This window comes from Stenella coeruleoalba (assembly GCF_951394435.1).
Source record: "Stenella coeruleoalba genome assembly, chromosome: 6".
Classification (NCBI taxonomy): Eukaryota; Metazoa; Chordata; class Mammalia; order Artiodactyla; family Delphinidae; genus Stenella; species Stenella coeruleoalba.
The window spans coordinates 81,323,775-81,395,863 of NC_137151.1; the positions used below are offsets into that span (position 1 = coordinate 81,323,775).

A 72,089-nucleotide genomic window follows, 5' to 3' on the forward strand; every position below is an offset into this window, starting at 1 on the left:
CAATTCATCCCACCACACCACCCCCCCGCTTTCCCCCCTTAGTGTCCATATGTTTGTTCTCTACATTTGTGTCTCTATTTCTGCCTTGCAAACCAGTTCATCTGTACCATTTTTCTAGATTCCACATATATGCATTAATATATGATATTCATTTTTCTCTTTCTGACTTACTTCACTCTGTATGACAGTCTCTAGGTCCATCCATGTCTCTACAAATGACCCAGTTTTGTTCCTTTTTATGGCTGAGTAATATTCCATTGTATATATGTTCCACATCTTCTTTATCCATTCCTCTGTCAATGGGCATTTAGATGGCTTCCATGACCTAGCTATTGTAAATAGTGCTGCAATGAATATTGGAGTGCACGTGTCTTTTTGAATTATGGTTTTCTCTGGATATATGCCCAGTAGTGGGGTTGCTGGATCATATGGTAATTCTATTTTTAGTTTTTTTAAGGAACCTCCATATTGTTCTCCATAGTGTCTGCATCAATTTACATTCAAGGAAACAGTAGTCTTAAATGACACATTAAACCAGTTGGACTTAAAGATATCTACATGACATCCCACGCCAAAACAACAGAATACACACTCTTTTCAAGTGCACATGGAACATTCTGCAGGACAGATCACATGCTAGGCCACAAAACAAGTCTCAATAAATTTAAGAGGATAGAAATTATATCAAGCGTTTTTTTTAACCCACAATGGTATGAAACTAGAAATCAATTACAAAAATAAGTGGGAAAAACACAAACATGTTGAGACTAAACAATATGCCACTAAAAAACTGATGGGTTAATAAAGAAATCAAAAAATAACTTGAGACAATGAAAATAAAAACACAACTTTCCAAAATCTATGGTATGTGAAAAAAATCAGTTCTAAGAGGGAAGTTTACAATGATACAGGCCTTTCTCAAGAAACAAGAAAAATGTCAAATAAACAACCTAACATATAATCTAAAGGAATTAGAAAAAGAATAAACAAAGCCCAAAGTCAGCAGAAGGAAGGAAATGATAAAGATTAAAGAGGAAATGAACAAAATAGGTACCCCCCCAAAAAAAACCAACAATAGAAAAGATCAATGAAACCAAGAGCTGACTTTTGAAAGGATAAACAAAACTGATAAGCCTTTAACCAGGATCATCAAGAAGAAAAGAGAGGCCCAAAATAAACAAAATAAGAAATGAAGGAGGAGAAATAACAACTTATATCACAGAGATACAAAAAATCATAAGAGAATAAAACAAACAGTTATATGCCAACAAACTGGACAGACTAGAAGACATGAACAAGTTTCTAGAATATACAACCTTTCAAGAATGAATCAGGAAGAAACAGATAATATGAACAGACCAATCACTAGTAGTGAAATTGAATTAGTAATAAAAAATTTCCCAGTAAACAAAAGGCCTGGACTGGATGGATTCACAGGTGAATTCTACAAAACATATAAAGAAGAGCTTATACTTACCCTTCTCATACTATTCTAAACAACTGAAGAGGAGGGAAGACTCCCAAATTCATTCTATGAGGCCACAATTACCCTGTTACCAAAACTAGACAAAGACACTACAAAAAATAATTATAGGCCAATATCTCTGATGAATTTAGATGCAAAAAATCCTCAACAAAATATTAGTAAGCCTAATTCAACAATATATAAAAAGGATCATACACTATATTCAAGCGGGATTTATCTCAGGGATGCAAGGATAGTTCAGTATACTTAAATCAATCAATGTGATACACTGCATTAACAAAAGGAATGATGAAGATCACATGATCCCCTCAATAGATGAAGAAAAAGCTTTTGACAAAATTCAACATCTATTCATGATAAAAACTCTCATCAAAGTGGGTATAGAGGGAACATATCTCAACATGATAAAGGCCATGTATGGCAAACTCACAGCTAACATCATACTCAATGGTAAAAAGCTGAAAGCTTTTCCTCTTAAATCAGGAAAAAGCAAGGATAACCACTCTCACCACTTCTATTTAACATAGTATCGGAAGTCCCAGTCACAGCAATCAGAAAAGAAAAAGAAATAAAAGGCATCTAAATTGGAAGGGAAGAAGTAAAATTGTCACTATTTGCCAATAACATGATACTATATATAGAAAACTCTAAAGTCTCCACCTCAAAACTATTAGAATTAATAAATGAACTCAGTAAAGTTTCAGGATACAAAATTAATATACAGAAATGTGTTGCTTTTCTATACACTAATAATGAAATATCAGAAAGAGAAAACAAGAAAACAATCCTGTTTAAAATTGCATCAAAAAGAATAAAATATCTGGTAATAAACTTAATCAAGGAGGTGAAGGGCTTATATTCTGAAAACTATAAAACACTGGTGAAGGAAATTGAAGATGATACAAAGAAATGAAAAGATATCCTGTGTTTATGGATTTGAAGAATTAATATTGCTAAAATGTCCATACTACCCAAAGCAATCTATAGATGTAATGCAATCAATCCCTATCAAAATACCCAAGACATTTTTAACAGAAATAGAACAAACAATTCTAAAATTTATATGAAACCACAAAATACCCCAAATTGCCAAAGCAATCTTGAGAAAAAAGAACAAAGCTGGAGGTATCATGCTTCCTGACTTCAGACTATACTACAAAGCTACAGTAACCAAATCAGCATGGTACTGGCACAAAAACAGACACATAGGTCAGTGGAACAGAAAAGACATCTCAGAAATAACCCCAGGTACTTATGGTGAATTAATCTATGAAAAAGGAGTCAAGAATATACAATGGAGCAAAGACAGTCTCTTCAACAAGTGGTGCTGGGAAAACTGGAAAGCTGCATGTAAAAGAATGAAGTTAGAATATTTGCTCAATCATATACAAAAATAAACTCAAAATGAATTAAAGGCCTAAACATAAGATCGGAAACCATAAAACTCCTAGAAGAAAACATAGGCAGAACACTCTTTGACATAAATTGCAGCAATTTTTTTTTTTGGACCTGTATCCTGAGGCAAAGGAAACAAAAGCAAAAATAAACAAATGGGATCTAATTAAACTTAAAAGCTTTTGCACAGTAAAGGGAACCATAAACAAAAAGACACCCTACAGAATGGGAGAAAATATTTGCAAACAATGCAACTAACAAGGGGTTGATCTCCAAAATATGCAAACAGCTCATACAGCTCAGTATAAAAAAGAAAAAACAACCCAGTCAAAAAATGGGGAGAAGATCTAAAAAGACATTTCTCCAAAGAAGACATACAGATGGCCAAAAGCACATGAAAATATGCTCATCATCATTAATTATTAGAGAAACGCAAATCAAAACTATAATGAGGGGCTTCCCTGGTGGCGCAGTGGATAGGAATCTGCCTGCCAAGGCAGGGAACATGGGTTTGATCCCTGGTCTGGGAAGATCCCACGTGTCGCAGAGCAACTAGGTCTGTGTGCCACAACTACTGAGCCTGAACTCTAGAGCCCATGAGCCACAACTACTGAAGCTTGCATGCCTAGAGCCCATGCTCTGCAACAAGAGAAGCCACTTCAATGAGAAGCCTGCACATGGCAATGAAGAGTAGCCCTTGCTCGCCGCAACTAGAGAAAGCCTGCGTGCAGCAATGAAGACCCAACACAGACAAAAATAAATAAAAATTAAAACAAAACAAAAAACTATAATGAGGTATCACCTTACACCAGACAGGATGGCCATCATCAAAAAGTCTACAAACAGTAGGTGCTGGAGAGGGTGCAGAGAAAAAGGAACCCCCCTACACTCTTGGTGGGAATGTACATTGGTGCAGCCACTATGGAGAACCATATGGATGTTCCTTAAAAAAGTCAAAATAGAGCTACCATATGATCTAGCAATCCCACTCCTGGGCATATATCAGGAGGAAACCATAATTTGAAAAGATACATGCACCCCAATGTTCATAGCAACACTATTTACAATAGGCAAGACACAGAAGCAACATAAGTGTTCATTGACAGATGAATGGATAAAGGAGATGTGGTATATATATACAGTGGAATATTACTCAGCCATAAAAAGGAATGAAATTATGCCATTTGCAGCAACACGGATGGACCTAGAGATTATCACACTAAGTGAAGTAAGCCAGACAGAGAAAAACAAATATCATATGATATCACTTATATGTGGAATCTAAAAAAAGGATACAAATGAACTTATTTACGAAACAGAAATAGACTCACAGACAGAAACAAACTGTGGTTACCAAAGGGGAGGTAGAAAGTGTTAAATTAGGAGTTTGGGATTAAAATATACACACAAAACAAAGGGGCAGTGAAAACCCTGGAGAGTAGCACATGCTAAAACATGAACAATGAATATTTGGAAATAATAAGATGTTAAACAGGAGTGGAATAAAGGCTGATTGAGAAAATGAGTGATGGGAATGTAGGCAGAACAAGTAGTTTAAGGTCAGATTATAAAATGATAGATTATAAATCATATAGTTGTGAAGAACTCACAGACATAGAAAACAAACTTATGGTTACAAAAATGGGGTGTTAAATTAGGAGTTTGGGATTAAAATATACACACTATCTATAAAATGGATAATCAACAAAGGACCTACTGTATAGCACAGGGAACTATATTCAATATCTTGTAACAAACTATAATGAAAGAGAATGTAAAAAAGTACATATTAATATATATTTGTATAACTGGATCACTTTACTGTACACTTGAAACTAATACAACATTGTAAATCAACTATATTTCAATAAAAATTTTGAAAAAAGCTTGCATGGCAAAGGGAACCCTCAACAAAATGAAAAGACAACCTACTGAATGGGAGAAAAGATTTGCAAATGATATAACTAATATAGTGTTAATATCCTTGATATATAAACAACTCACACAACTCAATATCAAATAAACAAACAATCAAAAAATGGGCAGAAGACCTGACTAGACATTTTTCCAAAGAAGACATACAGATGGCTAAAAGGCACATGAAAAATGCTCAACACTGCTAATCATCAGAGAAATTCAAATCAAACCACAATGAAATATCACTTCACACTTATCAGAATGGCTATCATCAAGAGGAACACAAATAATGAATGTTGGCAAGGATGTGGAGAAAAGGGAACCCTAGTACACTGTTGGTGGGAATATAAATTGGTACAGCCAGTGTAGAAAACATTACGGATATTCCTCAGAAACCTAAAAATAGGTTTGTTTTTGTTTCACTCCTGGATTTCACTCCTGGATATACACCTGAATAAAATGAAAACACTAATTTGAAAAGATACATACATCTCAATATTCGTAGCAGCATTATTTACAATAGCCAAGCTAAGATATGGAAACAACCTCAGTGTCCAACAGATAAATGGATAAAGATACACATACCACATGGCACATAACACATGTACACAACAGAATACAACTTAGCCATAAAAAAGAATGAAATTTTGCCATTTGCAACAATGTGGCCGTCCACATAATACCTGGAGGGTATTACACTTAGTGAAATATGTCAGACAGAGAAAGACAAAAAAAATACTGTATGTTATCACTTATATGTGGAATCTAAAAAACAAAACAAATGAATGAATATAACAAAACAGAAAAAAACTCACAGATATAGAGAATAAACTAGTAGTTACCAGTGGGGAGAGGAAAGCAGGGGACAGGCATGATAAGGGTAGAGGATTAAGAAGTACAAATTACTATGTATAAAATAAATAAGCTACAAGGATATATTGTATAGCACAGGGAACATAGCCAATATTTTATAATAACTTTAAAAGGTTTATAATCTATAAAAATATTGAATCACTTTGTTGTACATCTGAAACTAATATTGTAAATCAATCGACTATATTTCAAAAAAATAATACATTTTAAAACTCCCTATTGCCAAAATAATCAATGAAAGGTTAAAAATATTACATTTGAGAATTATGATATTATTTTTTTTGTTTTCTTTTTTACGCACGATCCCTTAGCAGTCTACAGTGTACAGTAAAATCAGGAACTGCGAGTTTTTAAATTACATTTTTTGAAAGTTTTCTTATAAACAAAAGTATACAAATTAGTGCTGTTTCCATATTTTATTTTCAAAATCTGTGTCGTATTTATAATGGTTTTATTATTTTATTTTAAAGTAATTATATAATTAGTACTACAAATTGAAATAATCAGCATCTAGTCATTTTAATAATCTTCTTTTGTTCAAAATAACTGATTTTTGAAATTTTGTGTTTGAAAACTTTGACTATTAGATTCTTATTCTATTTTTCTTCTGTAATGAACATTTAGAATTTTAGCATTTTAAAGTTATTAATTATTCATAATGAGAAAAAACTAATAAGTAAATTATTTCTGTTTTAATTAACCAGTGACAGGCATGTAAATTTTTGGAAAATTAACTCTTATAGTCTAGTGTTTTTATAAGGTGTAAAAGGAACATATGTTATTACTTCTAGCTTGAACATGTTTCTCCTAAATTTATAACTCATATAGTAGTACTTTTTTTGGAGAGAGGAATTTTTATTAGTATACTTTGATTGTTTTACTCAGATATTACTGAAATATCATTGAAACATACCTCTAGTCCATGGTTGACATTTTTCAAATAAAAGCAACTACTTTAAAAAATTTACATTTTCTTTCTTATCTTGCTCCTTTATACTATAAGAATAATATACTAGTACATAACTACTAAATTAAAGTTGTATCTGAAGCACAATTTCATCCTTAGTATTACATCTTCTAGTCCTTATTCTGAGGATTTTAATGTTTGAACAAGCATACATTTTGGAAATGTATTTTAATTATGAAGCAGATGGCCGCAAAACAGTATAATTTATTTAGAAACTGAAATCCAGCTTTTAAACACGAGAGCCTTTTCAGTGATTTAAACCTCTGTGGTAGGCCAAATTGTCTTTTAGATGAATCAGTGTTTTCTACTCAAATTTGAGAATGCTTCCTCTACTCCAGGGAGATCAGTCACTCACCAAATAATAATGACATTTTAACTTAAAAGAAATTGGTCATCTTCTTTAAAGAGCACATTAAAAGAACTTGTTTCACAGTACTCATCACTTAGAAAAAAGCATTTCCCTCAGTTTTGAATCCTCTAATTGCTTTTTTGAAATGTTCCTGCAATCATGTCACTGAATATTTCATTATAATGGCTTATTTGAATAAAATATTTATTACCATATGTACAAGCATATATATGTATACTAATCATGATAATGAAGGTATTTATTCACTATAAAACTGACTCTATAAAAGTTAACTACACACCACTGTTAAGAGCAAAATTTTGCCTTTACAAACTCCAGAAAACATTATCTAGCCATAATAAGAAAGATTAGTTTAAAATGGGATAATACAACACTCCCTCAATTTAAAGCTGAGAGAGATTGAAAGAGGGAGAAGGAAAAAGTTGAGAGAGAGAGAACGTCAAACTAGGAGCAAGGAAATGTGGATTTTTGGGGTATAGTTTTGGCTACTTGGGTAAAATATTAAAGCCCTTTAAACTTCATTTTCCTCATAAAGAAAACAGGATTTCCCAAAATTCTTTCAGCTCTTAAACTTTGTGACTCTGGCGAAAGGCTAAGGGAAATCAGGAGACCACAGAAAAGGGTTTGAGCCAGACGCTGGCCTCCAGTCTTCTTTCACCCAAGTCTCCTACTGTGATCCCCTCTTGGACCTTTTTACCGTTGCTCAGCTCTGCTGACCACCAGCCTCCTGTTCACTTAGGCTCCTGCTGTCTCTCTCTCTGTTTTTCTGCCGTAACACTTGGCAACACAATTGGGCCTCATATTTGCTGCCGACAGACTGAGGGTCAGGAGCATACAGTGCTAAAGCTCACACCCACCTGTGGATCTCTCCACCTAGCCACAACCCAGCAGGGGCTAAAACTCTTAATAATCATTGAAATGACCTGTTCTCTCTGCCTCAAATTCCCATTTCTCTGTCACTTCTCAAGTTAAGTCCCATCTTCTTTCCTCTTATTTCAGATCACAGCTCCAGACATTCTTATAAAAATGCCAGTTCTGGGCTTCCCTGGTGGCTCAGTGGTTGAGAGTCCGCCTGCCGATGCAGGGGACACGGGTTCGTGCCCCGGTCCGGGAAGATCCCACATGCCGCGGAGCGGCTGGGCCCGTGAGCCATGGCCGCTGAGCCTGCGCGTCCGGAGCCTGTGCTCCGCAACGGGAGGGGCCACAACAGTGAGAGCCCCGCGTACCGCAAAAAAAAAAAAAAAAAGAAAAAGAAAAGAAAAAAAGCCAGTTCCTTTGAGGGGTTTACCATTTTTTGCTCTCCCTTTATATCCCCTCATCTGTAGACATTATAGACATTCCATCACTGAGGATTTTTGGCAACTTGTTTACAAACTTTCTTTCCTCCCTAACTCCTGTTATCAAGAAGGATGTAATGTCCAAGAGGCTGACCCAGTTATCGCCATTGCTGCTCAGTTTCCTTTGTGTTTTCACCCCTGCAGCCCTCTCTCTGTTACCTCCCCCAACCCATGGCCACACCTGGGACCTCACTCAAACCTGCCCCACCTCTGAAACCTCTTCTTCAGGCATTACCTTCTCTGATCCAAACTTCCTATTTTTGCAGCTTGCCTGCCTAAGCACTCTTTTTTGACCAATCTTTGTCCTCTGATTCATTTGCTCATTTATTTTACCTATGGGTCAGTCTTCTTCTGGGTTCTCTTCTAATCCAGTTTAGATTTTGAGTCTCTCTCTTCAATCACTCCCTTGTTGAGGCCCCAAACTTTCTTGTCCATTTTCCTTTAATTCCAACTGCCTACCAAAACTGCAACTGTGAGTGACTCCAACTCTTCAACTTCTCTGTGCTTGCACAAAGATTGTTTCGGCAGCTAAAAGTCTTGCAAGGAAGTCGGATTGGTAACTATATAAATTCATAGCCAACAAACTTAAAAGGACTTTAAAATCGCGTGAATTTCTGTCATGGGTCAGTAGTCAGTTCACTTTCTATTTCTCTGAGGAAAGTAAAAGGTTCTTTAATCTTTTTCGATGACTGTGAACCTCTTCATTCTTTACTCACTCTCTGTTGACCTAGATTACAACTTTACCACCTCCTGCCAGCAAATATCCAAACCTGCCTACATCTGTAATACCCTCCCCCTGCCCCCCATCTTCCTTCTGTTATAGGGGATACGTTCCTGCATCCTACCATAGGCTACCCCAGCACCTGTGCTCTAGATCCTCATTAGTATCAATTATCACCAGCTGTATCTTCAGTGACTCAAACGTTTGAGTCTTAGTTTTAAAAAACCCCTGAAACAAACACCCTCTTCCAGTTACTTTTATCCCTTTATTCATAATGATAGTTATCTATACATCCTGTTCTGTGTCCACACCTGCCATTCTGTCTTCACCCCAACCCAGCCTGGACTTTGCTCCCACCACTCCACTAAAAGTCTCCTAGCCAGGATCAGAAATGCCCTCTTAATGGCTAAAGCAAAACTGCATCCCTCAGTGCTGTTCTTATTGACCAGTCCCTGCTAGCTGACTACACTTTCTTTCTTTGGTTTTCTAATACCATATATTTTTACTTTCCCCTCCACTTCTTATCTGGCCATTTTTCTTTATAATTCAATAGTTCAACAAATATTATAGAATATCCATGTATGTCAAGCATGTATGTTGAGCATGTTAACAGCGAAAACAACCAGGCCCTTGCCCCTAAGTACCTTATATTTTAAGGGAGGAGAGATTAAGTAATGTCATATAGCCTTCAAAAGTGTTATGAAAATAGTAGAATAGTTATATTAGATCCCAGATTAAAGTATTTCTCACTCTTTCTCAGCCTCCTTTGCTACAGTCTTCTCCTGAGTTTTTTTCTTTTTTTTTTTTTGTGGTACGCGGGCCTCTCACTGCTGTGGCCTCTCCCGTTGCGGAGCACAGGCTCCGGATGTGCAGGCTCAGCGGCCATGGCTCACGGGCCCAGCCGCTCCACGGCATGTGGGATCTTCCCAGACCGGGGCACGAACCCGCGTCCCCTGCATCGGGAGGTGGACTCTCAAACACTGCGCCACCAGGGAAGCCCTTCTCCTGAGTTTTAAATGTTGGAGCTCTCTAGAACTCTGTCCAATGCCCTCTGTTTACTCTGTATTCACTCCTTAGCTGATAGCTGATTCTGACACACTAGATGTCACACAATTTACAATTTTCGTCTACATGCCTATAACGCCTAAATTTAAAATCTCAACCCAGACCTCTTCTGAGCTCCAAACTTACATTTAAGTGCTTACCTCAAGGACGCAGGCTGCTGGAGGATCCACTCTTTCGTTGCTGTACCACATGGAATATGTGGCTTCCCAAATACCGTAGCTGGGGAAGAGAGACTGGATGGTGAGACTGTCTCTGGTTGGCAGTGATGTACTTCAGCTTTTCTCACATTTCATTCGTCCTGAGCTAGTCACAGAGCTCTACCTGACTACAATGGGGCTGGGGAGTGTGGTTTCCCAAAGGCCCAGAAAGGAACCAGATATTGATGAGCATGAGTAATATCTACCACAAAAAGAATTATTTTAGACTTCTTTTTCCTCCTTTCCCTTGCCAACAACCTCTAAATGTTTCTTTAATTCAGTAATTTCTCCATCTATACTTACAGTAAACAGGAGATGCACTGCCCACAAATCGGCCTTCCCGGAAGGACTTGTTGCCTGGGCTGCTGGGATTGCAGTTAGAAGACAGCCTGCAGCTGTCAGCATCTCCCGAATCTGCCTCAGCTGCAGAGTATTACCTAGGCCAAGATCACACCCTTCCTGCTATGGCAACATCCCATGATTGATTGTCGCAGGAGTATGACCAAGGCTTTACAGTTCTACTTCTTTCTCCAACAAATCTGGTTTTCTTTCCCCAGGGAAGGGACTAGGGTGAAGAAAGATCATGAACAAAACAACGTTTTAAATAAAAACAGAATCAGGCGCCTCCTTCCCACAGGTGTTAATGCTTAATAAATAGCTTGTACATCAAATTCTATTTAAGCATCTGTTTTTGGAAGAAATAACTTATGCCAGTTGGTAATGGGAGGTGTCTGAAAACAGATGATAAGATGAGGGTTGGGAGTAAGATCACTTTCAACCCAGCTGGGGATGAGGAACCTGTCATTGGTAAGGGGAACACAGACATATCCGGACATAAGGTGGATGTCCAGTTATTAAAACTCTCTCCATTGGTGAATTATGATGTATACCACTGGGGGAGGGGAGTATGCATTAGCTTGTGTAAAGTATCAGACCTCTGAGAAGAACTGGGAAACAAACTTTAAAAATAATGGGAATGAATGTCTATTGTTAAGCCCATTGATACCCTAGAAAAAGATCGTGGAAAGGTGTGGGCAATTGATCACCAAGTGTGAAAGTCAACGCAGTAACCTTCCTGATAGCTTACAAAAACAGTCTCCTGCAGCAGGAAGGCAGAAGAAGCTGAAGACCAGGAGTTAATGGAGTGGTAGAGCTTCAGATAAGATTAAATGTCCAATCAAGGCAGGTTGGTTATGACAAGATCAGGGCTTGGCTGGGATAAAATGGGATCCTGACATTTGGAAAGAGAACATCTGGGTGGATGATCCTGAACATTTTGAACCTGCAGACTCTTCTGAACTCTGTAATGCAGAAGTGAGCCACCCTTCCTTCCTTTGTCTTGAGGGCTAGCCTGCCCCACCCCCCCTTGCTTGAAGGCAAAGCAGAGTTCTCTCCCCAAGAAATATCATGTGCCTCCTGCCTTTCAGGATTTGCCTTTACCTTCTGTTATGGCCGTTAGTGTATATAATTAGGGTTAAGTCATAGCATAACTCAGCCATTGATACACTGGTGTTAATTATACCTAATAACCTAAAGAAGAAACAAAATTTAGCCATTGTGTATTGTCAGGTGCTGGAGGAGAACCTGTGGGTCTGAATTCTAAGAGTGCTTAGTTAAGTGGACTAGACAATAAGATTGGTCAAGAGAGCTTATTTACTTAGGAGCTTTCTACTGATATTGGATTGAACAGTTTGGTGAGGACTCCAGCTGATGGTGCATACTCACTACTGAGATGACTCCGAGAGGCCTAGAAAAAGCAATGGCTAAAGCTAATTGAAGTTGCTATGCCAGAATGCCGTAGTAGACAATAGAATAGGGGATTAAAAAACCCATGGAAGCCAGCATGCTGGAATGAATATACTTTGTAAGTCTAGGAACCCTACCAGATGGTTATGTTCTATGGGAAGGCAATACATTATTTACCAAAGCCATAAATAATGTGTTGGTGTGGGGCACTAGGATCACTAAGAGTTCAGTGGTGGTTCTCTTCTATAACCCAAGGCTGATGGTAGGATAGGCTCCTACTATTAGGATCACTTATACCAATGGGGATGATTGGATCCAAATAAAGGCCAGGTGGTAGCACTTAACTGCCAAAATCCAGGTTGATAAAAATATTGTAATAACTGGTAGCATCAAAGTAGCAGCCAGGAGGCCTGACACAATAGTTGGAGATGGTTAATCAGATTAAATGTCTGTTTTGTCACTAGGGGCAAAATAGATGGGAATCCAACAAAGGTATCCTAATCAGCTTGCAGTATCATAAGAAATGAAGAACAGATGACCAGGAGGCCAAGGGCAATTGCCTTAATTACAAGTTACAATCTAGTGCCAAGTTTCTGAATCTGAGGTTGTTTTCAGACGCAGAACCCCTCTACTGAAGAGGAGGCCAAGTCCCTAATAGGAAGGAAATTGCAATAGCACAGAAAATATGCTAAGTAATGATTTCCCCACTATTGCCCCCAAATTGTTTACTTGGGTGACTGTTAGAGTGGCTAACAATCACAGATTTCCCAGAATTCAGGGGTTTCTTGGGACATTGAACATTTTTTTTTTTTTTAATTGGGAAAAGTCCTGAGCAAGCTGGGATGAGCTGGTCACTTCAGTACTATATGTTGCAGAAAGGGGAATAGCCAATATTTCAAGAACTGTTGGACACAGTCTGAACTGACAGTGATACCCGGAAGCTTGAAGCCCTATTATGGTCCTTCTATTAGAGTGAGGGCACATGGGGGTCAGGTAATTAATTGAGTCCTGAAAAACATCTGGCTTGTGATGGGTCCATTATTTCTTCAGATCTATCCAGCAGTTATTTTCCTCAGTCCCTGACAGTATAATTGAGAATAACATACTAAATAATTAGCACAAGCTCCACTTTGAGTTCTTGGTCTATGGGATAAGGATAATTACACCCAAGCAGAGGCTTCTAAAACTGCTCCCCAAACTCAGCTGAGATAATAAAACAAAAACAATGTTACATCCCAAGGGGGATGGTGGAAATTAGTGTCAACCTTAAGAATCTAGAGGATGCAGGGGTGTTGGTCCCTATCAAATTTCCATTTAATTCACCATTATGACCCTTGCCAAAACTGGAAGAATCTTGGAAAGATGACAGCAGGCCACCGCAAACTCAACAAAGTCATAATCCCAATTGCATGGCCATGCCAAGATGTGATATTTTTGGTAGAGAAGATCAATATGTCCTCAGGTTCATGATATAAAGACATTGATATGGTGAATGCATCCTTTCTCTTCCAGAGAGAAAAAAGGATCAGAAGGACTTCTCATTCACATGGAATAGGTAATAATATACATTTCTTCTTTTGCTCTAGGGCTATGTTAGTTCTCCTGCCTTCTGCACCATTTGAACATCCTGCAGAACATTACTAGTTGATTCACTACATCGATGCCATTACATTAATTGGGGAAGATAAGCAAGATGTTGCTATCATGCTCCTTGGTAAGATATATGTGTTCTAGAGGATGGGAGATAAACTGAAAGAGATTCAAAGCCTTCTCATTTAGGGTTCCTATGGACAGAGGCATGCCAGGATATCCACTCCAAAATAAAAGACAAATTATCATGTGTTGCACTTTGCACAACAAAAAAGGAAGCTTAACTAACCTGGTCAGTATCTTTGAGTTATGGAGGCAGCATATTCCACTATTCCAAACCTGAGAATACTGCTGGTGGCCCATATGCTGGATGACACTAATGGCTACCAGCTTTGGTGGGACCTAGAGCAGGAAGGACTTCTGCTACAGGTCTAGAGTATAATGTAAGCAGTTCTGCTGCTAAGGCCACGCAGTCTCGAGGTGTTAGAGGTATTGGTGATGATACAGATGAGCTATGGAACTTATGGCAAGCCCACATGGGGGAATCATATGTGGGTTCCTGAGGTTTTTGGAGCAAGGCCATGAAATTTGCCTTTTGGAAAACAACTCACAGCATGCCCTGATAGACATGGAGCCCCTGACCATGAGATACCAATAGATGGATCATGTATCCACAAAAGCCAATCATGAGCTGGGGTGGGTCAGATTCATCATGTCACAAAGTTGGTTAGGCCTAGCAGCAATCCAGCATAAGATGGAAGTGGTACATCCAGACGGCATGAGCAGTATCAGAAGGCAAGCTGCATGACAGAGGGTCCAGACCTCCATTTTAGCCAGCAATGTTAGATAATGTTGGACCAGTGCCCCTCCTTTGGCTAATATCTATGACCAGCTGACAGAGAAAAAATCTGGGCTTTGTTTCTGGATGGTTTGGCTGAATATGTGGGTACAAATTGAGGATGGAGGGCCAACTGCCCTGTAGCCTCACTAGTGGCTTCAAGAGACAGTGGTGAGAAAGAATTCTTACAATGTATATTTTTGGCCCTACTTTTATATATCAGAAACAAGTCAAACTTTCCATTTGTTTTTAAAATTCTGCTCATGCTCTAATTAACTCTTGTTAATTAGAGTTAGTTACTGTGACTAACTACATTTTAGTATTACTTTTTGTTTGTAATTAACCTCAATTTAATCAATCATTTCTTTAAATTCAAATGCTGTTTTCAAAGAACTTTCCCTTTCTGATCTCTTCAAGATTTGTTTCATAGAACTATGTATTCCATTACCATCATGACAAATATTATGTAAGGTTTTTTTCCTTTGCTATAGATAATAAAATCAATGAAATCATCAATTTAAAAAAATAATAAAATTAAAAAGTTACGGAGCCACAAAATTTAAAAATGAAAAAGTAAGAATCTAAGGCTTATATTTTTCAAATGAACATTTTGAAACAATGGTTAATTATTTTGGAAATAGAGCCAGTTAAAAAAAAAACAGATCCTTCAATAGTGATTGTATAATAAGAAATTTTTTTGGGGGGGGATCAAGACGGTAGAGTAAGAGGACATGGAGCTCACCTCCCCTGACAAACACATCAAAAATACATCTACATGTGGAACAATTCTCATGGAAAACTAACTGGAAACCGGCAAAAGAACTCCTATACATCCAAGGTTGCAAGAAAGATTCCCACATAATTGTGTAGGATGGGAAGAAAAGCACTGGGTCAGGACTTGTGTCCCTGCAAGGGAACTAAGAGGAAAAGGGTGATCACATGGGTAGACACCCACCCTGGGAGTGAGTGGGTCAAATCCCAGTCCTGGGGCCCTATGCTGAGGAGAAAAGCACCCTCGGCTGCTTGGGGAACCGCTGGGACAGAGAGAAAGGCTGGAGAAGTCTAGACTCCACTTGTGAGAAGTGTGTGAGTGCTGGCTTGCCACCAGATATGGCAGAGAGAGGTCTGCCTTAGTGGCTGCCACTTTGCTGCACTCCCCAATCTGAGCTGAGCAAATACCCGGGCCCCACTTACTCCACAGCACAGCTTGGCACTGGATCTAGGGCAGCCAGACCTGAGAAAAGACTTGATCTAGGGATGCAGAGGCAACCTGGGGGCCCAGGGAGTGGTCCAGGTGGGGCAGCTGTGGCCATTGTTGACACTTTCTCAGACTGTGCCTCAGAAGCAGCCCAGACTTCTGAAGCAGCATGGTTGCTTGAACTCTTGTGACCAACACACCATGATCCCACCTTCAGCTGAGCAAATCCTTGGGCTCTACCCACTCTACACTGCAACCTCACACTTGATGTCAGATGACAACAACGGGAAAAGATGCAACTTTGGGCTGCATCTGAGTGGAGCTGAAGATGCCTATACAGGCAGTACATTGGAACTCTGTAGTGCACAAGCCCCACTTGTTTCAGCACTCCCCTCCTTTCCAGCAAATGTCCCAATGTGGGGAGAAGGAAAAACATACACTTAAAGGGAATAGAGTCAGCTCAAGCCTGACCCTCAGGGCTTCCATTCCAGCAACTTGGGAGCAGACCCCACTTCTGACAGGGTGGCAAATGTCACTGACCAGAGAGGAAGTCCCTCCTGAGACCCTGAACACACTCCAGCTCCTCTAACACCAGCCACACCTCCTATCAAGGTGATAGTGGACAGTACACCTTGAGAAACGACATGGCTGGCATCCATGTCAAATCCAACCCTCACACCAATGTCATTAATCACAAGCAGTCTACAGAGGAATGCTACCACATAAAAACTCTTTCAGGACCAAAATAAATAACTGTTTCACCTAAATTCATAAAGGCAGATAAAGTTAAGTAAAATGAAGAGGCAGAGGAACTACCTGCCTTTTCAATTGAAAGAGCAATAGAAAAACTCTGAAAAAAAAATAATGAAAGAGATAATCAGCCTACCAGACAGTGAGTTTAAAAATTTGGTAATAAAAATGTCAACAATTAAGAAAGAGAATCGAAGCACAGACCATTTTGACAAGGAATAAGAGACTATAAAGAAGACCTAATTAAAAATAGATAATTCAATTTCTGAGATAGAAAGCACTCTAGAAGCAATTAATAGCAGACTAAATGACACAGAAGAATGCACATGTGATCTGGAAGATAGAATAATGGAAATCACTCAATCAGAACAGCAGACAAATACAAATGAAAAAAAAGCACAAGAAACAGAGAAGATTTATGTAATAACATAAAACATGCCAACATTCACAATATAGGGGTTCCAGAAGGAGAATACAGAGAGAAGGGAATCAAAAATATTTTTGAAGAAATTGTGGCTGAAAACTTCCCAAACCTAAAGAAGGAAAGAGATATCTAGGTACTGGAAGTACAGAGGGTCCCAAACAATATGAACTTAAACAGACCCACACCAAGACATGTAATTAAAATGGCAAAAGTTAAAGATAAAGGCAGCAAGAGAAAAACAAAGAGCTATATACAAGGGAACCCCATAAGGCTATCAGCAGATTTCTCTGTAGAAACTTTAAAGGCCAGAAGGGAGTGACATGATATATTCAAAGTCCTGAAAGGGAAAACCCTGCAACCTAGAATATTTTACCCAACAAAATTATCATTTAGAATAGAAGGAATGATAAAGAATTTCCCAGAGAAGCAAAAACTAAAAGAATTCAGCAATACTAAGCCTATGCTAAAAGAAATGTTGAAGAGTCTTCTCTAAATGGAAAAGAAGTAAGAATCCACAGGAAAGGGAAAAATTCTAATGGGAAAGGCAAATACATAGTAAGGATTGAGGTCACTTAAATAAGCCAGTACATAGATTAGAAAAAAAAATAGCAAAGCAACTATAACTACAATAAACAGTAAAGGGATAAGCATGAAAATGTAAGATACATCAAAAACACAAAATGTGCTGGAGGGGAGTAAAACATGTAGATCTTTTAGAATGTGTTTGAACTTAAATGATTATCAGTTTAAAGCAAGTTGATATAATTATGGGTTAACATATGTGAACAACATGGTAACCACCAATCAAAAACCTGTGGAAACAACAAAATAAAGCATGGGTAGCAATACTCATATCAGACAAAATAGACTTTAAAATGAAAGCTATAACAAAAGACAAAGAAGGGCATTCTATAATGATAAAGGGATCAATATAAGAAGAGGATACTATACTCACTAACATACACATACCCAACACAGGAGCACCTAAATACATGAAGCAAATACAAACAGACATAAAAGGAGAAACTGATAATAACACAATAATAGTGGTGGGAGACTTAATTTAATACTCCACTGACATCAATAATAGATCATCCAGACAGAAAATCAGTAAGAGAACAGTGTTCTTAGATGACACAATAGACCAGTTCAACTTAATAGATATCTACAGGACATTACATCCACACAAACAAACAAGCAAACAAAAAACTAGGATACACATTCTTTTCAAGTGCACATGGAATGTTCTTCAGGATAAGCCACATTCTAGGTCACAAAACCATCCTCAACAAACTTAAGAGGATAGAAATTATATCAAGCATTTTTCTTAACTACAACTGTATGAACTAGAAATCAACTACAGAAAGAAAAATGGGAAAAGAACAGAAAAGTGGAGACTAAACATCATGCTACTAGAAAATCAATGGATCAACAATGAAATCAAAAAGGGAATCAGAAAATACCTCAAGAGAAATAAAAATGAAAACATAACTTTCCAAAATCTATGGGATGCAGCAAAAGCATAGAAGAGGCAAGTTCATAGTGATGCTCAAGAAACAAGAAAAATATCAAATAAACAACCTACTCTACCACCTAAAAGAATTGGAAAAAGAAGAACAAACAAAGCCCAAAGTCAGCAGAAGGAAGGAAATAATAAAGATGAGAGAGGAAATAAATAAAATAGAGATAAAAAACAGAAAAGATCAATGAAACCAAAAGCTGCTTTTTAAAAAAAATAAAATTGATAAACTTTTAACCAGGTTTATGAAGAAGACAGAGGGCCCAAATAAACAAAATAAGAAATGAAAGAGGAGCAGTAATAACTGATACCACAGAGATACAAAAAAATCATAAGAATACTATGAACAGTTATATGCCAATGAATTGAACAACCTAGAAGAAATAGACAAATTTCTAGGAAAAGATAGCCTGCCAAGACTGAGTCTAGAAGAAAAGACGATTTGAACAGACCAATCACTAGAAGTGAAATTGAATTTGTAATTTTTAAAAATCCCAGAAAACTAAAGTCCAGGACTGGACAGCTCCACAGAGGCATTTGACCAAACATATAAAGAATAGCTTATACCTATCCTTCTCAAACTATTCCAAAAAACTGTAGAGGGGGGAATACTCCCGGATTCATTCTACAAGACCACCAGTACCGTGATACCAGACAAAGACACTACAAAAAAAGAAAATTACAGGCCAGTGTCTCTGAGGAATATGGATGCAAAAATCTTCAACAAACTATAAGTAAACTTAATTCAACTATAGGATCATACACCAGGATCAACTTGGATTTATTCCAGTGTCACAAGGATGATTCAACATACTCAAATCAATCAAAGTGGACACACCACATTAACAAAAGAAAGGATAAAAGTCACATGATCATCTCAATAGATGAAGAAAAAGCATTTGACAAAATTCAAATCCATTTATGATAAAAACTCTCATCAAAGTGGGTATAGAGAGAACATATCTCAACATAATAAAGGCCATTTGGGACAAACCCACAGCCAACATAATGCTCAATGGTGAAAAGCTGAAAACGTTCTCACTAAATTCAGGAATAAGACAAGGATGCCCACTCTCACCACTTCTATTTAACATAGTACTGGAAGTCCTAGTCACAGCAGTCAGACAAGAAAAAGAAATAAAAGGTATCCAAATTGGAAAGAAGTAAAACTGTCACTATTTGCAGATGACATGATACTCTATATAGAGAATCCTAAATTCTCCAACCCCAAACTATTAGAATAAATGAATTCAGCAAGGTTGCAGTATACAAGAAATCTCTATACACTAATAATGAAATATCAGGAAGTAAAAAAAAATACTATTTAAAATCATATAAAAGAAACCTTTGAATAAACTTTTGAAAAAACAAAGCTGGAGGCATAATGCCCAGACTTCAGACTATACTACAAAGCTAGAGCAATCAAAACAGCATGATATTGGCATAAAAACAGACACACAGATCATTGGAACAGAATGGAGAGCCCATAAATATATCCATGCATTTACAGTCAATTAATCTATGATAAAGGGGGCAAGAATATACAGTGGAGAAAAGACAGTTTCTTGAATAAGTCATGCTGGGAAAACTGGACAGCTACATGTAAAACAATGAGATTAGAATATTTCCTCACACCATATACACAAATAAGCTCAAAATGGTTTAAAGTCCTAAATTTAAGATGTGAAACCATAAAACTCCTAGAAGAGAACATAGGTGGAACATTCTTTGACATACATTGTAGCAAACTTTTCTTGGATCAGTCTCCTAAGGCATAAGAAATAAAAGCAAAAACAAACAAATAGGTTGTGTTTGGATTCCTTTTTCTTTTTTTGGTGTGTATAAATTGTAGATTTTCAGTTTGCAGTTACCATGAGGTTTTGATATAGCAGTCTATATATATACAAGATTATTTTAAGTTGCTGGTCTTTTAATTTCAAATGAATTTCTAATATTCTGCATTTGTACCCTCCTCTTCTCACAATTGCTAGGTTTGATATCATATTTGTGTGTGGATGATTTCCTACCTTTACTGTATGGTTGCTTTTATTGGTGAGCTTTCACATTTGTAATTTTTTTGTTTCTAGTTGTGGGCTTTTCTTTTCTGCCTAGAGAAGTTTCCTTAGCGTTTGTTGTAAAGCTGGTTTGGTGGGGCTGAATTCTCTTAGCTTTTGCTTGTCTTTAAAGCTTTTGATTTCTCTGTTGAACCTGAACAAGAGCCTTGCTGGGTAGAGTATTCTTGGTTGTAGGTTTTTCCGTTTCATCACTTTAAATATATTGTGCCACTCCCTTCTGGTCTACAGAGTTTCTGCTGAAAAATCAGCTGATAACGTTATGGGGATTTCCTTTTATGTTATTTGTTGCTTTTCCCTTGTTGCTTTTAATATTTTCTGTCTTTTTTTAAAAAAATATTTTGATTGGCATTTAAAAATTTTATTCATTCATTTATTTATTTTTTGGCTGCACTGGGTCTTTGTTGCTGTGTGTGGGCTTTCTCTAGTTTCAGCGAGCAGAGGCTACTCTGTTGCGGTGTGTGGGCTTCTTATTGCAGTGGCTTCTCTTGTTGTGGAGCATGGGCTCTAGGCGTGCAAGTTTCAGTAGTTGTGGCATTCAGGCTCAGTAGTTATGGCTTGTGGGCTCTAGAGCGCAAGCTCAGTAGCTGTGGTGCATGGGCTTAGTTGCTCCGTGGCATTGTGGGATTTTCTTGGACCGGGATCGAACCCATGTCCCCTTCATTGGCAGGCAGACTCTTAACCACTGCACCACCAGGAAAGTCCTTTCTCTTTGTCTTTAATTTTTGTCAGTTTGATTACTATGTGTCTCACCATGTTCCTCCTTGGGTTTATCCTGTATGGGACTCTCTGCACTTCCTGGACTTGAGTGACTGTTTCCTTTCCCATGTTAGGGAGGTTTTCAGCTATTATCTCTTTGAATATTTTCTCAGGCCCTTTCTCTCTCTCTTCTCCTTCTGGAACCCTTATAATGCAAATGTTGGTGCGTTTAATGTTGTCCCAGAGGTCTGTTAAACGGCCCTCATTTCTTTTTATTCTGTTTTCTTTATTCTGTTCCATGGCAGTCATTTCTACCATTCTGTCTTCCAGCTCACTTATCCGTTCTTCTTCCTCATTTATTCTGCTTTTAATTCCTTTTACTGTATTTTTTCATTTTAATTATTATATTGTTCATCTCTGTTTGTTCTTTATATGTTCTAGCTCTTTGTTAAACATTTCTTGTATTTTCTTGGTCCATGACTCCATTCTTTTTCTGAGATCTTTGATCATTTACTATTATTACTCTGAATTATTTTTCAGGTAGATTGCCTATTTCTACTTCATTACTTGTTCATTTGGGGTTTTATCTTGTTCCTTTATCTGGAACATATTCCTCTGCCATCTCATTTTGTCTAACCTTCTGTGATTGTGGTTTCCATTTCGGAGGTTATAGCTCCTCTTGCTTCTGGTATCTGTCCCCTTATGGGTGGAGCTGGGTCTTATCCTTCTGGTGGGCAGGGCCATGTCAAGGGGTGTGTTTAGAGATGGATGTGGACTCAGGAAGATTTTAGGCAGCCTGTCTGCTGAAGGGTGGGGCTCTTTTCCCACCCTATTGGTTGTTTGGCCTGAAGTGTCCCAGCACTGGAGCCTACAGGCTATTGGGTGGGGCCAGGTCTTGGTGTCAAAATCGTGGCCCCCAGGAGAGCTCACGCCAATGAGTACTCCCTGGTACCTCCACCACCAGTGTCCTTGTCCCCACAATGAGCCATAGCTGCCCCTGCCTCCCCAGGAGACCCTCCAAGAGCAGCAGGTGGGTCTGGCCCAGGCTCCTATGAAGTCACTGCTTTTTCTCTGGGTCCCAGTGCATACAAGTCCTTGTGTGCACACTCCAAGCATGGAGTTTCTGTTTCCCCCAGTCCTGTGGAGTTCCTGTGATCAAGCCCCACTTGCCTTCAAAGCCCAATGCTCAGGATTCTCCTCCTCCTTCCAATGCCAGACACCCAGGCTGGGGAGCCTGATGTGGGGCTCAGAACTCTTACTCCTGTGGGAGAACCTCTGCAATATAATTATTTTCCAGTTTGTGCATTGCCCACCCAGCATGTATGGGATTTGATTTTATTGCAAATGGGCCTCTCCTACTGTCTCGTTGTAGCTTCTTCTTTGTCTTTGGATGTAGAACATCTTTTCTGGCAGGTTCCAGTCATTTTTATTCGTGGTTGTTCGGTTGTTCAGCAGTTAGTTGTGATTTTGTTGTTTTCATGGAAGGAGGTGAGCTCAAGTCCTTCTACTCCAACATCTTACATTAAAAGAAAACTTGACAAATACATGTTGAACAAAAACAAATGCTCTCAAAGTAAAGTTTTTTACTCCAACAAAATAAAATTCAATTCATCAATCCAAAAAAGCCAAGAACAAACAAACAAATGTGACCCAACTAAACTTAAAAGCTTTTGCATGGCAAAGAAAACTACTGACTGAACGAAAAGACAACCTAAGGAATGGGAGAAAATATTTGCAAATGATATGACTAACAAGGGGTTAATATCCAAATATGTAAGTAGCTCATACAACTCAGTATCAACAAAACAATAATCCAATCAGAAAATCTGCAGAAGACTTGAATAGACATGTTTTCCAAAGAAGACATACGGATGGATAACAGGCACATGAAAAGATGCTCAACATTGCTAATTACTAGAGAAATACAAATCAAAACCACAATTAGGTATCACCTCAGACCTTTCAGAATGGCTGTCATCAAAAAGTCTACAAACAACAAATGTTGGAGAGGATGTGGAGAAAAGGGAACACTTGTACACTTGGTGGAATGTAAATTGGTGCTGCCACTGTGGAAGAGATTCCTTAAAAAACTAAAAATAGAACTACCATATGATCCAGCAATCCCACTCTTAGGTATATATCCAGAAAAAATTAAAACACTAATTTGAAAAGATACATGCTTCCCAATGTTCAGACTAGCACTATGTACAATAGCTAAGACATGGAAGCAGTCTAAGTGCCCATCAACAGATGACTGGATAAATAAGAGGTGGTATGTGTGTGTGTGTGCGTGTGTGTGTGTGTGTGTGTGTGTGTGTGTGTATGTGTGTATATATATATATATAATGCAATATTACTCAGCCATAAAAAAGAATGAAATACTGCCATTTGCAGCAATGTGGATGGACCTAGAGAATATTATGCTTAGTGAAATAAGTTAGGCAGAGAAGAGAAATACTACATGATATCACTTATATGTGGAATCTAAAAACTAATAAAATGAATATATATACAAAATAGAAACAGACTCACAGATATAGAAAACAAACTGTGGTGACCAAAGTGGGGAGGAAGCAGGGAGGGACAAATTAGGGATGTAGGATTAACAAATACAAATTACTATATATAAAATAGATAAGCAACAAGGTTATACTTGGGAGTTATACCCATTATCTTGTAATAATCTATAATGGAATAGCACAGGGAATTATACTCATTATCTTATAACAACCTATTCTGGAATATAATCTGCAAAAATATTGAATCACTATGCTGTACACCTGAAACTAACACAATATTATAAATCAACTATACTTCAATAAAAGGGGGAATTTTATATATTTCTTGATGAAAAAAAAACCCCAGTAAAACCACTATAAATGTGGCATAGCTTATAGCATTGTAAGGATATTTTATTTCATTTCCTATACAAGAAACCTCCTTTAAGGAATAAAGTAAAAAAGAAAACCACCATCTGGATTTTCCTATAGGTTTGTGGTGATTATTAGTGCAAGAAAATGTAAAAATACCTGGAAAGAATCCCTGTATGTTACATGTCATCAAGTGAAATGTTTGAAAATAGTGACTCAGGGCATGGAAAATCTATTTCCTTAATTAAAAACAATTATTTTAATTAGTGTAAAGTCATATGTGAAAGTTCTAAAAATTATTTATAATTCATAACATACTGAACATAATCATTAAGATACCTAATTCTTTAAGTCTTATAAGGAATGAGACCATTTCCTTTAGCTGTAGGTCATTATTCATAGACAAGTAGGCAAAATAACAACAGAGAATATTTGTCAAGCGTATATAGTGTTTTTATGTTCTACAAAAAAAATTTTATGTTCAATATTCAAATATTTTCTGATTTTAATAAAATATATTTTTATAACTGAACTCCTTCCAATATTAAAGATAGCTCAGTACTTTTTGTACTTAAAGGGTGAGATATAGGCCTTCTGGATAAATCACTACATTTTGGTCTAATTTTCCCCATACACTTATTATACCTCTTAGACAAACTAAGCTTAGCTGTACCCCAATTGACAATAAGATTTAAATCTTCTGGAAGCAAAGTATTTGGTCTCGTGTTGTCCTCTCTTATTTTATTACCAAGAGTCTTCTTTGAATTGTGGTTAACACGTTTACAGTCTTTGTTTATCTTCTGGCTTTGACTGGCATGGTGTTTTTTACTGATACATGGCTTTTCCGCTCCAGTTGGATATATAATATTCTTGTGATCAACAGAAGGAAAAAAAGTTTGAGATGATATTTTTCCAAAGGATCCAGTGGGTAAATCTTGGAGATAGTTGGGGAAATGTTGGCTAATTTTATATTCATAGATTGATTTTCTTAAATTTGAATCATCTACTTTGACAGAATACAGATCATCTATTGTTATATTCTGATAAGTATCTATTGGACTTTGAGGTGCATTCAACTTTTCAGAATTACGCTGAGGTATGATAGGTAAAATTCCAAGTCCATTTTGTTTTAATACTAATCCAGTACCAGGAATAAAAAGTTCTGGTTCTTCCTGTTTTGACAGATGAATGATGTTTGTGTTTGAAACAGATTGATGTGCATGTCCATTCACTGCTCTATCTTTCCAGATTAAAGGGTTATATATAACTTGTCCATCAACAGGGCATGCATTGCACTTGTGGAGTAACCAACTGTCAATACATTTCCTATGAAACTTAAAAAAAAGTTATAAGTTAATCAGAGATATATTATCTTGTTTATAATGTATACTATCTACGTAAAATTTCCCCACTTTCATTATTGTGTTACTTTTAACACTGTTTCGTAATATTGGAAGGTAATAAAATTCATCAAGTTTTATGGAAATATTTTGAAGTTCTCTTAAAAATGTAATTGGTTAGAGACTGATCTTCATTTTCCACATTAAAATGAAAAGGCTTCTATGGATGTCATTTTTTCAATTTCATTAAAAACTCACTACTTATTCAAGCCATTAATTTCACTGTTGCTTTCTAATGAATGAAAATTATTAATAAAAATGTCATAGCCAACTAGAGTTGAAAATTGATATGATGATGGTAAGACATAATGTGACAAATCACCTTCTAGGGAAGAAAACAAATTATCAGTCATTATAAGTAAGGGTGACTCTAAAGCTATAAAAGTTTATTTATTAAAACAACTTTATCTCAGAAAAAACCTGGTTACCACTACATAGTGATTCAGCAACTTTAGACTGATTCCAGTAAGTTCATTTGAAATAATAACAAACTATGTCAAATTAAGCATTTCTGTTTCATCTAAAAAATCATAAAAATAACATTAAAAAGTTAGTATTCTATAAGCCTTTTCCTTTTACAGGTAACTAAAGTAGATAAAAGAATCTAACTTAAAGTGCCATTTTATCTTTCCTCAATAGTTTATACACAAATGAATCCTAATTAATAGGAATCCATCCTTGGGGGGCAGAGCTGCCTTCTCAATAGTCTCTGCTCTAGCTTTCTGCACACACTGTTCAATTTGAACATCTCTGCTCATAATTCAACTAAAAAGTAAAAGGAGAGACTTAAATTGCCACTTCATTTGTGAAAACTGGCCCTACAGGGAAAGTCAAACTAAAATGATGTGACTTCTACCTTGTGAGTACATGGTAGCAATCTTGTATGCTGACCAGGACAAAATGCCTTCAAACAAAGTCGACACTGGTAGCCTGGAGCAAGCAGCTTACTATTTTTTGTGATCAGTAAGAGAGGCAGTGACCTTACCACGTGTTTTGGTGTGTAAACTTGGCTAAATGAGAATAAACAGAGAGACATGAATGGTCATATGTGATCGTAGATAAGGAAGTAATCAATAGTACAGGTAATAACCTCCAAATAAATAATGCAAATGAACCCAGTGCTTTCTAGAACTGAAGATAATAAATCTCGTACATTATAAAGTTACAAAATCTATTGTATTGATCTTGAACAAGATGGATCCAACTTCAACATCAACTTCATAAGGAACAAAATTTAATTTAGTCATTTCAAATAAAAATACTAACCTGAATTTTTTTGATTTGCACTTTTTAACATCAGTGAAACCAGAACATAATTTTGAGAACGATATACTCAAATTATTTGCACTTTTTAACATCAATGAACCATATACTCAAATTATTTGCACTTTTTAGCATCAATGAAACCAGAACATAATTTTGAGAACCATATACTCAAATTTTTTCAGACTGAGCCAACACACAGGCTTGTGTTTAGAAAAATACAACCCAATTCACTCTGTCATCTGGTAGGAAGTAAGATGCGTGGTAAACCATATTAAATATTCCAGCCTACTATTATAAACTGGTAGGTCATAATCTATGAGGAGACTTATTTCACTTGGGGTATATGCTTATTACTTCTGTATTGTTAGACCATGTTAATGAACTCTAAAGATACAAACCCCATTTTTGTACCAAAAGTACCAACAAACATAACTAAGATTACACAATGTAAATTTGATGCCACTAGCAACTGATAAAACACGTAAAACAAATATTTAAAAACAAAATCTTGGTTAAAAGGTTAGATGCATTCCTATTATTCAAAAGTCATTCAGAATAAAGTTCAAATATATTCTTTAGACAACTTTATACTTCTCATTACTCTTCAGATAAACTGTCATAATGCTACAAAAATTGCTTTTACCAAGGTCATTTAATTGTCAACTAAAAAAAATCTGTGTGTTTTTATTATTTCAGGTTGTTAGTCACTTTTTAAAAAAAATCTTGAAACTCTCTCCTTTTATTTATTCCATTTTCTCTGCCTAGAATGTCCTTCTACCCCTAATATTCTCTTGTCTCCCCCTACAATATCTCCTAAACAATTAGTTATACAATTTATCATTCTAATAGGTTGAAGTGTGATACCCAGCCAGGGCCAAGGGAAATGGAGATGGAGAGCCTTTGTATAGGCTCCTTTCATACCCACAAAGCATTTTATGCTCCACAAGAGTTGTGGTCTCTGAAGTGTGTGGAGCACCCACAGGGCATGGGCTAGATATCCACTGGGTTGGATAGAAATCTATCTATCTATCTAACTACTATATATATGTGGGATAGAAATACATATATACACACTATATATGTATAAACAAGCACAATTTTTGTTTGGTTAATTCATTGAAATGGTCCTTTAAAAAATATTTCAATTTTATCCCATCCTATTAAAATGAGCTTTGTATATATTTTATAGTGTACCTAATATGTTAATTATACACGGTGCGTTTAATTTTCTTTAATTGATACGAAGTATGGCAAAAGGTCTGGACGACTGTCCACTAGTCAGGGTTTTGAAATACAACCAATCCCCTTAGCACTCTCCTTCCCTGGGGGTGGAATAGAGGGCAATAAGGAAAGAAAGACTTCCTTCCCATAGAGGTCATTTACTTCAAAGCAAATCTCAAAGCTCCCTGTATTTTTTCTTTACATAACATGTATCAGTTTTAATTTTACATTTATTTAGATGATCACTTAATTGCTGAGGAAACTAGATATCCCTAATACCTAGTACAATCTCTGGTAGAATTAATAATAATAATAGACAGCATTATTTGAATATTTACTGTGTGTATTAATTCATCTCATATGCACAACATTACTATGAGACTGGTTTTATAATTATCCCCATTTTAAAGATAAAAATGTGGCAAGGAGATGTGAAGTAACTAGCCCAAAAGTTGCATAGCCAACTTATGGTTGTACTAGGATTGGATTTAAGCATTCTGACTCCAGAGCCTTGCTCTTCACTTGAATACTATGTCACCTAGTATATATCATAAGTACTCAATACATATTTATTGAATAAAGAAATGAATAAAACTTATCTGAACTGAAAAATTGTTTAAATATCCTAAGAAATATAAATTTCACTGAGAATCTCACCCTTGCTTTTCTTGAAAATGTGGCATCTTTTCTATCTCATCTTTAATATCTATATATTTTACAGTTTCATCTGATCTTTTTTCCAACGATCTCCATTTTTGATTTCTCTTCTGTAATAGGTAAAAGGTGAATGTTACTTTGTAAATTGTGGAAGCTTTTATCTTGTGCATTAAATCAGTAGGCTGTGTATCAATAACATAATAATGTAAATAAAGACTAATCATTTTAAAAGATAGCTTTTTAACACATTAAAGAATTTGCAAATTATTAGTGAGTCTAATATACTGTTGCACAGCTACTATAACAGTTACTTTTTAAGGTAAAAATATTTATCTATTAATCAATAATGGTAATTGTGGATGTTTTATCTTGTGTAGTAAATAGAAGGTAGCATTATTATTCAACATCAGGAGATACTTATTTACTTGTTAGATTCAAATGATAGCAATAAAATTCCATGATGTAAGAAATTTTAAAACTGTAAATGGTTGTCAGTAGCATTATAAGTCATTTTGTAGTGTTGAGATCTTTTTTTAAAATGAATTTTCAAGCTTGATGGCTGTAATTTCTGTCCTTAAGATTTATGTATGATATCATTACATATTTGTTATTGTGTTGGATTTTATAAATTACCAATGTAAGAATTGATTGCTTATAAATCCTTATGAAAAAGAGTTCTCCAAAAATTATGGTCTTTGGTTTTTATTCAAACACAGTCAGCTCTATTCCAGAGAGTTACCTATTCTTAGATTTTACTTAGATTTACAATAGGAAAATACAAACACTATACGAAATTCAAGATGGATACTGTACCTCACGAAATGTAAATGAGTGAGAAAGATGGCAGCAGCTATCAAAACAATTCTGGCATAAGTGATATTCTATACATTTGGTACACCTAAAAATGCAAAACACCAAAACATACAAGAAAAAATCCAATTATTTTGATTGTTTTTGGTGAAAAATTCTGGTCAAGATTTCCTGGGAACTATGCAGATATGACAAGGCCCATCTTAAATTTCACCCCATATTAGCTTCCTGTTGCTACTGAAACAAATTACAACAAATTTAGCAGCTTAAACAACACTTTATTATCTTACGGTTTTGTACGTCAGAAGTCTGACATGGGTCTCAATGGGTTTAAAATCAAGGGGTCCACAGAATGGCATTTCTTTTTGGAGGCTATAGAGATCTGTTTCTTTGCCCTTTCTTCTAGAGGCTGCCCACATTCCTTAGCTTAGCTTGTGGCACTTTCCTCCATCTTCAAAGCAAGCAATGCAGCATCTCTCTGTGCCTTTCTTCCATATTCACATATCCCTTTGACTCTCTTCTTTGCTGCCCTCTCCCACTTTTAAGAACTCTTGTGATTATACACTGAGCCCAGGCAATCCAAGATAACCTCCTTATTTCAAGGTCAGGTGATTAGCAACCTGAATTTCATATGCAACCTTAATCCCCCTACAACATGTAACCTAAAATACAGGTTCTGGGCATGGGGATGTGGATATATTTGGGAGGGCATTATTTTGCCTACCACATATCCCTACCATGATGTCTTCCTGGAATGCTTTATCTTTCATTTGTCTCTTTTTCTAAGTTCCTTTAGGATGTACAGCCTATTGGACATTCTATCATTTGATTACCCAGTGTTTTCCTATTATTTCATGAATGCTAGAGTTATACTTAGCAGAATACTTCTTGAAAACAGGAATTGCACTATATTCCTTCTCTGTCCTCACAAAATAGAAAAAGGTATATGTATAAAAAATTTGCAATAAAAATCATTGATATACTAAAAAATTTAATTTTCCACAAAGCTCAATCTAAACTTGTATCGCTTATAAAAATTTTGCCACAAGCAGAGAATTTTAATTTACTTTCAGCAATATTCACCAAAAATAACATTTCAAGCAAATAAAGTTATTTTCTTACTCAAGTTATCAAAGAATTAGAAGACTATTTCTAAGAGAACTCTGGGAAAATATATCCTTCAGACATCTTAGAGGCAGCAAGTATTAATTTATTCATTATTATTGTTTATACAAACAGGGAAGATTCTTAATAATTAACATCAACCAATCAAAGCAATGGTGCAGTTTATTCAATACATCAAATTGTGCTGGGCTTCAAAAAGTTAAGTATCTCTATATTTTAATATATATATATATGATAGTTTTGGAATTAACTTCTTAAAAGGTAAGTAGCTATATTATGAAACTTTAATGAAGAGGAACTGAAAAGCGTTCTAGTTTACCTTATCTCCTACTCAAACCATTACTAAAACTACCAGAAATAGTTTTTTCAGGCTAACGGCTGAAATGCTAGCATTTGAGGGAGTGGCAGGAGATATGGATGTGAATAATTGTGAGCCAACTGCGTAGAGAAGTTATTCTGAAAGGAGAGTGCAGAGCAGCAGGCAGGAAGCAGAACAGTGGAGAATGCCTGTATTGAGGGGTAGTAGGAAGAATCACCCTTGGGGACAGAAAGCAGTCAGAGGGACAGAGGAGAGCACTGTCATTAACAAAATACTTAAAAGCAAGATTTGAGATAATTTACCAAAGCCACCCACGCATTAACAATTTGAGGAATACATCACTATAAAAACTGAAAATTTTACACCGTGGCTTTCACCTGTCCTTGTCACCCCCAGCTGTTCCTCCCAACCCACCTTTCCACACGTTACCTTAGCCCCTTATTGTTCTTACCCACCCCTTTTGAAAAAATTCAGATTGCCCCCAAAATGGCTGCTAATGCCAAATATCAAGTCTTTCCTTTTTCTAGAACTCTCTTTAACCAACATTCCTGAAACTAGCTGAACACCTCCTGCTAAACTTTATAAAAATTCTGCCCTTCTTCCTCAAGTGAGCTTTCTCAGGCTTGCTGTTTTCAATAAAGACTTTTGCTAATGGTGCTCTAGTTGATTTACTTCTATGTGACACATTGAGAAAACAAAGGACTAAAACAGTTTAAAGGAGAAAGGTATCATTCACCTTTGGGGGTGATTAAAAACAGTTTTATGGTTTTATGAGAGGGTTTTAAAAATATTAATTAGACTCATCATAATGTAATTCCAGGAAGACTGAAAAGTAAACTGATGCATTTTAGAAAAAATTTTAACAAAGACTGAAGCAAAATATTTTCTTCTTAACATACAATTAAGATTTCAATTAAGAAAGCACAATATCCCAAGCATAGCAATTAATTGATGTTTTATTGTGGAATTGTGGGAAAGTTTGAGGAATACTCAAAAAGTAATGAAAATTTCTTTCTCTAATAAGTATCTTGTTGTTGTTAAGGTATAAGATGTGAAAGAAAACAAAACACGCATCATTGCAGTTTGGAGTTGGGGAACTCAAGTTCAGTTGATCTAGTCAATATCCCTCTGGCTCAGTCCTAGGAGTTTTTGGCAATGACCTCATTGGTGGTTCAAAGAAAGTTACAGGGGGTGAGAGGTCTATCTAGCAGGGCTCTGAGCTTGGAAACTCATTTAGGCCAAACTACCAAGCCTGTGTTCAGAGCTTCCAAGAAAGGATGCAACTTCAGACTCTCAATCTAGACTGGAATACAAAGCCAATACTCTGTGTGAGTAAAGAAAATAAAATTACTGAAATTATTAAGGTACTGGGCTGACACAGATCACTAGTCTGAAAATCTTAAATACGTAGCCATCTTTAAGGCTAACACACTATATAAAGGAGGAAAAGAAGAAGGCTAAATGACTAGTACTCTAATGTTCAAAGTTTCCTAAAATTAAAAAAAAAGTTAGACTACAAATTTATAATATTACTGATTGATACTTACTTATAACACTTCCCCTCAACTGGAAACTGTCGACAGTTATTACAGGGAATTCCAAGGTGTTTGTCTAGTCGCTCTTTCTCAGCTGTAGCCACAAGTTTGCTAGAGTTTTTGAATTCCTCTAAAATAAGTTTTAATGGTGCAAAGTCTTTCCTACACAAGGGACATTTCAACATGGAAGTGTGTGATACCTTATCCTGATAATTAGCTAAGATCTTCATGCATTTTATATGAACACTATTGCCACAGCCAAACCTGTTAGAAATAAAATCCAAGTTTACCATTTGTGTACAGCAAAGTTATACATATATATATATATATATAAAATGTTTTCTGTGCTACCATCTTTATTTCCTATAAAAATAGATTCTGAACTGATTATCCAGATATAGCTTGATTACACACATAAACACTATTTTATCTATCTAATCTAATCTATCATATTTAATTTAGTACATCAGAATTCCAAACAAAATCTTTCCCATTTCAATGGGAAAAAGATTTTGCATCATTATAATATTTTTCATTTTTAAAGTGAGAATGCATACAGTCTTAACAAAAAGGAAAAGTATAACAATAATTATTATTTTTAAATAAAAAGCATCACTGAGAGCAGGGGTGTCACCTTATTTTTCTAGAAATCACACAATATGAATGTGGTTGTATCCAATAAATATCTGCTGAGAGAAATAATATTTTGGGAAATAGTAACTTTAAAATATGCAAAAGAAGCAGCTATGTGAAAAAAATACAATGTGGATGAAAATTTTGGTAAATAATCAGGAAAAAAAAAGAACTGAAAAGTTCAATACCAAATGGTTGCCCAAATTTTCCAAGTCCAAATTTACAGTGCCTTTGAAGCATAGTTAAGTACAATACTCTCAATAAACATTTATGTATGTGATATTTTGAATTATTTAGTTTTAAAGATAAAATTTAGAAAAGCTGAAGAGAATTTTTATCATTTTAAAATAAAATAATCTTCACTTTCAGAAAAACTGTTTGTAACTACTCTAAGCCGTGGCATTTATTCATGTGTATAAAACAGAAACATGAAAATTATCTACTTTAATAACTTAAAGTGAAAAAGTAAATAAAGTGGAGTTATTTTTTAACTTTCACCCTTTAAAATGTAGCCCAGAAATATTTAGAGTTAGAACAGGACCTCTCACAACATGTTAGGAAATAAAAGGTGGCCAATTAAGTATAATTTTTTAAATATGTATTATTTTTCTATCAACGTTTCATAACATATTACAAATATATTAAATTAGAATTTTTTCCTAAGTTTCTAGAATCCAAAGAAAAATCATGTCACCTGCAAAAGGTGACAGGAACCTTTTTCTCTAAAAGTACTTCTTGACAAATAGAGCATATATCATCTGAACTAATTTCCTTCTGTTTAATGTAACCATCTTCTTCAATCTGTGCATTTTCATTGTTCCTTCCTTGTTGGGGAGTTTGAACTCGATGTATCCCTCGAAGCAAGTCGCTGATTTCTCTTTCCACAAGACCTAATTGCAAAGCAGCTAATGATAAATTCCAAAGTATTAAAATTCAGTGGCAAATTGGAGACAAAGAAACAACTTAGGCAGAAAATTAGCATTTTTTTCCCGAATATCAGAAAGTTTGGTTGAATTATTACACTGACATTTACCACTTATCGTATTCCTTTCAGAGCCAAAGGTCAGAAAAGAGTCATTTATAAAAAGAATAGAAGTTATCTCTTGTTTTCCTGTTACTGAAAAGAGTCAGTGTAACCAGTGCATTATAAAGGTTTCAGATTAATTATAAGACAGTGTTCCTCCTTGGATTGGTGCTATAATCATCTCTTACATTTTGATCTGTTCTCTTGTTCATAAACAAATACTTATCATCATACAGGAGTATTAAAAGAAATGGGCATAAATACAGAAAGGAGAAGAGAGATTCGAGTGGTTAGTGTAATTAACATTTGTTAGATGAATAAATTAGTAAATAGATAATGAGAGAGCAAGACACAGTTGCGCCTATTTTCCTTAGTTTTACGTCTCTACAAGTGTCTCGGTAGCCACATTCTTCATAGATTTGGTCAGTATTCCTCAGGACAATCTGTTAGGAACTATATTGCCTATACATTTGGGATACACAGTCTTTGAATTCTGAATTTTCTCCATCCTGCTGTCCTTCTAAGAAATGGTGTACTAAGTGCATATAGTTTTGATCCAGGCATCTTAGATTCCCTTTTTCTCTGGCCCATTCCCATGCCCCTCCTCTTTCCCTCTTCTTAACATAATTTAAATGCCAGGTGTTATTGGTCCCCTTAAGTTCTATTCATTTTATATATTCTTTAATACATAGAGATTAAAAAATCATTTGTAAGATAATGAAAAGCTCCATTTCCCCTAAAAAGATTACCAAATAAACTTTAACAATACTGAAAACATCACAGTTACATTTCAATACAGAAATCTCTGTTCCTTGTCTGAGGTGGCATGGCAGGTGGAATGTGGGAGGATATCATACTTTAATTAACCATTACTTTGGAGGATGAGGGCTATTTGTCACAGAGACACAGCAAAATCTGCTCCCTAAAAAAATGAGGAGGAAAATGAAGAACAAAAGATTGTGCTTTGGGGGATAAAGATTCTCTAGAGCAGCAGAAATACTGAAACATAAAATTTCATAAGAGGAGTTGGCTACAAACTGTTCTTTGTGGTATAACATGAATTGGAGAATAAAAGGGAGAAACAAACTCTTCTGAAATTAATTTGGAAAAATTAATGTATGAGACTATAAAAGAATATTCTTTCATAAAGGAGAGCAAGACAGCTAACCTTATCAGATATCATAATGTATTATAAAAAAACAAAACTCACTATAAAAATTATGAAACAAGGATGAAAAGCACTATTTAATAGCTGTTATTGAGATCACTAGGTAGAAATATGGAGAAAATTTAACTACTTCAAACCAAATACCAACCTCCAATTTATATCAATACAACTACACATGGATACTATAAAGAAGAATAAAAATAAAATAGAAAAGCTAGCAGAAAAAAAAAATCTCTAAAATACTATGGAAGATAGACAACTTTCAAAGTATCAAAACAATACATATAAAAAGTAAAAATGGTCAGATTTAGCAACACAGAAAAATCCATATACATATATATAAAAAAAATTTAATGAAACCATATAAAAAAGAATTATGACATTAGAAAAACATTTGCAAAGAGGGGTAATCCCTATATTTAGGAAGAGTGTGTAGTTTTATCCCAATAAATAAATAGCCGAAGTTTAATTTACACATGTAGTACAAATATTATAGTCAACAGATGTTCAATTTCATTAATATCAAAAGAAAATGAGTTAAAATCAAAATGAGGTGCAGACACAGAATAAATCTAAATAAAAGGTAATAAATAAATAGAATGTTACATCTTGTTTGCCTTATGTTATTTTCTCTTTTTATTTGAAAAAGTTACTTAATTTACTAGGAATGAATAGATTACTATGAACTTTGTATCTGTTATTTTTTCCCACTTTGTGTGACTTAGTCTTTTTTTCTAATATTATAGAAATATTATTAGCTTTTCAAAATATTTCCATGTATCTTTATTTTCTTTGGAGACTTAAATATGCTGTTAATGTCTTCCATTTTATGCTTAAGTAATATGGTTAAATATGCCTAAAACATGAATCCAAAAAGCAAAGCTAAAATTGCTGAAATCATAAATCAGCAAAAGTATTGCTATAAAGCAATACCTATGGGTGACAGACATAAAAATATTAATACTTAAAAAAAGGAAAAAAAACTCGAACTCACAGATACAGAGAACAGATTGATGGTTGCCAGATGTTGGGCCAGGGGACGGCTAGGAGGTAGGAGAAATGGCTGAAGGTGGTCAAAAGGAACAGACTTCCACTTATAAAATAAGTAAGTCATGGGGACATAATGTACAGTATGGTGACTATAGTTAATAGTACTCTGCTGCATATTTGAAGGTTGCTAAAAGAATAAATCTTAAAAATTCTCATCTCAAGAAAAAAAAATTGTAACTATGTGTGGTAGTGGATGTTAACTGGATTAATTGTGTTGATCATTTTGCAATATATACTTACACTGAATCATTATGTTGTACACCCAAAACTAATATAATGTTATATGTCAATTATATCTCAGTAAAAAAATAATAGTTTTACTGCAAGATCCAGTTAATGAGACTTCAGGCTACAGAAATAATTGAGAGGAGAAGAAGTTTCATTTACAAAGAATATAACAGGTAGTCAGAAGTAAATTAAATGCCTCAAATGGAAGAATGTTAAATAAATTATGATATACCATACACTAACATGGTATATCATAGTTTATTTAACATTCACTGATGACTTGAATGAGAGAGACTACATAGCACTGAAATAAAGTAACAGTGTGTGACAAAAGCAGAACACAGAATTCCCACAGACTATTAGGTATACATAAATACAAGGTCAAAAAAGAAAATAGAAAATAAAAAGTTTATTATATCTTTGTGGTGGGGATTTTAAAAATTTTCCTAAAATGCAGTTTTTATTTTATCCATAAATATTTAATTGAGAAAAGGACAAGATGGCATTTACTAGACATTGTATTTAGGAAAAAACATTAGGTAATAAAGCTAGGTTTTACTGGGAAGCATTTGTTGGGTGATGGAAAATAATATTCAGTGTTCAAAAACTGATATCTTTATAAAAAATTCCTATGTAATCATCTTTATAGGTCTTCAAAAATAAAAGAGAGTCTCAGGTTTCTTGTATGCAACACTAGGGCACAAATAATTGTTTCCAGATTTGTTTTAGAAAAGAATCTATGAATGATGTTCAAAATGCTTCTGCTTCAATACCTCCTTCTCCACACTTATGTACACACTTTACATAATATTATTGAATAATTGTTTATAGCTTTCTTTGAATTACTTTATTTTCAAACTTTCATTTAAATGATAAATTTCAACATTATTGAGACTTATACTTTCTTTGAATATTTGTGCACAAAGGATTTTCTCAATGTTGAGTAGCTAAAACGTCTTTTAAATATGAGGTATAAAAAATATTTTATTTTAGTAGGAAATATAATTTTTCAAAATTAATATATAGGATCAAATTTAGACAAAAAATTTCCTACTAAATTTCCTAATAAAATAGGGATATTTATAATAAGAATAAGATGTGGTTTCTGCCTTCAAGAGCACAAAGGATAATATGATATAAAGTATTAGATTGATCCATATGAAATTGCTATTTTTGTAGATGAAAAAATATTGGCAATTCATATGATTCAATTTATTAAAAAAATCACCTAGTAGAATTCCTGATTAATATGCAGTACAATAAATATTTGTTGAATGTAATTGGGTAGAGCTGCACTGTTCAATATGGTAACCATCAGCCATATGTGGCTGCTGAGCACCTGAAATGTGGATAGTGTGACTGAAAATTGAATTTTAAATTTTGTCTTATTTAAATTTAAATGGAAAACAGATAATCTATAGTTTCTGGAAAATTTACGTTTATAACAATTTGGGTATTATATGAATTTATTTTTCAACTGAATATTTTACGATGTCTAAATGCAGATCAAGCATTTCCAATGAAAATATAGTGTCTGAGGTGAGATGCATTGTAAATGTAAAATACACACTAGATTTTGAAGGCAGTATGAAAAAACATTAAAATATCATAATTTTTATATTGATTACATGCTGACATGATATTTTGATGTATTGGGTTAAATTAAAATATGTTATTAAAACTAATTTTCCTGTTTATTTTTACTTTCTATAATATGTTAGCAGAAAATTACATATGTGGTTCACATTATATTTCTGTTGGGTAGCCCTAGTATAGAAGCTTGTGAAAATGATATGGAAAATAGTGTAGATAATAACTAAGACTTTGAAGAGATATGACCATTTAACTTCAGGTGTATACAATGGAGAAATAGAGAAGAAAACAATATCCATGAACTCATCCAACCTAATTATTGTGTATGAAGGGATTGGGAGAGAGGATGAAGTACAGAGTAGGTGACATTTCAGAAAGAACCTTTTGTCTACAATGTGAAGGAGAAAGCAACAAAGTGCAGATGCTGGAAATGGAGGCTACAAAGAACAGTACTAAGGGCTGATGAAGGTTGAACAAAGGTAAGAATGAGGATGGGGAAGAAAAATCACTGTTGAGAAGTAGGTAGGATGTAACATAAACAGGATTTGTTTATGAGAGAAGAGGATGAGAAAGGAAAAAGCCAAGGTTTCTAGCTTTGGAGACTAAAGTAAAAGGAAAGCCAATATGTGAGATAGGGAATACAACAGGAGAGCACATATCGGGGGGAATTTACTATTCCAAATGCCTGCGGGACCTCCAAAATTGTGGTGCTCAGAAGGCAGCTGGAAATACTGGTCTGCTGATGAGATGTGGAAATCACTGTTACAGAGGTAACAGGTGGAGACAGAAAATATGAGATGTTTCTAAGAAAATGGGTAGAGAGAAGAATACAAAAGAAAAATCCCTATGAAACACTAATATTAATTTATTATCTAGTAGGACTTTTAAATGTCAACTGTGCTTGTACTTATATAATAGTTGCCTAAACAGAACCAATAACCTGAATTGAATTGAAAAAAAATTGAAGACTGATTATCACTTTAATTCTTTATGAATATTATAAACATTTATTAATAAATGTTAAATGCCTTTGCAGTTCTTAGATGAATCTAGTATAGGTTAAATAAATCTTTGCAGGAAACATTTCCATAATGATAGCATCTTTATTATAAAATGTATAAATCGAAATAACCTGTGATAGAATTATTTTTCTTTCTCTTTTATTTTTGAGGACTCTAGAATTTAATTTTAAATTAAATTTCAAATTGAAAATTATAAAAAATGTCATATGCCTGACTTTAAACTCAATGTAGGTACTGACATAAAAACTATTTAACTGTAAAATACATATATTTTTTGCATTAAAAACTTGTCAGTAAACATTTTTAAATGAAATTATATATCATGTCAACTATTTCTGGGACCTGAAAAATTACATTTGTCATTTTTCTCATAATTAAAATAAATTTAGATACAGAAACTACTGTAAATTCTTGCTTAGAATTCATGAGGGAAAGTTTTTCTACTGAAAACCTGGCCATTATTTCACCTCATTTTTTATTAAGTGCTTTTTAATGTGAAATGGCATATAAAGTTACATTTTTTTGGTAAATAGGAAGAAAAATGTTCCAACTGTCTTAAATGTAACAAACTGTTACAGTTTTCAGACTGTCTGGACAATAACTGTCTAAATTTAGAATATGTCTAAATAAACAATTATTAAATTCGTTAGCTTCAAAGTAGTAAAAACACGCAAATGCAACTTACATTCATGATTCCTTGGAAGCCTGAATTTTTTCAACAAGACCCTAATATTCAGAAGTAGAAAAACAAAATAAAACATTTATTTCTGACATAACCTCAAAAGGTATTATTAATTTTAGAATAGGAATGGCATTACAGAATTTATATTGCTGAAAGTATTAGGGATAAACTTAAAATTCTCATCAGTTTTCTGTTACAAGAGTCGTTAAATTTTTGTTTTAAAATAAGCATATGTGTAAAAAGTATGATACATGGAAACCAAAGACATTTGCAGTAAAGAGATTTGTCGGAGAGAGTCCATTTATTTCTTTATGACATAGAGTAGCTCACAAAGAGAGGTTAGTGAGGGAATCTAAGTATTCACAGCACTCTTTTTAAACTTCCCTGGAAGTTTCTTACTCCTGGACATGGAGGAATTTTCTGGATAGAGTAACAAATGACTGTTTTCCTATACATACCACTTTAACGTATGACAGAAAAATACTTTCAAATATCACCAATTAAAATGGAATATGACTTTTTTTTAAAAAGTGGGAAATATATATTAAATTCTTACTTAAATATATTAAATATACTTTAGTATGTTAAATACTTGGATTATATTTCCATTAAGTTTATGGTAAATATACTGTAAAAAATAAGTTACATTACATAAACATCAGAACAGAATGCCCTTGCTCTGAGGAAGCTGGCATAAAATAAAAATGGAAAAAACCTATTTTATGTATAATAATAAAACCAAATTGCAAATTCTGAAGGGACCATATTTTATATTTTTATGCTAACTAGAGCAAATAACTTGTGTTAGTAGATGCTCAATAAAAACTGATCAAGACAACAAAAAACTTGGTAAATAAAAGCATTAAAAAGAACAGCTATATGTATATATACTGTTTTCTAACCTATAAAGAAAAGCATTAGAAATATGATACACACTTTTCTTAATTTCTTGTTTGATTTTTTTCTCTTAAAATATTAATTACAAACTTTCTATAATAATATAATTAGTGATTTGTTGGTATAAGTATAGTAGGTAAACAAATGAGTTGATGTGGGTTTAAATTACATGGAAGGAATTTTTTTGTTTTTCATTTCTGGGATCACCTACAAACAGGATCTGACTCTAGAGGAAAAATTTTAGATTTGACAGAAGTAATCTTCAGCAGAGTCCTATTTTAATCTTAAAAGATTCAGAGTCAAATGCTTATTGAAAAGGAAAATAGTAAAATTTAAAAATATCATAATGAACCATGCAATTATCATCAGTGGTGTGAACAGGGGAGATTTTTTGTTTTATTGTTACATTTCACCTTTGTACATAATGAAAATCTAAACATTGACTTTTTTCTTATTAAAAACAATAACATTCCAAACATATAGAGGTGGTAGTATGCTTTCCTCACTTTAATTTTTAAACCTCACTTAATTTTTAAACCTCACTTAATTTTGGGGATGAAATAAAATATCCAAAACGATATTGACAAGCTACAACCATTTTACCTTTAAGTTCTCCCAACACCAAATTTCTTTAATCTTGCAGTACTCAAGCCATGAAAAAGGCAAAACATGTAATATACCAAGATGTTCCTTTGTGGAAGATCTTCATTATAATGTCACTTACCAGCATATATGCTTACAAAGTTCCCCTCCTTTCAGAAATATGGAACAATTACAAACATGAGGATTTCCTAGAGAAACCTTCAAAAGAAAAATGGAAAAATGCATACTTAAAAAAAAGTTCCAGTCAGTTTTTAGAGTTATAGAGTAAAATTAATAGATAATTGGATTAAAAGAGATTTCAAGAGATATTTTAGTTTAGGTGACTCCAAAAGGTTGAACATAGTCTACTGGAACATCTTAATTCTTGACACAAGTCTAATTTTTCACTTCCTTATTCTTTGCCTTGTTCAACAAATTGCATTGTCAGCTAAGACTGTTTTTAAGAGACCTACATTCAGGCAAGTGAAAAGAAATCTAATTTTAAAAACTTGAAAAAAAATCTATAAATTTTTAACTGAAAGGAAATTCTACTTTGCAATAGAGCTAAAGACCTTTTGTAAAGTAGTTCTTCTGGGGTTTTTGTTTTGTGCGTTTCAATTGGTGAGTTTACTTTATTTAATTTTATTCAAGAAAACGAATTTTATTCACCAAGTCTATACTGGTTTAAACTATTTATTAAATGCCCTAAGGGTTATAAAGTGAAAAAAGGACGTCTGACATAAGCAGTATGACACTAAATTAAAAATTTTCAAGTCAACTCCAGGGAGGTAGAGTGGTGGCTGACTTTTGAGTGGTGAGAGTAGGATATACGAATATGAAATATCTGTGGTCTTTCAGCAAAATTAAAAAGAATTTTTATTCATTAAGACATTTCCAAGGAATCACCATTTAAGCCATACTTCAAAAGGGTCTTGTTATAGCTTCAGACTGACTAAAAAGTAAAGAAAACCTGATTTTATTTATTTAGCAAATATATACGGCTTGTAAACAGATTGTACAATTTTCATTTCGTTTGAATTACAGGGTTAGTGACTGCTAACGGATCTGAGAACGCACGTAAATGCAAACCATATATTCAGATAAAATGTCTCCCGTTTTTAAGTCCAGAGATCAAAGGCCATAATCTTAGGAGAGTTGGATGCAATTTGGAGTCCTAACCTCCAATAATGGAACTTTTCTAACAAATACTGTTTCAATCTGCAGTGTGCACATATTTAGAGTCTGGAACACTCGCGGGTGGGGTTCGGCAGCAAGTGGCTACATACAAGGTGGGCCTGGGGGTACCGCGCGGGTCGGCCTGGCAGGGAGCCAAGGCGGGTTTGTGGGGGTAGTTACTCGGAAATCCCTGTTTTCCGGCTCTTCCTCTCTCAGTAGAAAGGAGGTGGGGCCCATCTCTCGTAGGAGGTAGATGCTGCTGCTCAGCGCCTGGTCTTGTTGCCAGTTGAGGCGGTCGCTAAAGTGTCTTCGCCTTTCAGAGGCCTTACAGCCTCCGCGAAGCATCTTGTCTGGGTAGGGGCGAAGGCAGCCCCTCCGCTTTCTGAGTCGCCCGCCGGTCTCCATGACAACCGCGTGCCCGCCGGTTGCCTTGGAGACGGCGGTTAAGTCGCAGTGTCCCAGAGTGCCTTGCGCGGAGGTTTGTTTCCGCAGCTCGCCCCCGCCTCCACTCCTTCCTGAAGCGACAATCCTGACTGTAGAGTGTTTCTAATACCTAACTGGCTGATTTAAAAGCTGGTGGCCAAAGTCGTCGCTGTCAAATCTCTCGCGTTCCTTCTGCTGGTTCCTCGCAGGCGGGGGCTTGTGAATTCTGTGTTAGGATAGTCGCACAACCCCCCGGTTACAGTTTGGGCTCTGGATGCTGAAATGATCCTGTGATGATTCATCATTTTTATCCGAAAGCCCAGAGTGACTGTTGACATTCAACAGTGTTCCAAAAACATTTTCCGATTGCATACTAGGTGCATAATCTGAATGAAGCGCTGGGGGAAGATCAATGATGTGGAAGACAGGATTTTAACCTGGGAAGTTAGACTCTTAAGTAGGGATGTGTGTGTTGGTGGGGGGATGGTCTTTAAACGAGGGGAGCATCTTTAAGTTGCATGTTTGTGTAGGGATGGGTGTTTGGGGTGGGGTGCGGAATCCATTGCCTCTATGCCCTCTAAATTTACAAATCCCAATTTAAGGAATAAGCTGTGCAATGTTGACTCAATAGTTCAAATTGTCTATGAGCTTTGTTACTACGTTCTAGGGGGAGAGCTGTAATACAGTATGAGTCAAGTAAAGAAGCCATATTACTGGAATATCTCTTTCAGAAATTGAAATCAGGAAATAGCCAGTTGGTGGCGAAAATATAAAGCTGGGGGATATTTGTCCCATTTTATCATGGGAGGAACTCACAACTAGATTATGTCAAGCGCAGGAAGGAGAAAATGGCCAAAGGCCCCAGTATGAAAGAAGATGATGGAAATGGCAGCTTTCACATGTGAGACATCTGGATAAACAGCATCTAATCCTAGGTCTAAGATTTTAACTTAACTAAATTTTATCTCTACTCTCCTATTTTTACTAATAACAACTAATGTACGTACTACCATACTGCCACTTTACCATCAATTTAATGGTGCTAGATGTTAAACTTTATGCATTAAGAAAAAACTTCATATTGAAACCAAAAGAACTTATAAATTGAATTAACTTAGTTTATTTATTAATACTTATAATTTAAAAAACTCCAAATAAATGACAATCTACACTTTCTAAATGAGAAGGTGAGTAAGGTTTCAGAGTGAAGCCACTTTATTCAACCACCATTTCCCTCTCTCTCCATATACACACATACATACATAATATATCTCCATATATATTACATATATTATGTATATAGTTATTTAAGAATTACCTTGAAGGGAACTTTAAGAAACAAACAATAGCAAATAATTGTTCAAATTATTTTTGTAAATAAGTAAATTGTTTTACTTATTATAATTAGGTAATAATACTTGATACACGTGTAACTGGTAAACAGCATTCTCAAAAGATCGCATCTTTAAGACACAATTGTCATTATGTCAACTGAATATAGGTTCATAAATTCTATTTTGGGGAATGATAAAAGTAACAGTATTCATACTTTTATGGAAATTAAAAAGAGAAAGCACAGGTTGCTAGACAGAACTTTAGCTATAAGACATTTGTTTTTGTATCTCTGTTAAGACTTTAAAAACATTTTTTTAGCCAGGTGACTATCCCATATGTTTGCTTCATCTCTTAAGAGTGTGTGACAGGGGTAATATTTTGCAAATATTTAAGGGAATTGTTCCCCTCTAAGTTCTATTTTGAAGCATAATGCCCTCGGAAAGAGGGAAGTGGTTAGTGCTAGAAAGTCATTGATAAGCTTTGAATTACATGAACTAAGTTTTAGGCCCTTTAGCAATACAATTTGGTTATAAAGGCAGGAATTAAAAATTATTATAGCTACAGATTAAGATATAAAAAACTGGGCTTAGAGTATTAGGCCTGGGAATTATATGAAAGAGAATGCCCTGAGGGGTTGGGAAGAAGAGTAACAGAAGTCAGTGGAAAAAGTCAGCTGCCACTCTCAACATGGGTGGGTATGTGTGTGTTGGGGTAAGAGTGGGAGTAGGTGGAGGGATGGATTGAAACTATGAGCTGGGTTTGGGAAGACTGAGAACATCTAGGGGGGGTGTGTGTGTGTGTGTGTGTGTGTGTGTGTGTGTGTGTGTGTGAGGAGGAGGAGGAGGAGGAGGAGTAGTAGTAGTAGTAGTAGTATGCTTACTTCTGAAATAGTGTTAGGGAGGTACAGGCTAGTAGGAAACTTGAGTTTCTAGTTTAGTGCCCTAAAACACGATAAGCAATATGCAGAGGTGCCAGTGGAAGACAGGTAAATGAACTGGAGGTAATGCCCTGGTTCTCAAGGGGTAAAGATATATAATGAATATAGGAATTTGTGTTTACCCCTAGAGAATGGTCACAAAAGAAGGGCAGAATACTAGTGGATACAAAGAGGGTGCAGAACTCAATGACTTCAAGACTGGAAGCAAATAGAACCAAGGACTCTAGTGGGAGGAACCAACATGATACCTTCCATTAAAAAAAAATCCAATAGGTCCAGAACAACTCAGTGATTACTAACAGGTGATCAACAGTGGCCACACTGCAGAAGTGACCAGCAAGAATCCAGGGGACATTGTATGGATTCAAGGTCTCCATCTTTCATCATCAGACACAAGGTTACATAAGCTTCACTTTCCTCAAACACTCATATACATTTGTGGAGAGAAATAGGTGATGGGTAGAAAACTGAAATGCTAAACATTTTATCCTTAATAGTGACCAAAGTAGCCTTAACATTCCTCTCACCTTGACTAAACTTCAGACAGATTTCTTCTGGACTTTAAGTCCCTGACCTCCCTTTTCTTAGAGCATTTCCTTTAGAAAACTTTCAATTGTAAATTCTTTCACTGCCCCTTTGAGATGCAGATTTTCTCACAGAATCTTGCCAGTTTTACAACCTAGTAATATCTTTCTCAAGAACCTGCTAGCCATCCCTTTGAAATAGAATCAAAAAAGATACTGTTCCTATCTCCCAGTTTTTGTGGCAGCGTGGAGCCTAACTTTGATAATCACCAAATAGCAAACATAAATGGTCTAATCGCAGTGACCAATCTTATCCTTAAGGTCCTCCAGTACTTTCCAACTAGCTCACCAAAGGATTCAAAACTCCCACCTTTTGTTCCAGTATAGTTGAGCTCAATCTCTCTCCCCTGCTGTAATGTCTTGAATAGACTTCTTTGCCTGTTTACTCTGCCAGTGCAATTTTTCTTTGGCAATATATACCATTTATCTAAAAAGACTTTATTAAATCAGACTAAATGAGTTTATGAAGTTATGCTTCCCCCCCGCCATTAGGGGAGTAGTGGCTAGCAAGTGATTGGATCATTTATAGAGAGAACATACTTCAATATTTTGCACATCCAAGTCTAATATAAATTTGTAACCAACTATGAGTGTGATTGATACTATTAAGATGCAAAACTGAGTAGTTAATGTCAGATCCTTTTCAATCTGAAGAGCTTATGAAAATAATAAAAAAATAAAAAAGGTTTCAACCTCTGATATTAAAGTGAACTAGAGAGGGCTGAGATAGGCAGAGTTTTAAGAATGACCCCAATGACCTTTGTCCTTGCATAATTCCCTCTCTTGTGAATATGTCATGTTATATGGCAAAAGAGATTTTTGCACATGTAATTAAGGTTACTAATCAGTTGACTGGGTTAATAAAAAGGAGATAATTTGGGTCATCCTAATCTAATCTCACAAATCCTTTAAAAGCAGAATTTTCTTTGTCTGGTGGCAGAAGGAGAGGCCAGGATTAAAACATGATTCTCTTGTTGGCCTTGAAGATGGAGGGGCCCATGTGATAAAGCAGTGGTGATGGTGGTGGTGGTGGGGGCTCTGGAAGAAAACAGCAACCTCTGACTAACAGCCAGAAAGGAAATGGTGACCTTAGACTTATAGCAACAAAGAACTGGGTTTTGCCAGCAAGCTTAATGAGGTTGAAATCAGATTCTTCCCCAGAGCTTCCAGATAAGACTACAGCCTAGCTGATACCTTGATTTTGGCCTTGTAATATCCTGAGCAGAGAACGTAGTCAGGCCTGCCTCAACTTCTGACCTATAGACCTGTAAACTAATAAATGGGTGGCCACTAAGTTTGTGGTCATTTTTAACACAGTAATAGAAAATGAACTGGCAAATTTCAACAAACTACCAGGATATATATGGATGGAAAGTACTGACTGGTGAAAAGGGGGATAAGTGAAGGTATGAACATGGAACAGTTTACTCCTTGTTATCTGCCAGCATTGGGTTTGACAATAGAATCACTCTGGCTGATTCTAAGTATAAAGAAATTTATTATAGCATATAAGTTAGCTTACAGAATATTTAGAAAGGCCACAGAATCAAGGTATGATCCCACTCTAAAGTGAGGCACTCAGGAAAACTGTTCACTCCATGAGATTTTTCCTTTGGAAATCCCTCCCAGACACTCTAGAAGTTAAGGATTAGATATCAGTACTTCCACTATTATTGCTACAGAAAAACCAAAGGACTTTTTAACTGTGATTGCTAGTTGGGCTGGGTGGTCTCAAAAGCTTCTCTTCTGCCTTTCAAGTCTTGGCAGAAGCTAGTCATGTCTTTACAATCTAGAGGCCAAAAGAAAAAAAAAATCTCAGAAATATGGAAAGGGGGTATTAACAAATTGGAGAGCTACCAGAATGGGTAAGAGGAGAGAGATAAAAATGGTTTAGCCAGTCAAAAGTAACACTCAGAGAATAAGAAAGAGCTTTTCAGTATTAAAAATGATTGTCAAATAAAAAGTTCAATAGAAGTTTTGAAAGATGAAGTCAATAATCCAGAATATAAAGCAGAAAGGAAGCAAGATGATAAATATTAAAAAGAAAGAAAGAAAGAGGATTAATGTAAGATGGACAAATTCAGACTATTAAGATTTCCAAAGGGCAGAATGAAGGTGAGGAAATTATCAAAGATTTACTAAAAGGTATTTCCTAAAACAAAGGGGGAGAACTTACCTTCAAATGGAAAGACCTTATCAAGTGCTGAGTAAAGATGAATGAATAATGATTTATATCATACCTAGATATTTGGCTAATAAATTTCAGAACATTGAAGAGAATGAGAAAAACCTAACTGTTTACACTATGGGAAAAATAGGTACAAAAAGGCAAAAATTGGATAAGCATCCAATTTTTCATTTACATCAGGGGATGCTAAAAGACTGGGAGGAGTTCTGAGGGAAAATGACACCAACACTAGAATTTTATATCTAGCTAAGTTATCAAAAAAATATAAGGACACATAGGATTTAGAAAGCTTATCTCCCATGCATGATTAATGAATAAGGCACTAGAGGATGTCTACCAGATAAACCAGGGCTGTTTAAATTTGTATTTATGTATTATTATTTTTTATTGTTTAATTTTATGCTTAAATGGTTTCTATTAACACCTGTCCTTTTATATCCCAGCTTATTGTGTGATTCACCAGTTACTCGGTACAATAAACCCTCTTGCCTTAATTAGCTTGAGTGAGTCTCTGCTTTTTTGTTACCAAATGAGGTAACTTTTTTGTACGTAAAATGAGGCTCTTCATTAACTTAGTGGTTGTCGAGATATAGAAGAAAGAATGGGTCTCAAGCATAGAATCAAAATGCCTTAGAAACCAATGAGATATGGATGATAGCAAGAGGGAAGAGTCAAAGATGAGTCTCAAACCCTTGGGAGAGATAACACAGAAGAAAGAGTTGATCAGAAAGTTGAACAGAAAGATCTTGAGTCCAGATTTAAACATGTCAAGTACAGGTTTAAACATGTTAAGATTGTAGTGCCTGTGGGACATTCAATGAAGATGCATATTAAAAAGTTGGATACATTAGTTTGGACTCATCTTAATGCAATATTCTTTTTTCCCCCAGAAATAAGACTTAATTGTCATGAAACATTTTTATGTTGAATTATTTATAACTAAGGATTTTGACAATGATTTGATCTGCAAATTGACATAGTAAGAGTACATCAAACTAATATAGTAACATACCATTATTAATTAAGCTTTCATTCTTTTAAAATAATCATATTATTTTAATACATACTATTTGACCTTCTGTACTTTGAGCACAGAATTGTAATTCATAAAACTTGAATATTTTATTCACTTGATAGTATCCTTCTTACTATAAGTCAATAAATTGTAACCCTTTTTTATACAGGAGTCCTTTGTGAAATTTTTTGTTAGTGTGAGCTAGTTGCCAAAGGACTGAGCAATTCTGAGCCACCAATAAAATTATGTTTCTAGAGGCACAAACTTGAGGAATCAGTCATGAGCTTATGATGCCTCCAAGGTGATTCAGGTGTGGACGTGGACAGCGGGACTCTGTAAATATCATCTTTAGTTCTGTTGCACTGAAACACGTATAAACTGATATCTGTAATATATTTTGGTTTTCCTTCTCAGGGCCCTAAGTGGCAAAAAAAAAAAAAAAAAAATCTACTAGCTGAATAGAATGCAAGGTTGCTGCTTGATAAATGAAACATATGACTCTCACTAAGCTACCTTCCAAAACCCCAGTGACGTTATAGTAAAGGAATGTTTTAAAAGGAATGAACCCACAAGTACAAAAGGATGAGAGTGGACACAGCAGCAACATAATTTTGGAAAATGGTAGCTGCCATAGCCAGCTGGTGATAGCTGTGTATTGAATCTGTGTTGCAAAAGGTGAGAACCAGTCCAGTTTACCTTGAAGAATTCCAAAGGAGCCTAAGGATTAATGGGATCAACTACCCCTGGCAGTTGGAAGATGCAGTGGGATGATATTCTAAAATAAGAAAAATTGATTAAAAGCTGCTTAGGAAGGAGTTATATCCCCAGTTCCCCTTCCTTATTCTGAACATTCAGACAACTTCCTCCACCCAGGTAAATCAGCTGAGGTTTATTCTCTGCAGGAGGTAAAACAGAAGGGATCTACATTGGGGGACCCCAAGAATAATCAAGGGTGGTAGTATCATACTGAAAAGAGAGGTATTAAGTAAGCATATATGTATTAGAGGATGAATCCCAGCCCATTACTCCACCCACAACTAGATCACTGTTGTCAGATATTTACTTTCCAAGAAGAAGGAAGGAAGAGTCTTCTCTAGGGAAACTTCCCCAAGATGAAAGACCTAAACATTGACCACAGGGGCTCCCCAGTGACAATGACATGGCCCAGCCAGATCACTTGCAGTGCTGATTACAGTCAGCAAAAAGCCCCACCTGCAAACTCAGAGTTTCAAACTGGGATTTTCCATCACCCATTCTTAAATATGAGCTGGTAACTAAGGATTAGAAACCTAAGGGAGACCTTTAACATAAGAGATAGAGATCAAATAGCTAAAAGCAAAAAACTTTGAGAAAGAAACCGAGACTCAGCAGGGAGAAGAAAACATGAAAAGTTTTGCATCATCTTTTCAGAGAGATAAGTCTATTAAAACCTTAAAAAAAAGAACAAAATGCTATCATGAAGAAAATTTAAGAAAACAAAAAAATAGCTTTTAGCAATTTAAAATATGACACAAGAAAGCACAAGAGGATTGTAAGAACTGAGGAAATTTACCCCCCAGAGAAAACAAACATAACAAAGCAACAACAACAACTCCCAACTAACCACCACCGCCACCACCAAAAAACGGAAGAGAATTTAAGTGAGAAAATAATACTGTAAGACAGTACAAGAGATGTAATACCTCATAAATAGAAATTCCAGAAAAAGACCAAAGAAAAGAAAGAAGAAAACATTAAACAAACGATACAAAATATTTGCTGGAACTGAAAGGCATGAATTAACTGATTGAAAAGGGCTTATAAAGTGTAAAAGCACATCTGTTGAGGTGGGTGTATAGGTTGGGCATTGAATCACCCTAAGGGGGCACCCTATATACATAAGTGGAGTTGTGCAATGCTGATATGTATGCTGCATATGGTGGCCCTGATGCCTAGTACCAAGGCTCATGAATGTAAAATTTCATAATCATGGAATCAGAGAGAAGGTTTTACACTGTGTGTGTGTGTGTGTGTGTGAGAGAGAGAGAGAGAGAGAGAGAGAGAGAGAGAGAGAGAGAGAGAGGAAAGACTGAGAGAGAGAGAGCGCATCTGACTAAATGATCTGGAATCAGAATTTTACTTTTCATCAACACTGAAACTATAAGACATGGACTTCAAAATTCTAAAGAAAAGTCATTTCAAACCTAGAGATCTATAACTAGCCATATCTAGTATTGTGCGGATAGGATAAAAACATTTTCAGACATGCAAGATTTTGGAATGTTTACCTTCCATCAATTTTTTTCCCCCTAAGGAAGATACTGGAGCATATGCTCCAGCAAAACACAGAAGTAAACTAATAAAGAGAAAGACACACACTATTGGACATAGGAATTCTAACAGAAGATATACATAGAGGGAATATCCAGGATAATAACTGCACAAGGAGTAGAAGAAAAACAGTCTAGACTGGAGCAGTTGAGGAAACATCAGGAGATTTTTTTCAAAAAGATAAAATTGATAGAATATGTCATAGAATATGTGATGTGTCTAAAAGTTTTGAGAGGGGTTTTTGATATTATTTTCAGAGTTTCTGGTTAAATCAGTGATAGGAACAGAAAATTAAGGAGTAAACTTCATCAGAACACCTTATGTGTCACCTCAGGTTATCTTGGTTACAATTCTTTTGGTGGTTTTTGGGTAACTGTTTCCTTATGTGGGTCCAATCTGACAGCAACTCTTCTCCAGCCTTGGATTCCTCAGTCTGACCTATTGCTCTTAGGTATGAGATGTCCTTCAGGTGACCAACTGTCCTGGTTTGCCCAGATCTGAAAGGGGTGCCCAGGAAGCAGAACTTTCAACTCTCAACTGGGTAAAACCATGGGCAAGCCAGTATGACTGGGGCTTGGAAATGTTGGGAATTTAACATCCATGGGGAGACTAATGGGAGACAGGAACTGGTGGATAAGTTGTTTCCCTGCCCTGGCTCCATACTCTCCTGAAATACAAACTCTGAAGATGGTCCTGCAAGATGGAGCAATCAGCTGTGCTTGATATCAAGCAGAGATCAGTTTCAATAATTCATTCCCTCATATTTGCTTATACTATTTTCCTGCCCCTCTCGCCTTTCCTTTATTCCTGTGTTTCTGGGTTTTCACCCCCCAGTAAAATACTGGCATACAAGTTTCACCTTAGGCTTGGTTTTCTAGGGAACCAGGCTTAGAGGCAAACCAACCAACCAACAAACCAACCAACCAACACTTCTTCAACAAATACTAGTTCTAAGAGTAAAAATAATGTACAGAAATGCAAAACATATTTGTAGTTTACTACATGGCTTTACTCTGATTAGCATTTACACATTCATGACACAGTATTTTAACACATTGAATAATGACCTAAATAAAAGTATGCTGGAACTCTTCTGTGAGAATGAGAGGATGGTAAGGGTAACTGTGTGTTGGTAGTATAGGGGTGAGAAAAAGCTAAACCTTTAACTTCCATTAGTTAAAGTTAAAGCTTTACCTTTAACTTCCATTGTGGGAAGTAAATGGAAAAATTAAAAAGTCATTTGAAGATACAGACATAAAAATAAAAAGAATCAACTAGTAAAATAACTTAAAATATTTGCCTCTGGGGAAGGAGAAATGGGATGTAGAGGGGGCAGAGGCTAATTTTTGTCTTAATAAACATTGATTTTATAAATATATTCATTTAAACTTTGGTTAAAATAAAAATAAAGAAAAATTCATGGCTACTTTTAAATACATATAATTTTCACAGGATTTGGTAAGGTATTATTATTTGAGATCCAATAGCATCTGTTTTTAATTGCTTTCTTATTAAATTGGCCCCAAGACCATATTGTCTTTCAGCATATATTATATGTGTATCGGGTGTGTGTGTGTGTGTGTGTTGTTTACTGCGTAGGTTAAAGTGTGAAAAGCTTAAAAACAGGTTTCTTGGCAGCCCTGGACTCCTGTTTTTATTCCACTAGGTGTCAGCATAGCACTGTGAATCTGAATGTTGCTGGGTGAACAATTATTAAATCATTGCTTGTTCATAAACATGTTTTTATTCATCTTTCTGAGAATGATGATATGAAATGTAGATTTAATAATGTAATCAGTTTGTGTGGTTATAATAATTATTGTCTACCCAAATGTTCATTTTTGTTTTTCCTATTCAAATTAATGTCAGCTGCTGGGGTGGTAATCTACATCAAGGGAATAGAAAAAGAAAGCAATCACACACAGGAATGACAGTCATGAGTATGCTTCCTGCATCTGTATTTTGGGTTTTGTCAGTGGCTTTTTCCTTCAGTAGGTTATAAAAGACATTTGACCAATAGAGAAGATCAAAAATATGACATTTCTCCCTTCTGTTATCTAGTTTTTAAATATGCTTTAAAGGATATGAGCAATAATTGACTAGCTTAGTGTCATGCTGACTGGTAAACTTTCTTGTTAAGAGGATGTGTTGGGTAATTTATGAGTTAGATATTTTTAACTTATTTTTTCCGCCTATGACTACTCAATGTAGCATCTCTGGTTTTGGCTTTATGTTGACTTCACCTTAATTCATCTGAACATCAGTTTCATCTTACATTAAATAGTGAAGATGTGCCTTAGGTCATATCTTCAAAGGCCAGAAATAGCTTTATATTTGTGAAAGTTATTTCATATTGAGTTGTTTTCCTTAGTATGCAAAAACTGTCATTTTGCTTAATACAATTGTTACTATATTTTAGAGGAAAAAAATGACATGCTGAATTATTTTTCAAATAACAGTACATAGAAATGCATTAAAGTGCACCATTTTGGGCACTTGTTTTTAATGTGGTCAACATTGTAATAAGTTTTCAGCCACAGAAGGTAGGGGGGGATCCTGTGGCAATGTATTCTGATTTTAATAAAGTATTATAAATCTCAATTCGTTAATTTTGGGTTATAATCTTGTCATTTTTCTTTGAAAATTTTCCTTGAAATTCACAGGAATTTCCACTCCTTCATGCTAGTTTTTCATAGTAAAAGACTTATTTTCAGTGTTAATTTACTCACAATATTGGTCAATTACATAATAAAAAGCCAATATCAAATGATGTAAACTATATAAATTTTAGGATATTAACTTATTCTATACCGTAGGGAAAGAGTATAGAGAAATATTAGGTAAACTGATATCTCTAAACGCCTTCCTTTTTTGGCAAAACAATCTTTTAAAAGTTTAAGTTGAATAAATATTATGATACAACTCTAAGATGAAGGGTATATATACACACATACATATGCATATCCATATACACATTTAGAAATACAAGGAACATGTCTATATTTATCTTCTGTTAATTATGATTAGACTAGTACCTGGAACATAACAGGTATGTAATAAATATTTGTTAAAAGGATAAATTAACAGACATGAATAGAGAAGATACATGTGTGATTTAATCAATAAAACTTGGTCACATATGGAAGCAGAAGGTTGAGAAATTGAGAAAGACTATTTGGGTTTTCTAATTTAGAAGGCTTCGTAGTGGCATTCATTAAAAGTTGAGACTCTGGGAAGAGGCACAAGTTTGGCAGGAAAGATGATGAGTTCAGATTTTGCCATTTTGAGGCAGTCATACTGTTTACAGTATGACTGAGGAATATGTGAAAAGTGAGTAAGTGAAGATAGTGAATATATACTGTAGACTACATTTTGATGGAATACAGATATTCAAAGAAAGGGAGAGAGAAAACATGGCACTTAATGTTGCTAAAGCCAGCTGACTTACAGGTGGGATTTAACGGGGTAGTGGACCAGCAGTCTTCAAATTGAGATATGTGTACTTCTTAAAGTTCACAAAGACTTTACAGAGTACATGGGCTTAGAATAATTTTAAGAGATTCAATGTCCTGATCCCATATCTACTCTTTCCTAATATTAATCGGCCTGAGAACTTGAGTTAAAACATCACACTTTGTCTTCCTTTTCCACTTCCTTTGCAATCATACTTCTCTCACTTTAGAAAACAAAATCATATCTTACATCCAATCTGGTGTTCATCACCCCAGGGTGTGAAAATCACTGGGACACCAAACAAAAGGAAAATTTGTATTGATGGTAAGAAAATGAATGTCTTTAATGGCTCAGAAACAAATCTTTTTGAAAGTTAAGGCATTTCTAGCTTTCACTTTCAAAACAATTAAAGGAGCTAATTGATCATTAAAATACACTTTTTGATAATAAATCACTGTGATAGTTGGCAAATAACTTGAAAGGAGTTCAATAGTTGAGTTATATTGCTAATACCAAAATTTTCATTCCCATCTGTCTCATCCCACGTTGTTACGCTAACAATTTTGCTCAGTATTTATAAAAATAACAAAATAGGAATTAAATCCATATTTAACACCGCCTTCTACATAAGTGATATTTATTCATTGTTACAAAAACTAATTAGAAAACAACAAAACAATGAAAAACAATTCTAGGACATATTATAGAAAGGAAAGTGTTGGGAAAGAGAAGAGCATTGGCAGTGAGGGTTGAAGAAGCATTGAGTGGTCCAGGAATGAGAGCATATGAAAGGAAAGCTCAGTAAGGGGTCTGAATTTTGTGCTGAACAGGATAAACAGCCATAGAATGGGATTAATCCTGCCAGGTTTGAAGGTTCTAAGTAGATGTAGACAGAAGCCTTAGGTGATGTCAGCTGTCCAATGAGGCCAACTATCTGTGACTTTAGTTTCTCCTCAGGATTCATGACTTTTAGAAACGTATTCAAGACAACAATGACTGTGATTGGATGGATCCTGAAGAGAACCTCCGATCAGGTGGTATGAGGGGATTCAAAACCTCTAAGAAAACTCACCTCTTATGGAATAAGAGCTTGACTGTTTTCTTCAATACAGTATTCTCAATGCTTAGGACCCTGCTTGCCATAGGGTGCTCAAGTATTTTGTGTTGAATGAGTTGGCAGTGATTGGAAGTACCCAAGACTCCTGAGTCTTAACTTAGTGGAACTAATTTGAATTGCCAATCTGTAATAATGCCTATTTGAATTTATGAATTCTTTGTTCACGCCATAAAGAATGGAACAAAAATAGGTTCCAGTTATATACTTATGCTTATATAATTCAGTTTGAAAGATCTCTTGCAAATAAATCTTATCTCTTTCATCACCTAAAATAAAGGATGGTGATGCTACAAAATAGCAGAAAAAAGTTTAATTCAAATGATAATGTTATTAAATTACATTCTATATACCATACTTGAATTATTTGTTTATGGCATCATGTGTTAAAGAGTATTTATGTGTTTGGATTATGGTAGAGAAGTAATAGCCTAAAACTGCTGATCAGACTTGGTGTCATGGAGTTAAACATGTCACAGATTTAGTTTTTAATAAGCCAGAATGATCATGTAAAATAAGAATCTCCAACTGACATTCTTGGGAACATGGGGATGACTTTGAAGTTAAGAAGTATTTTTAGATTAAAAGTCTTGACATTTTCTGTCAATTAAAATGACTAATTAACAGCTATTTTAGTCAAGAGTTATTGCAAATTATAGAAATCCAACTTTAATTAGTTTTAAGAGAAGTGGGAAATTATTGGCTCAGAAAAGTGGGAAGCCCAGGATGCATGTGGCTTTACCACAGCTGGATGCAGGTGCCTAAATAATATCATCAAGACCTTTTCTTTCTTCTTCTCTCGGCTATGTTTTCTTTTGTGCTGCATTTGAACTTCTAGGTGGATGTTCCCCACTTGGTGGCCAAGAGAGCCTCAAGAATCCAAGCTTGCTTGCCTTTAAGTTCTGAAGGAGATGGATCTTGTTGCTGACATTTTAAACGAAAAAAAGCTGGGAAGGCTTTTATGGGCCTGGCACGGGCCATGTTTCCAGCCATAAAACATTCATGATGGTTAGCATGTTGCAATACTGTGAGTGACCAGATCTGGGTTCTCTGTATCCTTGTTGAAAAGGCTGGTGATAAAGGCATCCCTACCTGAATTACATGGATTGAAAATACCCCCAAATAGATTATCAGACAAAATAATATGATATTGTTCATATATTATATTTGTACTGATTAAAAACTGATGCATCGAATAGGCTAAGCAGCTGTAACAAAGAAAATTAAATATACAGTGGTTCAGTCCCTCTAAGAACAACATTCCAGAGATAAGTAAGAAGTTTAGGTAATGTAAGTGGCTCTTCTTCTTAAGGTCAATCAGAATTTGAGGTTCCTTCTATTATATTGTTTCTTGTTTCCTAGTGCCAAAGCTAGCTCATTGGCAACAGCCCACAGAGGGGAAAAGAGGACACAGAAGAAGAAGGAAGAAAAAAAAAGAAAAAGCAACTTCTGTTTAAGGAAATGATCCAGAAGTAGCATACATCACTTCTGTTCATAAGCTATTGGCCAAAATATAGTCATATGACCATCTCTGGTGGCAAAGGAAGCCGAGAAGTATGGCATCTACCTGGGTTATGATGTGTTCAGGAGGATTGTATTACTAAAAGGAAAAAGGTGACAATACATAATGGGAAAAGTAGTTGTCTTTGCAATACTTACTTCTTTTAATTTGTAGATGTACAAACTTAAATAGAGTAAATTTTTAAAATTACTCTTACTATGGAAAACATTGCTAAAATATGTCTTTATTTATATGGAAAAAGAGAAAAGGGGATTTCTGCTTCTATATTAAAAGAAAAAGTTGCAGTGTAAGTGTTTAGAACATTTTAAAGTCCTTCACACATGGTAGTACTCCTGAGGGATGCTTTAATTTCTGATATTACTATGCACATTTTAGAAATAATAATTGCACATATTTTTCATTAGAAATGGATATTGATACTCTCAAAAGGGTTATAAATATTCTGGTCTTGAACTTTTATGTCATCAGCCAGTATATCTACATTTTTAGAAAGCATGGAGTTTACTATCTTGCTTTTGTGAAGAATCAAATTGCTGTAGTATTTACTGTAAAAGAGTAGATTATGATTCAAATCAAATGGAATTGCAAGATTTTATCTCTTTCTAATGCTAAAAACTTACTGAGCTGGAAAAAGTATAATTTAGCATCTCACCCACTTGCCAAAAAAAAAAAAAAAAAAGATGCCTGGCTTGGATTTCATCCAGGAAGACATCTGTTTGCCTGGAACTAATAATAGTACAACCCTAATTATGTGCCAAACAAGTGATTTTAATAAAAATGCTTTGTTTTGAGAGGTTAACTTTGGTTACTCAGCAGAAGTGATGTGTTTATAAGGGGATTATGCGTGAATCTTCAACTAACAAGCTTGGGAAGTTTGGTGGTGCTGCTGCACATTGAAAAGCTAACCCAACAGAGTACTCTTGACCTCTAACTGACCTCTCAAGTTAACCACATTAAGATAATGAGCTCAAGGTAGTAGCAAATCACCATTCAAATTTTAGAACAGATATTGGAGACTGTCGATTGTTTAAAAGAGCACAAATATTTATTCAAATGCCTATCAACTGTTTCACAAAATTTACTCGAAAATAAAAATTTTACTTGGTTCATTTTGGTTCCACAATTTCTCACTCCTTATTTTCCTCTACGTTATCAAAACTTTTTTTTTTTCTGAGACTCACCCTCTTTAAATACTAATGGAATCTCAAATTTACTTGTGCAGACTCAAAAGTGGTATGAGCCAGTCATGGCAATCACATTTTCCTCGGCCAAGTAGTTCCTTTCCCATAATTCTTTGCACCCAAGAATGAGCATATGAAACTGTTCAGACAAATGAGAAGAAAGGAGAAGTCTGTTAGAGAACATTTAGGTAAGATTTTTCCCTCTCATAAAAAGGAGGGAGGAATACAAATTTATCATACTCTAGTCCCATTGCTTTCTCCCTTCCAGAATCCTGCTTTAGACAAATGATGTCTGGAACTATAGCAGCTACCTTGCAAGCATGAAGGAAAGGTCAAAAGAACTGTAGACATAAAATTCCAGAACCTTGTCATCGTTAGCTTGTCAACAAACCTTGAAATTGTCCACCTTCAGATTTCTTATTATGTGAGATAACAATGTCTGTTATTTAAGCCATTTTATTATGTTATTTGCAGTCACTGACATTCCTTACTCAGAAAGTACCATCTAGTCTAGAAATCAGTTCAAGGTGGAATTGCGGCTCATGGTTTCAGAATTCTGATTACTACAGTTTGAAAATGTCCACTACTAATTTCTACGGTAACTTCATGCTGTACATAAAATGGATTGGCACCTAAACACTTTCCTGGAGAATTCTTAAACCTATCAATTCACTTAAACAATTACAATTGTACACCACTATGATTTGTCATGAGATCTTACTAGGCTTGCTCCAATATCTTCTGGATTGGTTGCAGAATTGTGAAAAATATATTGATTATGATACTACAATTCTCTTCTAGAGTCAAATTTAAGCATAATTTTCAGATTATTCTCTAAAAAGAGGAGAGAATTAACCAGAAAATATAATGAGTCTTGATAGGAATGTACTGGCCATGCTACCCATTATTATAGTCTCATAATGGTTAATATAAAGTTGCTCAACTGATACATTTTGTTATCTTGAATCAGGCATATATAATATTAAAATAAACAATAGAATATATCTTTTTTTGTTTTTTTAGTTAATTTTTATAGGAGTATGGTTGCTAGAATGTATCATTTACTTTGGAGAACTGAAGGAATATAAGTTGTCTTTAAGGCAAAATAGAAAATGAATAAAAATTATTTTAGTAGGTAGATCACATTTTTGTCTGGGGTCTGTCAAATATATGCTATTATTACTTACTATTAAATACTTGTTTCAAAGTTATTCCAAACCAAGATCCTTGCAATTTTGTAGCCACTGAACAGGAAATCCTGTGCTTAAAGAACTGTTCTCTCTGCCATGAATGTAGGTATGTGCCCACTGGGAATAGCCTGACAGGGCAATTGGTCCTATAGAAATATTGGAATAAGATAATATAAAACTATGAAATGCTCTTGTTAATAAAACAGCCTAATACTTTAGAAGGAAGATAATTTTAGATTTGTCTATTTTCTGTCAAACTCTTTTGCAAAGAGGGCCAAAGTTTTTGACTGAAGTGTCCATATTCAACAATGACCCCAAAATATACTTGAAAGATATTAGAAATGAATTCTTTTGTATATAAGATACTCAATGAATTATTTCTTTTTAAAAAATATTTATTTATTTATTTTTGGCTGTGTCGGGTCTTCAGTGCTGCGTGCAGGCTTTCTCTAGTTGCAGCGAGCAGGGGCTACTCTTTGTTGTGGTGTACGGGCTTCTCATTGCGGTGGCTTCTCTTGTTGCAGAGCACAGGCTGTAGGCGCACAGGCTTCAGTAGTTGTGGTTCACGGACTCTAGAGCGCAGGTTCAGTAGTTGTGGTGCACAGGCTTAGTTCCTCCACGGCATGTGGGATCTTCCCGGACCAGGGCTCGAACCCATGTCCCCTGCAATGGCAGGTGGATTCTTAACCACTGCACCACCAGGGAAGCCCCATGAATTATTTCTTGAGATAGTGCTAAGAATAATAAAGTCACCTGTGTTTGGGATTGAATAGTAAACTCCATATATCTTTGTCAATATTTCATAAAATAATTCTGCAAATGTTAATAGATAAGAATAATTTTGTGATTTTATTAGCCATTCAACAGTCTAAGGAACAACCACTTTCCTTTGTTTCCAGTACATATAAAACACTTATTCTTGAGAATGCTTACCCAAATCTTTGTTCATTTAAAATAATAAGGCTACTAGATTACTGGAGAAATGCAGCAAATTTATGCTACTTTAGATTACTGAAAGGAACTTCTTTGAATTTTTCTTGAGCTGTCTTAGAACTCTTAGAATGGAAGAGGTTTTAGAGATTATCTAGTTATGTTATTTTAAGTGTCCTGATTTACCCACCAATATGCATATATTTTTTGAGTTGTAGGAAAAGGGGTAAAGTTATAGAGAAACTACCAGGAATTTCTCCTAATCTGTTGTCCATCTCATCTGTTCAAGAGTGTTGTGCCTGTGAGCTGCCATCTGCCATGGCTGCACAGAGATAGTTTGAGAAACACTGATCTATATAAATTACTATATATGGGAATTCCCTGGCGGTCCAATGGTTAGGACTCGGCACTTTCACTGCCATGGCCCGGGTTCAGTCCCTGGTTGGGGAACTAGCATCCTGCCAGCCGTGTGGCGTGGCCAAAAAAAAAAAAAAAAAAAAAAATCACATTATATAGTTGAGAAATTCAGTGATCAAAGAAGTGAAATAACTTGCTTAGTATAAAATAGCTATCTAGAGGCATAGGGTAGAGGAAAAAATCCTCAGGTAGAAATCAGTACACTTTGGATCTGGCCCTATAAGTGCCACCAATTTGTTGGAAACGGCAACAGAAAAATGACTGTAACTATGACCAATAACTTACCTAGAGTATGTAGTTTACAGACTCAGGACACAGTGTCCAAGACCCATTGCCATGTGAATTCAGCATGCTCACATCTCCTAGACAGGGCTACCCTTCATGCCTCAAAAACCTAGCTGTGGGCAACAATTATTTAAGCAATAGAGGACAGTTGACCCAATATTAGCCATATCATTGTGTCGTATTGCTCAAATAGGATGATGAATCAGTTGGGGAGAAGGACCAGGTGGTTGTGATTGTAGAGTTTGGGCAGCAGCCATGTTGAACTTGAGTGATTCAGTGTACACAAAGAAAGAAGCAGAGATAATATGAGAACTTACACTTATTACATAACTACAAGTATTATTCTAAGAACTTTACATCTCTAATGTCACCATATCTTTATTAGAGAGGTACTTTTTTGTTCCCATTTTTTAGATGGGGAAAATAAGCCTTAGATATAATAAATAGTTAATCTAAAGTCATATAGCTAGCAAATGGTGGAACAAGATTTTAGACTTAGGTAATGTGACTCAAGGCCCACATTCCTAAGCAATGAGAAAAGCAGAGATATGGAGAACAACCTTATGTTAATAACTTTCCAGGATATGTGAGATTCATCACATACCTTCTTTTCTACCTTTTTTTTTTTTTGTGGTATGCAGGCCTCTCACTGTTGTGGCCTCTCCCGTTGCGGAGCACAGGCTCTGGATGCACAGGCTCAGAGGCCATGGCTCACGGGCCCAGATGCTCCGCGCCATGTGGGATCTTCCCGGACCGGGGCACGAACCCACGTCCCCTGCATTGGCAGGCGGACTCTCAACCACTGCGCCACCAGGGAAGCCCTTCTACCTTTTTTTTAAGATGAGTTTATTTTTAAATTAATTAATTAATTAAATAATTAATTAATTAAGTTTTGGCTGCGTTGGGTCTTCATTGCTGCGAGTGGACTTTCTCTAGTTGCGGGGGGTAGGGGTTACTCTTCGTTGCGGTGCGTAGGCTTCTCATTGTGGTGGCTTCTCTTGTTGCAGAGCACAGGCTCTAGGCGCATGGGCTTCAGCAGTTGTGGTTTGCAGGCTCTAGAGCACAGGGTCAGTAGTTGTGGTGCATGGGCTTAGTTCTTCTGCGGCATGTGGGATCTTCCCAGACCAGGGATCAAACCCGTGTCCCCTGTCTTGGCAGGCAGATTCTTAACCACTGCACCATCAGGGAAGTCCTTTTTCTACCTTTTCACATGAGCTGCTTGTTCATTAAACAAACAAACAAAGAAACAAACAAAATCCTTTACTAAATGTTGGGAAAACAGAGGCTGAGAGTAGAGATTACAGAGAGTTTTACGAGCAGGACATTGAAGTTATTTATATAAAATGTAAAATACAGACAGGGTAACATTTTAACAAAGCCATCTCTACCTGGAGGTAAGAGATCTGGATTACAGAAACAGTGCAAGGATGGACAGAATAGGATGTATAAATAACCAGATCATGTTGAAAATCTAGAAATTCTTAGAATGGATGTGTGCCAGATTTATGCTCAGAATTTTAAAGTGTTCTGGAATTCAAGAGCAGGGAGTGGAGTGATGTGTCAATTGGAGGAGCTTTCCAATAAAAAAGGGCTGTGCTATTATTTGACACTCGTAAGATGTTCAAAATTTGTTGAGTACTATACATTACATGACACAGAGGATATTTTACCTGAGTAATTCTTATGAAAAAATTGAACAAACGGATACAAATGCTATTCCGATTATTATTTCTTGAATAACATCTTTGGATTGCAAACACATCATTAAGCAAAATGATCTGTGTGCTACCCAAGTACAGTATTTTTTTTACCCTCTTAAAAATTTAAGTCTACAGTACAGTAATGCTAACTATAAGCACAATATTGTACAGATCTCTAAAACTTTTTCATCTTGTAAAACTGAAAATTTATACCCATCAAATAGCAACTCCACAGTTCTCCCTCCCCCCAGCTCCTGGAAACCACCATTCTACTCTGTGCTTTGATGAGTTTGACTACTTAGATACTTCATGTAAGTCGAATTATACAGTATTTGTTCTTCTGTGACTGGCTTATTTCACTTAGCATAATGTCCTTAAAGTTTATCCGTGTTGTAGCATATGACAGGATTGCTTTCTTTTTTTATGGCTGAATAATTTTCCATTGTATGCATATACTACATTTTCTTAATCCATTAATCTACTGATGGGCATTTAGGTTGTTTCCAGTTTAGGTACTGTGAGCAATGCTGTAATGAATACAGACGTACAGATGCCTCTTTGAGATCCTGATTTCAGATCTTTTGGATAAATACTGTACACAGAAGTAGGATTGCTGGAGCATATGGTAATTCTATTTTTAATTTTTTGAGGAACTTTCAAATTGTCCTCCATAGGCTACACCATTTTACATTTCTACCAACAGTGCACAAGTCTTTCACTCTCCACATCATCATTTATTATTTTCTGCTTTCTGGGTTTCTTTTCTTTTCTTTCCTTTTTTTTTTTGGTAATAGACATTTTGTCAGATGTGAGGTGATATCTCATTGTGGTTTTGACTTGCATTTCCATGATGATAAGTGATATTGAGCATCTTTTCATATACTTGTTGACCATTTGTATGTCTTCTTTGGAGAAATATCTATTCAAATCTTTTGCCCACTTTTAAAATCAGGTTACTAATTTTATTGTATTTTTTGCTGTCAGGTTCTAGAAGTTCCTTATGTAGTTTAGCAATTAACCCTTTATAAGATAGATGGTTTGCAAACATTTTCTCCCATTTCATAGGTTGTATTTTCATTTTGTTGATTGTTTCCTTTGTTGTGAAGAAGCTTTATAGTTTGATGTAGTCCCACTTGTGTATTTTTGCTTTTGTTCCCTGTGCTTTTGGTGTCATATTCAAGAAATCATTGCCAAGACCAATGTCACAAAGATTTTTCCCTATGTTTTCTTCTAGGAGTTTTACAGTTTTAGGTCTTATGTTTAAGTCTTTAATCCATTTGGAGTTGATTTCTGTGTATTGTGTAAGATAAAGGTTCAATTTTATTTTTTCACATATGGATATCTAATTTTCCCAACACCTATTGTTGAAAACAATTTTTTCCTCATTGTGTATTCTTGGCACCTTTGTTGAAGATCAGTTGACTGTATATGCATGGGTTTATTTCTGGGCTCTCTATTCTGTTCTGTTGATCTATATGTCTGTCTTTACGCCAGTACCATGCTATTTGATTACTGTAGCTTTGCAATATGTTTTGAAATCAGGAAGGTGGAAGCATCTGATCTGTTGTTTCTCAAGATTATTCTGGTTATTTGGGGTCCTTTGTGGTTCCATATGAATTTGAGGATTGTTTATTCTATTTCTATAAAAATGCCATTGGGATTTTGATGGGTATTGAATTGATTCTGTAGATAATTTTGGGTAGGATGGAAATTTTAGCAATGTATGTCTTCTGATCCATGAACATGGGATCTTTTTCTATTTATCTGCATCTACTTTAATTTCTTTCGGCAATGTTCTGTAGTTTTAAGTATATAGGTTTTTTGCCTCCTTGGTTAAGTTTATTCCTAAGTGTTTCATTCTTTTTTGATACTATTATAAATAGGATTGTTTTCTTAATTGCCTTTCAGACTGCTTGTTGTTAGTAGAAAGAAACACAATTGACTTTTGTATGTTGATTTTCTGTCTTGCAAATTTACTGACTTTGTTTATTAGGACTAACAATTTTCTTGTGTATGTGAAGATGGAAATGGGGAGGGGGCAAGGAGATTTGAAAGTGCAACCGTCAATATTCTGCCTAACAGAATATCCTGAGAGACTAAATAAACTTAGTTGGGAATAAACAAACTGCAACTTAAATATAAGTAAAATTACACATTTGTACTTTATAAACAAGTTTATAAAAATTTGCCTTAGTTCTTACTTTTTAAACACAATGGATTTCAGACTTAATTTCCAATAGTCATAGTGAGTTAATTCTTTTGGTAAAGAGCATTTGCCATAGTGATTGCAAGAGGAAAATTTATTGCCTGTTATGCTTTTCTTGTTACTTTCTTCAGTTTATCTTGGTATGGTTTCGTTGTCTACAAGGACTGAAATTTGTAGAAGCAATTTTCTAGTGCCCAAACAAAAAAGATTAGCAGTGACAGTTTTCTAAAATATATGTTTCCTAACAGAGGCAACCTTCATAGCCCATTTCCTTTAATGATATCTGGGGAGGATCTGATAAGCCTTATTCTACTTTGCACAGGTTAAAGGGCATTGTCTTCCCTTTCACTCCAGCAGCCAACAACAAAGCCAGGCATATGTTATCACCATCACACAGGAAGCTTCAGGCTTTCTTGTGTTAAACAGAGCACAAATACAGGAAAAGTGTCAGGCAGGTTACAATCTGGTAAAGCTGTGCTAAGAGAATATTATGCTAATAATATTACAGACAGAACTGAAGATATCTAATAATATTATAGACAGAACTGGAGATATGGGATTAGCCTCCAGCATAAAATGCTTAGAAATCCTTAAACATTAAAAACTTTATAAAAGTAGCCATTTTATCTTCTTCACTTTGGACTGATGACCTCCATTTTTTAAAAATGGGAAAATAATGGTTAAATTAAAAAGTTATGTCAGGAAATAACACAATATTTCAAAACATACAATTAAACATTTCTTAATAATTTAAAAATTGTGTTCATCTGCAATGTATGTTAAAAATTCCAATTGTATTCTCTTATTTCAGAAGAAAAGGGAATTTCCATTTCGTGGCTAAACTTTTGCCATAAATAAAGACTTTGTGCCTTTTGTAAACTAAAAAACTCATTTCATTTAGGGATTTTTATTTTGTATATTTTAATTGGGGTATACATCTGTTGTTAAAGAGTTACCTGAGTGATTTGAGAAGATGGCAGAAGAGTAAGACGCGGAGATCACCTTCCTCCCCAAAATACATCAGAAATACATCTACACGTGGAACTGCTCCTATAGAACACCTACTGAATGCTGTTAGAAGACCTCAGACCTCCCAAAAGGCAAGAAATTCCCCACATACCTGGGTAGGGCAAAAGAAAAAAGAAAAAACAGAGACAAAAGAATAGGGATGGGATCTGCACCAGTGGGAGGGAGCTGTGAAGGAGGAAAGGTTTCCACACACTAGGAAGCCCCTTCGTGGAAGGAGACTGCGGGTGGTGGAGGGGGAAAGCTTCGGAGCCACGGAGGAGAGCGCAGCAACAGGGGTGCTGAGGGCAAAGCGGAGAGATTCCCGCACAGAGGATCGGTGCCGACCAGCACTCACCAGCCTGAGGGGCTTGTCTGCTCACCCCCCGGGGTGGGCGTGGGCTGAGAGTTGAGGTTCGGGCTTCGGAGCTTAGATCCCAGGGAGAGGACTGAGGTTGGCGGCGTGAACACAGCCTGAAGGGGTTAGTGTGCCACGGCTAGCTGGGAGGGAGTCCGGGAAAAGTCTGGACCTGCCGAAGCGGCAAGAGACTATTTCTTGCCTCTTTGTTTCCTGGTGCACAAGGAGAGGGGATTAAGAGCCCTGCTTAAAGGAGCTCCAGAGACTGGCGCGAGCCACGGCTATCAGTGCAGACCCCAGAGACGGGCATGAGACGCTAAGAATGCTGCTGCCGTCACCAAGAAGCCTGTGTGCGAGCACAGGTCACTATCCCCACCTCCCCTCCCGGGAGCCTGTGCAGCCCGCCACTGCCAGGGTCCCGTGATACCAGGGACAACTTCCCCGGGAGAACGCACGGCGCGCCTCAGGCTGGTGCAACGTTATAGAGGCCTCTGCTGCTGCAGGCACGCCCCGCATCCGTACCTATCCCTCTCCCCAGCCTGAGTGAGTCAGAGCCCCCGAATCAGCTGCTCCTTCAACCCAGTCCTGTCTGAGCAAAGAACAGATGCCCTCAGGCGACCTACACGCAGAGGCTGGGACAGATACAAAGCTGAACCCCGGGAGCTGTGCGAACAAAGAAGAGAAATGGAAATTTCTCCCAGTAGCCTCAGAAGCAGCGGATTAAATCTCCACAATCAACCTGATGTACCCTGCATCGGTGGAATACCTGAATAGACAACGAATCGCCCAAATTGAGGAGGTGGACTTTGGGAGCAAGATATATTATTTTTTCCCCTTTTCCTCTTTTTGTGAGTGTGTATGTGTATGCTTCTGTGTGAGATTTTGTCTGTATAGGTTTGCTTTCACCATTTGTCCTAGGGTTCTGTCCGTCCGTTTTTTCTTTTTTTCTTAAAAAAATTTTTTTTCTTAATAATTATTATTTTATTTTAATTATTTTATTTTATCTTACTTTATTTTATTTTATCCCCCTTCTTTCCTTTCTTTCTTTCTTTCTTTCTTTCTTCCTTTCTTTCTTCCTTTCTTTCTATTTTTTCTCCCTTTTACTCTGAGCCGTGTGGATGAAAGGCTCTTAGTGCTCCAGCCAGGAGTCACTGCTGTGCCTCTGAGGTGGGAGAGCCAACTTCAGAACACTGGTCCACAGGAGACCTCCCAGCTCTACGTAATATCAAGCAGCGAAAATCTCCCAGAGATCTCCATCTCAACACCAAGACCCAGCTTCACTCAACGACCAGCAAGCTACAGTGCTGAACACCCTATCCCAAACAACTAGCAAGACAGGAACACAGCCCCATCCATTAGCAGAGAGGCTGCCTAAAACCATAATAAGGCCATAGACACCCCAAAACACACCACCAGACGTGGACCTGCCCGCCAGAAAGACAAGATCCAGCCTCATCCACCAGAACACAGGCACTAGTCCCCTCCACCAGGAAGCCTACACAACCCACTGAACCAACCTTAGCCACTGGGGACAGACACCAAAAACAACAGGAACTACAAACCTGCAGACTGCGAAAAGGAGACCCCAAACACAGTAAGATAAGCAAAATGAGAAGACAGAAAAACACACAGCAGATGAAGGAGCAAGGTAAAAATCCACCAGACCTAGCAAATAAAGAGGAAATACGCAGTCTACCTGAAAAACAATTCAGAATAATGATAGTAAAGATGATCCAAAATCTTGGAAATAGAATAGAGAAAATGCAAGAAGCATTTACCAAGGACCTAGAAGAACTAAAGAGGAAACAAGCAATGATGAACAACACAATAAATGCAATTAAAAATACTCTAGAAGGGATCAATAGCAGAATAACTGAGGCAGAAGAACGGATAAGTGACCTGGAAGATAAAACAGTGGAAATAACTATTGCAGAGGAGAATAAAGAAAAAAGAATGAAAAGAACTGAGGACAGTCTCAGAGACCTCTGGGACAACATTAAATGAACCAACATTCAAATTATAGGGGTTCCAGAAGAAGAAGAGAAAAAGAAAGGGACTGAGAATATATTTGAAGAGATTATAGTTGAAAACTTCCCTAATACGGGAAATGAAATAGTTAATCAAGTCCAGGAAGCACAGAGAGTCCCATACAGGATAAATCCAAGGAGAAATACGCCAAGACACATATTAATCAAACTATCAAAAATTAAATACAAAGAAAACATATTAAAAGCAGCAAGGGAAAAACAACAAATAACACACAAGGGAATCCCCATAAGGTTAACAGCTATTCTTTCAGCAGAAACTCTGCAAGCCAGAAGGGACTGGCAGGACATATTTAAAGTGATGAAGGAGAAAAACCTACAACCAAGATTACTCTACCCAGCAAGGATCTCATTCAGATTTGATGGAGAAATTAAAACCTTTACAAACAAGCAAAAGCTGAGATTGTTCAGCACCACCAAACCAGCTTTACAACAAATGATAAAGGAACCTCTCTAGGCAAGAAATACAAGAGAAGGAAAGACCTACAATAACAAACCCAAAACAAGTAAGAAAATGGGAATAGGAACATACATATCGATAATTACCTTAAATGTAGATGGATTAAATGCTCCCACCAAAAGACACAGACTGGCTGAATGGATAGAAAAAACAAGACCCATATATACGCTGTCTACAAGAGACCCACTTCAGACGTAGGGACACATGCAGACTGAAAGTGAGGGGTTGGAAAAAGATATTCCATGCAAATGGAAATCAAAAGAAAGCTGGAGTAGCAATTCTCATATCAGACAAAATAGACTTTAAAATAAAGACTATCACAAGAGACAAAGAAGGACACTACATAATGATCAAGGAATTGATCCAAGAAGAAGATATAACAATTGTAAATATTTATGCAACCAACATAGGAACACCTCAATACGTAAGGCAAGTAGTAACAGCCATAAAAGGGGAAATTGACAGTAACACAATCATAGTAGAGGACTTTAACACCCCAATTTCAAAAATGGACAGATCATCCATCATGAAAATAAATAAGGAAACACAAGCTTTAAATGATACATTAAACAAGATGGGCTTAACTTATATTTATAGGACATTCCATCCATAACCAACAGAACACACATTTTTCTCAAGGGCTCATGCAACATTCTCCAGGATAGATCATATCTTGGGTCACAAATCAAGCCCTGGTAAATTTAAGAAAATTGAAATCGTATCAAGTATCTTTTCCGACCACAATGCTATGAGACTAGATATCAATTACAGGAAAAGATCTGTAAAAATACAAACACATGGAGGCTAAACAATACACTACTTAATAACGAAGTGATCACTGAAGAAATCAAAGAGGAAATCAAAAAATATCTAGAAACAAATGACAATGGAAACACGATGACACAAAACCTATGGGATGCAGCAAAAGTAGTTCTAAGAGGTAAGTTTATAGCCATACAATCCTACCTTAAGAAAGAGGAAACATCTCAAATAAACAACCTAACATTGCACCTAAAGCATTTAGAGAAAGAAGAACAAAAATTCCCCAAAGTTAGCAGAAGGAAAGAAATCAAAAAGATCAGATCAGAAATAAATGAAAAAGAAATGAAGGAAACTATAGCAAAGGTCAATAAAACTAAAAGCTTGTTCTTTGAGAAGATAAACAAAATTGATAAACCATTAGCCAGACTGAACAAGAAAAAAACGGAGAAAACTCAAATCAATAGAATTAGAAATGAAAAAGGAGAAGTAACAACTGACACTGCAGAAATACAAAGGATCATGAGAGATTACTACAAGCAACTCTATGCCAATAAAATGGACAACCTGGAAGAAATGGACAAATTCTTAGAAATGCACAACCTTCCGAGACTGAACCAGGAAGAAATAGAAAATATGAACAGACAAATTACAAGCACTGAAATTGAAACTGTGATTAAAAATCTTCCAACAAACAAAAGCCCAGGACCAGATGGCTTCACAAGCGAATTCTATCAAACATTTAGAGAAGAGCTAACACCTATCCTTCTCAAACTCTTCCAAAATATAGCAGAGGGAGGAACACTCCCAAACTCATTCTACGAGGCCACTATCACCCTGAGACCAAAACCAGACAAAGATGTCACAAAGAAAGAAAACTACAGGCCAATATCACTGATGAACAGAGATGCAAAAATTCTCAACATAATACTAGCAAACAGAATCCAACAGCACATTAAAAGGATCATACACCATGATCAAGTGGGGTTTATTCTAGGAATGCAAGGATTCTTCAATATATGCAAATCAATCAATGTGATCCACCATATTAACAAATTGAAAGAGAAAAACCATATGATCATCTCAATGGAGAGAAAACTTTAGACAAAATTCAACACCCAATTATGATAAAAACCTTGCAGAAAGTAGGCATAGAGGGAACTTTCCTCAACATAATAAAGGCCATATATGACAAACCCACAGCCAACATCGTCCTCAATGGTGAAAAACTGAAACCATTTCCACCAAGATCAGGAACAAGACAAATTTGCCCACTCTCACCACTATTATTCAACATGGTTTTGGAAGTTTTAGCCACAGCAATCAGAGAAGAAAAAGAAATAAAAGGAATCCAAATTGGAAAAGAAGAAGTAAAGCTGTCACTGTTTGCAGATGACATGATACTATACATAGAGAATCCTAAAGATGCTACCAGAAAACTACTAGAGCTAATCAATGAATTTGGTAAAGTAGCAGGATACAAAATTAATGCACATAAATCTCTGGCATTCCTATACACTAATGATGAAAAATCTGAAAGTGAAATCAAGAAAACACTCCCATTTACCATTGCAACAAAAAGAATAAAATATCTAGGAATAAACCTACCTAAGGACACAAAAGACCTGTATGCAGAAAATTATAAGACACTGATGAAAGAAATTAAAGACCATACAAATAGATGGAGAGATATACCATATTCTTGAATTGGAAGAATCAACATTGTGAAAATGACTCTACTACCCAAAGCAATCTACAGATTCAATGCAATCCCTATCAAACTACCACTGGCATTTTTCACAGAACTAGAACCAAAAAATTCACAATTTGTATGGAAACACAAAAGACCCCAAATAGCCAAAGCAATCTTGAGAACGAAAAATGGAGCTGGAGGAATCAGGCTCCCTGACTTCAGATTATACTACAAAGCTATAGTAATCAAGACAGTATGGTACTGGCACAAAAACAGAAATATAGATCAATGGAACAGGATAGAAAGCGCAGAGATAAACCCACACACATATGGTCACCTTGTCTTTGATAAAGGAGGCAAGAATATACAGTGGAGAAAAGACAGCCTCTTCAATAAGTGGTGCTGGGACAACTGGATAGGTACATGTAAAAGTATGAAAGTAGAACACTCCCTAACACCATACACAAAAATAAACTCCAAATGGATTAAAGACCTAAATGTGACGCCAGACACTATCAAACTCTTAGAGGAAAACCTAGGCAGAACACTCTAAGACA

The 72,089-nt window shown here is 35.8% G+C and overlaps 1 protein-coding gene across 1 annotated transcript; it reads right to left on the reverse strand.

The window, feature by feature from the left end:
• Positions 1–24,555: 24,555 nt before the first annotated feature.
• ZSWIM2 (zinc finger SWIM-type containing 2) lies at positions 24,556–42,767 on the reverse strand (the record flags this gene model as incomplete). The annotated part of the gene is made up of 9 exons (XM_079924198.1): positions 24,556–25,368; positions 26,291–26,444; positions 28,579–28,688; positions 29,392–29,476; positions 32,380–32,631; positions 33,695–33,905; positions 39,771–39,811; positions 41,389–41,465; positions 42,603–42,767. The coding sequence occupies 9 exons, from the start codon at positions 42,765–42,767 to the stop codon at positions 24,556–24,558; spliced, it is 1,908 nt and encodes a 635-aa protein (XP_079780324.1).
• Between the last annotated feature and the right edge of the window lie 29,322 nt (positions 42,768–72,089).